At 36.5% G+C, this 72,089-nt stretch overlaps 1 long non-coding RNA gene across 2 annotated transcripts; it reads right to left on the minus strand.

Moving 5' to 3' along the window:
* Positions 1 to 12,076: 12,076 nt before the first annotated feature.
* Positions 12,077 to 35,337, minus strand: LOC140626485 (uncharacterized). Of its 2 annotated transcripts, XR_012025660.1 has the most exons (5): positions 34,801 to 35,337; positions 22,285 to 22,456; positions 18,394 to 18,459; positions 13,736 to 13,853; positions 12,077 to 12,273 (listed from the first exon to the last, which is right to left on the minus strand). It is a non-coding gene; the product is annotated as an uncharacterized lncRNA (long non-coding RNA). The 2 variants fall into 2 exon arrangements; XR_012025659.1 differs by lacking the exon at positions 13,736 to 13,853.
* Positions 35,338 to 72,089: the final 36,752 nt, after the last annotated feature.

Below are 72,089 nucleotides of genomic sequence, written 5' to 3' on the forward strand. Positions count from 1 at the left end.
TCATAGCTGTGATTTATAGGAAGGAGGGATTTTCAAAATTGAATTGGAGTTGATTTCTTTTAAATCAGTAATCATTCTATTAAGAACTATACAAAAAAAGAATAAAGACAGCTGACGCTATTTTTTGCTCTATTGGCCTTTTCAAAGAGGTAAAAATCATGTTCAATATTTGAATCAGTGGTTATTTTAAACTCCTGATATCACTATGCTTTATTATGTTATTATGTTTCATTCTCGGAAAGTTTGTTTTTAAATATAATAGAACCCAAAATGTATCCTTTCTTATTTTTTGTTTACATTTCTATGAATTGCAGAACAAAGAGCAATGATCTAAGTGAAAAACATCATTTTTGCTCTTTTATTTCATTCATTGAGTTTACTTAACATCAATCATAAATGTTATTACCTTATATATAAATTTAACTTTCATATCAATATGATATATTAAATAATGGTTGTGCAAGTTATTTCATATTCACTTGCTATCCTATCCAATATCCTAAAATGTATATTTTAATATAATTTATTTGCTAGCAGCCGATTGAAAGGCAAAGGTTTATAAGAAAGAAGCAGGGAGAGGTTTCCTAATATTCCTATATTTTCAAGTGGAAGATCTGTTTAATGTATATTTAGAAGATTTCAAGAAAACAGTAGCAAATTACACAAAACCTAAATTATCTGTAAGGATATTCTGAACTCTGAGTGTTAGGCAACAAACCGAGGGAAAAATTAAAGAGTTGTCAGCTTCTAATTTTTTTAAGAGACGAGTGACTAGTTATTGCTAAAGTATCCGGTTCTCTTTCCTAGTCTTCTCTTGGAATGAAGTTTGCGGATATCTTTAGGTCAATGGACCATGGGCAGCATCCTTGGTGCAGTGAAGCCCCTTTTAGTACATTTCACTCCAGGCGTCTCTATTCCTGTTTGTCAATGACACGTGGCTTATCGTCCACTTAATCATCCTGGTTTATGTCAATTTATGGACATGTTAGGGAACACTGCTGCAGATGGTTCCTTTTACTGTTTTTTTTTTTTTTTTTTCAAAAGAGCTGCTGGCATTTTCATATATTCTTTCACTTATTTAAATAAAAAAATGATTTGGAAAAGGAAAGGCCTATTTTTTTCCACTAAGTGCTGCAAAAATAATGCAAAATTGTGTTTTAAGGAAAAAAACATGACAAGCATATATGCAAATACGATATAATTCAGTCACTCAATCAAAAAGTAAAGGATAGTGAAGCTGAAATTCCTGAACTACCATTGAAATGTTAAGATCAATTTTTTTTCTGATTTTTAATCTTAGAGGTAGAGCTAGTAGACGTATGTATGATGTGTGTGCATTAAAATAATGACCAAGGATTATACATACAGTCCTGCTGTCTAGATGTTTCAGCTGCTTGTGGGGTAGTTATTAGCAGAGACAACAATCTAGCTGTGCCATTAGCAAACTGGGCCAAGCCTCTTCCATGCACCTCAGGTATGAGAAAGTTGAGTACACATCACCCCGTAGAGCAGGTGGGCTGTGTTGAAGCGCCACCTACTGAAACGTCGTGTTCTCCAATCCTGCATGCCCAGAGTTGGCATTTCCTATAGCATTGGCAAAACTGGTTCAGGGGAAAAAAATGACAGTACAAATGAAATCCTATTTTTGGCAAGCAGGGCTCTATAAGTGTGTCAGCTTCAAACTTTACTGATTACAGCAGTTTGTCTACGCTAATGCATTTGTGATCTACCTTTTCCAAAGAAGAATAAAAACCAGAAAGGAGCATATTAGCTTGCACGTTCATAAACTGGGTTGTTTATGGGTATATGAAAAAGAAGGGAAGGGAAAGAGGAGGGTGGGACCGTTTTCAGTGCATTTTACACATTTGCAAGATTTGGTTCCTAATGAAACAGATCTGTTTTTGAAAATCATACGATCTCACACACACAAACACACACACACACACACACACACGCACAGCTCTAACAGATTAGAAGATTCTAATGAAGCAGGTTAGATTAACAAGTAGATCTAAATGCACCCGAGCCTTTACCTCTTCCAACTCTCTATTCCCATATTTAAAGCATCTGAAAGAAAAAAGTCCTTAGAAAGAACTGGATATTTTATCTCACCTTAAAAGTGAGAATAAGAATGTCATCCAGCCACATTGCAAACAGGACGGCTAACTTGTGACCAACTGGACAAGCTTCAGTGACTGATTTTGAGATTGGTGGAGGTATTTTTAGAAGTTTTAAAACAGAATATCATGTTGCATCTTGTGGATATCCGTTGAACAAAATTATTTTCTTTCTAAAACAACACCTTAAAAATATAATGCAGCATTTCTTCTACAAACTAAGCTTGACCTTAATGGGGAAAGTCATTCAGCTTGAAAGCATATGAGTTTCTGTTCGTAGAATTTAGAGAAGGGCATCATTTTATTTTGTTTTTCTTTTGACCTGGATTTTTAAAGTGATGCAAGCAGCAAATCCATGTTTCGTAGAAGTATAAGCTATCTATTTAAATAATACGTAGCAGGCTAATTCTGACAGTGCTAATATGATTTTGTGAATACATCCTTAAAGTGTATTTTTAAATAGCCAAAGTAAAAGCTCCCAGGTATATATTCTTAAAGGTAAATATATATTTGCATGATATACTTAGGAGTAGGGCAGAAGTAAATATTAAGTAGGAAAGTCATTTATATACTTAACCACCATGGTATCACCTTTACACAGCCTCCCTTTTAGGCTGTTGTCTTTTACTATGTTAACTTTTAGATTCAAAAACTTCCAAAGGTTATATCCCTTGCAACACTTACTCTCTTCTATGAACAACCACTGCCTTTTCACTACATAGGAAGTTTATTTGCCAAAATCAAAATTAAAACATATTAAGGGAATCCTTCAAAGTCACAGAAGAGCAAAATAAATTTTAGAAAATGGCTTAATCCTCTGCCTCAAATATAATTGTTCAACTATGCATTGTGTCTTCAATGCAAAAAGAACTCGTAATTTAAGGATTTAAAATATTTTTTCACATGTAACATTTTAAGGATTGTTCTAATGTATTTTTAGGCCATTGTCCTTAATCAGAATTGAAAGTTGCACCCTTAGGAATTGTGACCCTCACAAGCACTGGGACTCGCTTTTTGTGGCCTCCACTAACTCATTTAGCTTAAAAAGAAAGAGAGGGAGAGAGAGAGAATCCTTTTCCCTATTCTCTATGAAATGAGAGTCATATTAACTACTATTTCTCCCTGTAAAAATACAAAAAAAAAAAAAAAGAACACACTTAAATCATCAAGGTTTTTAGTGGGTCTTTTCAAAACCAAAATTTCAGTACTTTGCTGAAAATGCAAATTTAATTTTGAGCTTAACTGATGCAGAGTTACATTTGGAGATAGGTACCAACACCTATGCTGGACATGGTCCTATCAGAAGAGCAGCTTCAAAAACCATCCTTTTACCAGTTTTATGTAAATGACTGAGAACTAGTGCCAGGTTCAGTATGCCGTGCTATCCAAAAGCAAAATTACAAATATGATTTGTCAAAAGCAAGTTTTCATTCTGCAATGGACTTTTAAGGTTTTTCAAATATCTACCAGAATAGAAAAGGAAAATCAGGGCAAGAAACACCTGTGACCCTGAATAGCAGGCCATCTCACTTAGCAGATAGGAAAGAACAGAATCCCACATAAGAAGGAGCTTTCTCTCATTTAATGGAAGCATATGGTGTTCAAATCTGCCCTTGCAGAAGAACACAGTGATCAAAATATGCACGTTTTGGGTCCTAATAACTAACACCTAAAATAACAAAGCACAGAAGCACAAACAGAATCGTGAACATATTGATACAATGGATTAGCCTGTACCTTCTACTGTGTCTCAAACACCATATCACTCGTTCAGTAGTTCAGCCCCTGGGCAGAACCCTGAGTAAATAAATGGACCCTGCCCCATGCTCTAGGGTCACCATGCTGTAGCTTGTCTTACTGAATGGAGAGCAAATTCCAACATGGAGAGCACCCTGCCTCATTGCTCTGAGTAGGACTGCGAGCCATCCAAGGCAGCTGGTTACTTCCTGGCCATACACTATGGGCATGTAATTCCGAAATTAAGTACTTAAACCCATCCATCTAGTTGATAAGCAAAGGTACACTTAGGTGATTCCTATGACTATTAGACAATTATTTGAAATAATTATGCTTTCTTTACAAACCTCAAAATTGGCTTAATTTGTGTACTTTGCTAAAAGATCAGTGCGTAATCAGTATCTTTAAGGAATGGTTCTAATTTACCATATTCTGGATTTCATTTAAAGAAATCTGGAAGGACTTTCAAAGCAATGTGGCTTTTTCAGAGCAAAGGAAAAGTATATCTTAAATGGTATTTGGCAGCTAACATCCCCCAAACAACACCATCACTAACTTGTTTGCAAACTATGATTCCCACTAACTGGACAGAAATGCCCAGTTTTCTCTGAGGAGAGTCCTGATCCGCTCAGCGAAACAACCCTAGGGCAGAAGTTGACGTAGTAAAGTGAGGCCCAAGGGTTAAGCATTTAAGCAAAGGACTCAGGGAAGGTATGTACATGGCACAGATCAAACTGAATTACTAATATATTTTCAATGTGCAACATCAATCAGGGCATTTGGGTATTATTATTTTAAGAAATTACTATTGGGGCTCTATTATTATTGGTGAACAGTGGATTCCTAATCAGAAGACACACTATTGAGCATCTCTATATGCCAGGATTTTGTAAGGCTTTTGCATACATTACTTTACTAATACTCACAATAATTATATAAACATTAAGCCATTTTACAGATGGAAAACATGCTCAGAGAAATTAAATGAACTTAAAAATAAATAACTAGGAAGTAGCAGACCCCTGATCTATATACAAATATTTCTGATTCAAAATGGATCTATTCCAAAAAAAACCAAAACCAAAAACAAAATGGATCTATTCCATTTGTAATTTACTCTTAGTTGACGATTTTTGATGCAAACTATTTGATTCTTATATATTTGCAGCTTAGAATAAAATTCTAGATACCTTTCCTTTCTTAAAAGCAAGTAACTTGTTCTCTCTATATATGCAATTTATATGATCTCTACAGACAGTTTTACTAAGGAATATTTCCACTTATTAACCTAAATACTTGTCAGAAATTGCTTTTCTTTATAAAAATAACAAAATATATAGCTAATTAAAAAAACAAAACTTTTCTATACTTACAAACCAAGCAAGAGAATTCTATAACCATTCAAAGACTATTACTCAAAGTAATGTATATATAAAAAGAAAAGCATACTAAAATGTTGGTAATTGATCCAAATAAAATCAATGTGACATTCGTTTGCAGTTATTTATATTACTTTTCTGAACTTCAAAGCAGCAGCATCTAAATGTTTGTCCAAAGTTCCCAGTTTTAGTTTTAACTGTGGTTATTTAGCTTGTAAAGCACAATGCTGGCCTAATTTTCAAGCTCTAGACCTTATTAGTGAACAAATTTCTATATTTAGAACTTCATATTAGTACTTGATTCCTCGCATACCTAATTTTTGGTGCCAAGACCCTGATTTAGGTTCTTAAATGCATATTTTAAGCAGCCAACTATTTCTTGTTGTAATTGGATTAAGTTGTCAATGATAGATAATAAAGCAGATAAGATATGCCAAAAATGTTTATACAAAAATTTTAAGATTCCAAGTTAGCAGAATTTCATTTCACTTATTACCATAATCCTACAAAAACCCTAAAGTCATCATTAATAATTAGTTAGGTTTATAAATTAAGTTACTAAATTAGCAGATCTAAAATGATATCACTGATTCCTTTCCTCAATTTGAGACACCTTATATTTATAATAATCCTACTGGATTTACAGCATGAGAAATTGGCAACCACCCAGGTTACCTGATATCTAGATATTTTACTTACATAATGGCAGAACTGAAGGCAAGCTTAGGAAACAGCAAGCACGTCCTCTCATTTCATAGAGGAGGTCAAGTGACTTACCAGGATCACACAGAGAACCCAGGATTCTTGGTTTCTGGTCCACTGGGTTTGCTGCTCCCTTTGCTGCATTTAATTTAAAGATGAATGCATAACAATATTTTGTGGTGGAGCTCTCTAATAGAACTATGTTCAAAAATCATCCATCTATACTAAAATGCAACTCTTCTCAAATCTGGATGTAAATTTGTCTGAGAAACACATAATTTGCTGTATGTGTTTACAGATTTGGAACTACATGCCAGGGCCAGTTGTTTTGAGGGGGGGTATAAATTATAGTTATGTGAAGATTATGCCTACCACCCACCCAGTCGCCACACATTGTAGGGGTTATCTGGTTTACCTGTGATGGAAATGGCATTGCTGATGGTGGTTTTATGATTGGACTTAAATTACACGCCCAACGGGGAGTAACTCTTTGGAAAATGAGGTCACTGAAGATTTCTCCTGACTAGGTGAAGTACAAGAAAAGCAGGGGAAGAGATGAAGTGATAGAACTGAGTCAAGATGGTAGGTACCTGAAACCAAGAGAGCCTCGGGTCTCCAAAATAAACCAAAGGCAAATTAAGAGGCATTCTTTTAGCTCTTTCCTTCCATCTTTCATCCCCCAAAACAGTAGAAATATTCTCCTTCCTTATGTGACGTCATCTGCTTCAGTTGGGTGCTTTGAGTCTATAACCTGAAAGAGCTTGTCCTTAGCTTTCTCATTGCTCTTCCTCTCTTAGACTTGGGAGCAGCCAGGAAAGAACTATCTCTATTTGTGACACTCAAAGGCACAAGGTTTCCTAAATAAATGAACATGGAAACTCCTTCACCAAGAAAATTCCAACATCAGAGAATTCATAGGAAAACAAAGGGAAAGGCTTCTACAGGGATTTATCCCTACTGCTCTATGGGAAAGAAAAGTGATGTGACTCTATCCAATGCAAGGACTTCTTCAGAGGTAATGTTTGCTTTAAGCTTGAAATATTTTCAAACTCTTCAATGTTATGGAATGTCTCCTATGTGAACCTTTCTTTAGTTTTCTCAAGGAATCTAATTATCCCTTATCTCTTTCCTTCTAAAATATGGGATATTCCATATATTGTCCTATAATTACTTACAAGCCTGCCCTCAACAGCCCACTCAACTAACAGCTCACAGAAAGTTTGCTATGTTTTTATCTTCCTCCATGGGTACAGGCTCTGTCTACCTGGAAAATCCATCCTCTCCCTGTCCAACACCCACAGGAAATGCACATTTGTCTTGAGAGACCCAGCTCCTCTGTAGAGTACGTGGGTGTTCTTTTGTTTCCTAACATACTCACCCCAAATAGAATTAACCACATTCCAACCTGCCAAGTGTGATATTCCAGCACTTTTATAAACTATTTAATATGGAGTCTGGCGTATATTAGATGTCATTATAATATAGAATTAAGAACACAATATCTTGAAATGGTTCCTAGATTTTTTTTTAAACTCCTGGCTTAATTGTCTTGAGGGATTTCATATAGAACATAATGGGTATTTAATAAAACAGAACAAAATACAAATGAAGCCAGGCTTTCTTTTATAAATGCTTTTATTCTCCCAAGAACTAGGGATAAAAAAAATGAACATTTCAATTCCAAAGAGAGAAATAAGGAAAATGCATGGAAAACAATTTTTTTAAATAGAAAATCCCCCCTTTTATTTTCTTTTTCATTGTTTCTTACTAAATGTTTTTATTTTATTTTTTTTTTAAATTTTATTTATTTATTCATGATAGAGAGAGAGAGAGACAGAGACACAGGCAGAGGGAGAAGCAGGCTCCATGCAGGGAGCCTGACACGGGACTCAATCCCTGATCCCCAGGATCGTGCCCCAGGGCCAAAGGCAGGTGCTAAACCACTGAGTCACCCAGGGATCCCCCTAAATGTTTTTAAAAATGTTAAAAAATTATGTCACCAGAAGGTCTTTGCTGTGACCATAGCCCATATTCAGGAGATTAAAAAATATGATTTAAAATCAGATACTCTTGGGGCCCCTGGGTCGCTCAGTCAGTTTAGTGTCTGACTCTGATTTTGACCCAGATCATGATCTCAGGATCATAGGATTGAGTCCCATGACAGGCTCTGCGCTCAGCACAGAGTCTGCTTGGAATTCTCTCTCTCCCTCTGTGTCTACCCCTCATCCATGTGCATGCACTCTCTCCGAAACAGATAAATAATATATTTTTAAAAAGAAAAATAAGTAAAATAAAAATAAACAAAAATAGATACTCTCTGACCACTTTATTGAAAATATTTGGTATTAATTTTAAATAGCATTTTTTAAACCTCTTGATATGCAGATAAACTGGACAATGAAGATGCAAGCCACCCTATTTTCAAACCCTATTTTCAAAAAGTACCATTCAGTCAGGTTGCCTAAAGCATGTTTATTTAGCAGACATTTATGTTGTGCTTACTATGAGCTAGGAATCATTCCAAACTTTTAACCTACCAATGTGTGTAATGACATCACTACCTTCTTGTCACAGTTGAGGAAACTGAGGCACACAGAAATTAAGCAAGGCCCAAAGTTACATAGTAAGTGGTAGAATTGGCCTGGTAACTCAGACATTCTGCTTGTGGCATTCACACAATGGTGCCATGTAACAACCAGCTGATGACTAAGGACTCCACATGTCCCTTGGCTTAAATGGGAAATAAAAGAAATATGTCCTAGTAAAAGAGATTTTAGAGTTTAAAACTTTGATTGAGGAGATGATTAAGATGCATTCTTCCTTTGTGGCAAATGATGTTGTTGAGGAGTACTGATCTATAGCAGGATTTTGCTTCCACACAAAATACTTCCTCTGTTTATGGTTAAAGTGCACAGTTACAAGTCATTTCCCCATCATTTCCCAACTGAGTGACCACCACTACCCAGGCACCCAGGCATGAACTTCAGAAACCTGCTTCTTCTTCTCACACCCTTCCCTCCCCAGCCCCACCCTTTCCTCCGTCACCCAAACCAGTGCATTTGGCTTCCTTACCCTCCTTTGACTCCATTCACCTCTCCATCTGCATTGCTGCAACCTTATTCCAGCCCCCAAGTCCTCATCTTGGTAACCACCAAGGATGGTCCCCTGGTTTGGGGCTCTGTTTGCCTACTTCACCCACTTCGTCCATCATATAGCTAGCTACAGCACTGGGTGAACTTTCTAAAAGGTAAATGTTGGCATTCCATCTCTCTGCTATCTCATTTTCTATCCATCCAGGATAAAGTATGAATCCCCTAGGCTGGACTAAAAGGCAATAAATGACCATCTAGCCTTCCATCGCCAAATATGGTAGCTAGTAGCTACATGTACATTTGGCTCTTGATATGTGGCTAGTCCAAAATGAAACGCGCTCTAAATATCACATATGCTAGATTTCAAAAGTTTGGTATGAACAAAAGAATGTAAAACATCTCTTTAATGTGCTTATATTAGCATATTGAAATGTGAGCATTTGTCACTTTGGACATATTGGGTTAAATGGAATATATTATTAAAATTGATTCTTTTTTCTTTTCACTTTTTTAAAAATGTGGCTATAAAAAAATTCAAATTACATATGTGTCTTGTATCAAAATTTGTGTCACGCTGTGCTGACTAGCTCTGTTGAACTCTGGGCAGCTAAAAAATACATCACTGTGCCTTGAATGCCCTTCTTCTACCTCTCCACCCCACAACCCGCCTTGGTAGAGGCCCATTCATCTTGAAACATACAGTTTCCCTACAAAGGTTTTATTACTATTCCTGCAGTCTGAAAAGACCTTCACTATGTGGGCACATACTGACTTCCATTCCCACAGACTATGCCTCAAGTACATCATCATCATCATCATCATTATCATCATCACAGCTAATATCTATGTGCGACGTACTGTTTTAAGGGCTTCCCATATATTCATTGAATCTTTGCAAGAACTCTAAGGAGGCCTCCAGAACTATTTAATGCTCAGAGCAGTCCTCTGTAATGGGTGCTATTCTTCTCCCCATTTCACAGATGAGGCAGAGATAGAATATCCCCGGTCCCTCTTCCAGGTCCTTGCACCCGAACCCTGCCAGCCCTCTAATTTCCAGCCCTCAACGACCCTACTCCAATTCTCCCTGCCTCATGCTTTTGCTCATGTTGAACTTTTGCTCTGCAGAATTGTCACACTTAATTATCCTATACCAGTTGTTTGCTAGCTAATAATAATGCCCATGAGAGTTGTGGTTAAAATCCTCTTGTTCACTGAAATATTAGTGCCTAACAGATACCCAGCACGTAATAACCAGTCAATACTTCCAAACAAAGAAAACATAATTACAGGCTCATTTTTCCTCCTTCTGGACTTTGTAGGAACTGTAAGACAACAAGCAAAACATAAAAGTAACAGTGATGTTAGTAATACTCAAAACCACCTTCTATTGAATACCTGTTGTGACAGGTGTCATATACATTTACCCCTGATCCTTACAACCCCGTGAGCTGGACATTACTGTCCTCATTTTCAGAGGGGAGTACTCAAATCATTACGTGTCTTGTTGAAGAAAACATAGCTTGTTAATGCCAGGGGAATGATTTAAACCTCAATTTGTCTGGCACTATTTCACAAGCTTGTGAAGCTACAGGAAAAACACTTCCTGAAATGAAGAGGCTCAAAAGAGTAGGTGGAAAGAACCTTGAGTCCTTCTTCACAAAAAGTCCCTCAGTGCTGTTTCTTATGAGTAAAAAGCTGACTCTAAGCGGACACTGGCCAGCCTTCCTCTTCCTCCCCTAGCATGCACAGAAATGAGAAGCAGAGGAGGCTAAACATAAAATGCTCTTTTTCTGGGTCTGTGCAGTGCTGACTGCCATTCACTCCAACACTCTGCGGAAGTTCTCTGGTGACTCTCCCCACCTCACCTGCCTGCTCAGGGGGTTTCCTTATGACCCTATTTGGTTACATAATATACATGAGCTTTTTTTTAAAAAAAGTAGACATTTTTCTATATTTAAGGATTATCTAAACTAATCGTGAAATGGAACTATTGTCCATTGTACAATTCTGTATGCATTTCACAAGTTCCTGAGTACCGATTAATTTAACAAATACTAGTTTAGGTGCTTAGCAATCCAGAAACTCTCAATATAAACTCTTAAAGATTTACAGTCTAATGAGGCACTGGGGATGCTCAGGGCTAAATATATTGCATACTTGCTATTTGCTAGGTGTGGATCAAGGCATGATTTTAAGTGTTCATTCATATATGCCCTTAAAACAGCCAATATCATTCCCAATTTACACATGAGAAGACTGAGGCACAATCAGAATGTTACACGGGTACTTTAATACAAACAATATGATTGGCATCACAATAGATTTTGGTATTGCATAGCAAGGGGGTCTAACAGAAAATCTGATGATTCTAACCAAAACAAATCATGCCGATTGACTGGTTTCTTTGTTCTTCCTAGATGACAATGATTGCTAAGTTATTAACAAGAAAATATTTCCTCCTCCTTATCCAATACTAGAATCTTCATAATATGCCAATCGCATGTCATATAGGTATGTCCATTTTGTTAAAAGCATCACATTTATTTTTTAAATGACATGTAGGGTGATAGATTTCTGCACCACTAAAATGTTAAATAATATTCAAAATCTCCTGAAGTTATTTAGATGCTATCTTTATTTAATATACTCATAAAATGCTTTTCAAGTATGCTTTTCAGAGTGTCTAAAATAATTATTTGACTCACGCCAGTCGTTCAGACATTCAGTGGTAAATAAAATCAAATGCAATTATGTGAATGGGCATAATTTTATTGACAGGGGTTTAGGCTAAGCCAGAGAGCTGAGGACAGCATTTTGGCTCCAGAGTTGGTCAGATGCTCTTTTTTTTTATGATATTCTGCAGGCTTTGGAGGAGGCTGTGGTAGAAAGACTCCAAGATATGAATTTAACCCCTGTATTCAAACCCATCAAAAAACCAGCAGAGAGATAAACCATCTAATAAGGGTAGAAACAGTGGGGGGAAAATGCAGCTTAATGTCTGCAGGGCGCTCTCTAGGCGATGATAAAGAAAATCACGGAAGTTTAGGGATTGTGGATCTAAAGTTGATTTATTAAACAGTCAGAAGATTTTTTTGCACGATATACTAGCTGTTAATGCATAAAAAAACCTGCAGGACTTCTCTGGAAATGTTTCTGTATTGATTTCATCGTTGCTTGAGTCAGATATGGATGTTTTCCTTTTATGCAAAATGCTGATGTGTACCGATTTGTGACTTCAGGAATTCTCTGTAGGGCATGAAAGTAACCATATTGTAACAGTTTGAAATTGGAAGAACCGCATTTTCCATTTATTTTCACTTACTCAGCAACAAAGCGCTAAAGGCCAATGACAATCCTTCTCCTTCCAACTCATCTCATCCCCAAAGACAGAAAACAAACACTTGTGTTCTTTGACACGTTGGATCCATTTCTTGGACTTTTACCCCTTATTAGCACTGCATTAATTCTTCCTGCTTCTGGATTCTTTCTAAAAATAGCTACTCCTTAGAGTCCACTGTTTATTTATCGAGAAACATTATCTCCCAGAGAAAACAATTACCAGGTGATGTTCTAACAGGTTATGGGTGATATTGATTTGAAATGTTCCATTTGCAGTGTTCAGTAGAGGGTTAAGTAAAGGGACAAATTAAGTTGTGCAGTCAGTTGAGATTTATAATGCATATATGGTCCATCCTTCTTTTCGAGAAAGGCTTTGCATTTTTCCTTTACTTGTGCACTTTTAATTTCTAGGACCTATGTCAGTGTTTGTGTACATCTTCATCGAGAATGTCTTTGTGGCAGTTGCGGACATTTAACAGGTAAGCCACAGTGATTCTAATCACATCTCTGTATCTGTAAAGCAAGATGGACCTTGTCCTAGTCTTTGAAAGTCAAAAGGTCAAACTGTTGAGAAAGGGGATTTCCTTGATGGGTTTGATGTCTAGGTGCTGCTTGTGACAGTTCAGCATGTCCACTGCTTAGTAAAAAAATGACTGAGCCTCCATTCATTGGTCCTTGAGTGAGTTGACTCGACCTGGATGCATGGACATTTTGTGTCCTTGATACTCCTGAGCCATTAGAGCCCAAAAATGCAAAGATAAAAAAAAAGAAGAAAGCACAATGAGCCAACTACCTAAGCAATAAAAATTTCTTTATATACATGTGTGTATATATCTATTTGTATATGTATGTATCTATCTATATATCCATATCTATCTTTCTATATATAGATCTCTCTATCATCTATCTATCATCTATCTACATAAACAATGGTAGCAAGGGAGTATGGCTGCAGGAAATGAACTAAATGTAACGCTCTGAGTTGGACTGATATCTTCAGGTTGACTCTCTTCAATTGCAAACATCATATTAGATTCAAGGGGCACACTCCTTATACCCAGTAAAGATTTGAATCCAGGGAAAGGCAAAGTTTAAGAGTATAAACTATCCTGGGCTCAAACCCCATTTCTGCTCTTGCTATCTCTATGATCTAGAGCATGTTACTTAATCTTACTGAAATGCCTTAGATAGACTTACTGAAAAGCGGGTAGCAATCACAATATCTACCTCATAGAGTTTTGGTGATGAGTAAGATAATCCATATGAAGTGCTCAGTTCGGAGTCTGATAACATTAGGTAAAAGCTTGGTGAGTATTGCGGAACAATATATTATTGCATTAAACAAAACCATTAATTGATTTCTGCTTACCACCATACTTTAGTGATGAAATTTTTTAAAAAGAAGTTTTTATTAAACACTGGAATTTATTTTTCTGAGGCCGCTGTAATTCAGAAACTATTTGTGTTCACTTATGTAAGATGCATACCTGCACACAACATATAAATCAAAAAGAGAACTTAAAACTGTGTGTGAATCTGTAGTTACTTAAAAAGAAGCTTAGCTAAAGATACAAGAGCATCATGTCTGAATTCTCGATGATAATAAACATGTTGTAAAGAAAAAATAAGGGGCACCTAGGTGACCCATTTGGTTAAGCATCTGCCTTTGACTCAGGTTATGATATCAGAGTCCTGGGATTGAGCCCTGCATTATTGGGCCCTACTCAGGGAGGCATCTGCTTCTCCCTCTGCCCCTCACTCTGCTCATACTCCCTCTCTCATGCATGTGCTCTCTCTCTCTCTCAAATAAATTAAAACCTTAAAAAATAAAGAGAAATATAAATGTATCAGAATAATACAATGATATATTACTCCCTTTAATAGTGATGGTGAATATGAAATCTATTTAACTTTAAGGGTCACTATGTTTTAGATATTTATTTAGAAAACAACTCACAGGGACACCTGGGTGGCTCAGCAGTTGAACACCTGATGCCTTTGGCTCAGGGAGTGATCCCAGATTCCCAGGATCGAGTCCCACATCGGGCTCCCCACATGGAGCCTGCTTCTCCTCCCTCTGCCTGTGTTTCTTTCTGTGTCTCTCATGAATAAATAAATAAAATCTTTATTTAAAAAACTCACAAATTAATAGCTAAATTGAAGAAAATTATGAAGTTTTACTCAGATTGTGGATTTCTACCATTTAAAAGGCAAATATAATTATTTATAATTTATAGTAAATATTGATACATTAAATTTCTATTATTTTATTTTTATTATACTATTCTATTTTTTAAAAAAATCACTGTTTCCACCTTTCCATTAAACTTTCCACATTTATTTTAGTCTTTTGTTCTCTCTCCTTTCTCCCTATTTGGAATCCCTTTTTTAAACTTGCATTATTGGCACACCTGGATGACTCAGCGGTTGAGCATCTGCCTTTGGCTCAGGGCGTGATCCCAGGTCCCGGGATTGAGTCCAGCATCAGGGTCCTTGCATGGAGCCTACTTCTCTTTCTGTTTATGTCTTTGCCTCTCTATCCCTCCCTTTCTCTCTCTGTGTATCTTTCATGAATAAATAAAGTCTTAAAAAATAATAAATTTGCCTTATTTTTGTAGTTCTCCCTAAAAACATAACATGCACTCACAAAAACTTTAGAGCTAATATTCATCAGCCTCCTTACCAACAATAGAGGAAACAAACCAAGAAAAAAAAAAAAAAAAGAAGAAGACTGAGGAAAAAATGTACCTCAGAAGGAAGAAGTAGAATATGGATTTGAAGATGATAGAGTCTGTATCAAGTGGTCCAAAGGCAGAAACCACACCAGCTCCAGAAGCAGAGAGCATATGATATGAAGAATTGATGGCTAGCCATAAAAAGATAAAAACCAAAGATATTGCAGAGGTCCAAATTCTGGAAGCAGCGACCATGCCTAGGGCGGCTAGGGGGAAAAGCAGGAGGCTGGAATTAGGAAAGCTTGTGAGCCACTAGGGAAGCAGCTGGCTCTTCGGCTGTTGTAGAAACTACAAAGTGGATGTAGCTGCCTCTGCAGGATGGCTTTGCCAGCGCTGGATGACTTGAGGTCCCAGAGACAACCAGGGACAGGAGAGCTGCGGGGAGCCCAGGAGAAAGAAACAGGAAAGAGCCAGTTCCCCCTCTCTGCCCCAGCCTTGCCACCTCCTCCTTGCATCTCCATCCCAGAGTCCAGCAAGGAACTAGCACTCCCAAAGCAGAAGCCGGGTGTGGGGTCCCCACCCTGCCTCACAGGGCAGCACAGATAAGAGTGGGTTTGGCCCTGACAAAAGCTAGTAACTTGATTAATGAAACCAACTGCACCATAGATCTCTGTACCTGCATGGCAAATCTGATCCTGAGACTTCCTGTCTGGGGCGGGGGGGTGGGGAGCGAGTACAGTGATGGGGGTGGGGGGTACAGTGATCATACTTAGAAATAAGTGCAATAATTATTTTCAGAAAGATATTTCCTGTTTGTTGTTGTTGTTGTTGTTGTTGTTGTTTGTTTTTTGTTTCCGCTTTCCGGTTCTCAAACTACTTCCAAAACAGTTCCTGGCTGCTGAGCTTGGGTGCTAAAGATGCTGATACTTTATAATCAAGTTCAATAATGCTTCCTCCAAGAGAATGTCATTAGAAGCAGTTTTAGTTATTCAATATTTGTGACAATTCTCATATTGTGTGCCTTCCTGAATGCCAGACGTTGCCCTCAACTGGAAATGTTGAAAATTCCAGATACATATATTTTTTCCTTCCTTCCTTCTTCCTTCCTTCCTCCCTCCCTCCCTTCTTTCTTTCCTTCCTTCCTTCCTTCCTTCCTTCCTTCCTTCCTTCCTTCCTTCCTTTTTCTTTGTTCTTTTTCTTTCTTTTTTCTTTCTTTCTTTCTTTCTTTCTTTCTTTCTTTCTTTCTTTCTTTCTTTCTGATTGAGGCATGCTGGCTGTGGCTCCTCGTGTCTAGTGCTTCAGGGCTGCAGGCTTGTTGCTCTCTTAGGACAAATTCTGTTGTCTGATTGATTGTTGCATGGCCCTTACTGGGGAAACTCTGGCTTCCCCGGTGTCTCAGTCTTCTCTTCATGGCCAGATGATCACTCAACTGGATTGCATTTGACATCCTCTCTGTCTGCCAACCTCTCCAGTCTGGTGCAGTCAAATCTAAGACTAGGCAATCCACAAGGTGAGTTCAAGTTGAACATTCTGAGGAGGATAGTGCAGACACTGGAGTTAGCCAACTTCAGAGGCCCCTGTCTGACCAGGTAAAAGGCAGGATCGCCTTGTCCTCAAAACTCTCCCATTTTCAGCAGTCCACTGGGGGTCCAGCCTCAGAGTCTCAGTTTGAGGAAGGGCTGGAGGGTTCTTATAGGACTCCAGCTCTCTCCCAAGCTTGTTATTATTCTCTTCATTAATTCTCAGACTGTCCTAGGGGAGCCCTTGTCCACCTGCCCCCATGTTCAACTGTGCCCTGGCAGCAAGACCTCTCACCTGAGGTGAGGTCTCCATGGTAGAAGCCAGGATAGGTCTACCCAGCTACATCCCTGTTCAGTTGGCAGTCTTGCTGTTTTCTACCTGCAGTCCTAGGACATGTATCTTTTCTCAGTCTTAAATCTCATGCAAGAGGTCAATACACATTTGAAATTTTAAAAATATAAATGTCTGCAATAAAAAAAGAAAAATGTGACCATGTGGCCAGCTCCTCCCCAACAGAAGGTAAGCGGTGTGCCTTTGAGGGTCCTGGGCACCCGGACTCTCCTGTGTACCCCCTTCTATCATTATGTGAGCACTTTGGATTAGGCAGGTCCTGAGCATAACTATCAGTTGTATAAACAAGGTCTGCAGCATTATTTTAATTATCCATTAGGGTGTTCACTCAGAATTATTTTGGAAATATTCTTTTTTTATTTTATTGAGGTAAAATTGGTATAGTTGCTGGTGGATCTCTCCCTTGTAACAATGACTGTTCTCTGGCCTCTGTAGTCTCTCCTGATTTTTCATGTCTTCCAGTAGCCTTCTCCAGCCTGCTGCCAGCCAGTGAGGAATGACGTCTCCTCTTATGGTCTTTTTTTTTTTTTAAGATTTTATTTATTTATTAATGATTTATTCATGAGAGACACACAGAGAGAGGCAGAGACATAGGCAGAGGGAGAAGCAGGCTCCTGCAGGGAGCCCGATATGGGACTCGACCCTGGAACCATGAGCTAGGCCAAAGGTAGATGCTCAACCACTGAGCCACCCAGGTGTCCCTTCCTTATTCAGGTCTTGATTCAGGAGATGCATCTTCTCATTTCTGTGCCACTATGAAGGCTACCCTCCATCTCTACCCAGGACATTTTCATTTTTCATTTCTTTAAAAATAAAATGATTCTGTTGACATTTCAGTTGAACAAATAGCTGATGTTTATGAACTCCCCACTGATACTTTAGATGTGACCTCAAACCTTTTCTTTTACCAGGGAATACTCTGGAGACTCTATTTTTTACTTTCATTTTTCATGAAGTTTGGAGTCCTTTGAAAATATTAAGGGGATATATTTTTTTAAATCTATCAACAATTTTTTTTTTTTTTTAAAGATCTTCTTTATTTACCTAAGAGAGAGAGCGAGCACACACCAGTGGAGGGAGGGGCCGAGGAAGAGGGAGAAGCAGACTCTACACTGAGCAGGGAGCCTGACTTAGGACATGATGCCAGGACCCTAGGATCATAATCCAAGCCATAAGCAGACGCCCAACCAACTGAGCCACCCGGGTGCTCCTATCAACAAATTGGCTTTCTGTACTTTAACTTAATAGCAAATTTTATTTTATATATTGTGATTATACACTGATCTTTAATTTTCAAAATTCTATCACATACTGTTTTCTATTTTTCAGTCTTCCTATCCCAGAGCCCAAGATAGCTTTTTAGCAGACCTAAACATGAACAAAAATGCCAAAGAACAATGTGACCTAATTACAAATGCACCACCTACAATGATATAAAAATTGGCTTAAAATATGTTCAAAGCTGCATCATTAATCTTACCCTAAAAAATGCAGAAAATCACAAGCCTCATATTGGTAGGATGGAACTCTGGGATCATTTCCAGACCTAAGGAGAAAAAAGAAGCCTTATTTCCCTCCTCACCAGTAAGTCATCAGGAGAGTTAGAGTCTCCCAGTCCAGCTGAGGACCTGCATTTCCCTAGGTCATCCTCCCATTAACTACCAACAATAGACATAGTTCTATAATTCAAACAATGATACACCGAAACTGATATTTGGTTTCCAGAAACCACACCCTTTACTGAAGAAAGCCTTAGGATATTATCATCATTTATGAGCATAAAAATTCAATTCCATTTTTTAAAAATTACCAAAACAAGGTCTGCAGCATTTTAATTATTCATTAGGGTATTCACTCAGAATTCTTTTGGAAGTATTCTTTTTCTTTATTGAGGTATAATTGACACATAACATTATATTAGTTTCAGGTGTACAACATAATGATTTGATATTTGTATACACTGCTAAATGATCACCACAATAAGCCTAATTACCATCTGTCGCCATACAAAGTTATACATTTTTTTTCTTGTGATGAGATGAGGATTTAGGCTCTTGGTAATTTTCAAGTATACACTACATACTATTGACTGCAGTCACTATGCTTTACATTACATCCCTGTGACTTATTTATTTTATATTTGGAAGTTTGTGCCTCTTGACTTCCTTAACCTGTTTCACCCATCCCCTCCCTAAAAATGGCATCCCCAGTCTTTACTCCCCGAGAGCACCTCTGCAGCCCCTCTGTGTGGTAAACCTGAAGCCTGCTCCTCAGGCTCAAGCTCCAGGATAAGCTAAGAGGCCTTTGTTACAACAAAGCTAGGAGTGTGTTTCAATTTGCTGTCTATGTAGGGCCTTGGGAGTGACAGCCTGCTAAGTACAGTCATTCTGGTTGGTATAGTCCCATAGGACACAGAAACACAATCCCTGCCCCCAGTCATGGCCACCAGAGCCAGGCCATCAAGGAGACACCCCAGCTAGTCCCTGTGCCCCCTACTTTAGTGCAACAGCAAGAAAGCACAGGGATGAGGCCTGCCCCTGCCTTTAGCCAGACAGCAGGAGACTACAAGGATGGCGGTTGCCTGCATGAGCTAGTCAAGCAGAGTCCTCAGGGGCCTCTGCCCCTCTGGCAGGCTCTGTAAGATTAACAAATGGGTCTCCTTCAGATATAGTCTAGGCACTTTTCCAACTACTGCTTTTATGCTGAGCCCTGGGGTGAGTGAGTTGCCTGCAAGCCCTAAAGAGTGGTATCTCAGTCCTCTATGACCATTGGGTCTCCTGGACATAAGCCTTGTGGTTTTTCAAAGTGAGACATTTTGGGAACTCATCTCTCCAGTGCAGGCTCTGAGGGTTGGAGTGCATGCTTTGGAACACAAACCTCTTGCTCCTGAGGGAATAACTCCTGTTGTGTGAGATCCCTCTCAATTACAGGTCACCGTACAAGAGTAGGTTTTGGGCAAGACCATCTCTGTCCCACCTACAGACCCACCTTGTCCCACCTTGTATTCTTTGTTGTGGAGGAATTGTTCAGGTAGTCTTCAGGTCTTTGTCAGAGGGAATTATTCCTCAAGTAGCTGTGCATATGGTGTGTCCGTGGGAGTAGGTGAGTTCAGGATCTTTCTATGCTGCCATCTTGGACTACCTCCCAGAAATATTCTTTCAATAATACTTATTATTGTATAGTTTAAAATTTTCAGAGGGCACAGGATTTTCCCCTCCTTTACTGGAAAATACTTCTTTCTAAGCTATAAATATTACAATCTTAACCCTGATAGATGACTTCTGATAATAGAAGAGACCCATAAGATAGTTTTTCAAAAGAGATATTTACCAATATTCCCTGGGAATGCTTAGCATTTAAATAATTATACTTTTATGTTGATTTAAATGAAGTGGCTGAGACTCAACTGTTTTGACCTATAAAGTGGCCATTTCCTCTGGTTCAGCCTAGCCCTGTGCCTGGTCCTACATGCTTATGACATCCTATAAGAGACAGTCCTGCAATGTGCATTATCTTCTTTGATCCCTAAACTAGTCCATTTTATGGTAGGGAAACCATTACTATTTCCTTTTTACAGATGAGAAATCTATGCTTTAGAAAGATAAAATGACCAGGCCTGGATCATATCACTTCAAAGAAGCAAAGCTGGTACTTCTGGCTCCAGGCTCTACACTCCCTGCAGAGCAGGGCCTCCACATCTTGGTGCATGGGTTGTGTTGGCACAAGGATGCTCAGCCAGGAAGGTGGAGAATGGAGGCTGAAATAGAAGCAGTGATCTCTCTGCCCTGCCCTACGATGGGGTGCTCTTTTCTAGTTTACACAAAAATCTGGTCATATGTAAACAGAAAGAAAATAATTTCCAGATGGTAGGACTAATCTTTCATAAAGTGCTCTCATTATTAAGGTTTAGAGTTGTTTTACCAATGGAGAAAAGGCTGTTGAGCTACTGTGTTACATAGAGTGGTCCTCTTGGTTTGTTACAACTTTATTTGTTAACTTCTTAGGGGCATTCGTGTTGTGTAAATTACCATCTCCCATGATGAGGAGCTGAGAAGTGTGGTCAGCAGAATTCATAAGTCTCCAAATTTCTGCCCCCAGGTATACATGCCCCATGTTCACCTCCCCTTGAGTAGGGACAGAGCCTATGAATATGTCAGGATAGTCCCTTCTTGATTGCATTATGTTATATAAGTGTCTTTCTTAGTCTCTTGGATGAAAAAGATTCTCCTGCTGGATTTTATGAAGTAATCTATCAAGTTATGAGAGCAGCATCAGGAGCTGGGAATGACCCTTAGCTGATATCCAGTATAAATAAATAAACAAACAAACAAACAGGGGTCTCAGTCCTACAACCACAAGGAACTGAATTCTGTGAACAACCAGAGTGGTTGGAAAAGGAACTGGAGCTCCAAAAGATATTGATTTCAGCCTGGTAAGACCCTGTGGAAAGAACCCATCTGGTCTGTACCTGGACTCCTAACCCACGAAACTATGAGATAATTATTGTGTCTTGTTTTAAGTCCTTAAGTTTGTGTTAATTTGTTATGCAGCAATAAAATACTAAGATAGGGAGAGAGTGCATCAAATTTATTAATGGTTCAACTACATGGGGATCAGATTAAATTATGTCAGTATTTGTTCTATTCTCTTAAATTTAAGCAATATATGTATCTATGTGATGGGAATGGCCCATAACCCACTATTTTAAACACAAAAGTGATATTACATCAGCATATACTTTTTACTTATTCAGTCTCTCTAAAACAACATAAAAATAGATCTTCTATGATTGGTACATACACATATTTGCTGTTTTAATTATTATTTGTAAACTATGTAATATAATGTTTTTGTTTTCATTTCATAATACAGAAAGTTTAAAGAAATGCAGTTTTGTTGATTTAAAAAAACATAAAATAAAAAATTGCTGGGTTATAATATTAGATTTTATTGACATCTCTATGGTCCTGTTTGTGTGTGTTAGTTCCACATTATAGATGCATACATTAAAACATAAATTACTTGAGATAGTGTGCTGAGAACTAGTAATTGGCAATATTGGATTATGAACTTTTCTGACTCCTAAATTCAAGATTACTTGATAATGGCGCACCTACAAAAGTAAAACAAAAGAATATATAAAATAACTATAATGCAGAAACCTAGAGTTTTCCCCACAATAGCAAAACTAGCTATAAGATATTATACTTTGATTAGGAACAACAATAATGGTGAGTGTGGTATATAAACTGGTCTCCTCCTTAACTATGTTAGAACTTCAGATGCTTGGGATTAATCTCTTAAGAGAATTTTCCTGGTTCTACTCCTTGTTAATTGTCCAGAATAGCATTTTTTTTTTTTTTTTTTTTACCTTATTGATGCTGATTTGAGGAAGTCTTGCTTCTTCAGAGTTCTGAGCTTTTTGCTCATTCTTTCAGGAGATGTTTTAACTTGTCTCAAAGGTTTTGGAGTCTTTCCTCATCTACTTTATGATCTGGATCCTCCCAGAGGGTGCCAAGGACATACTGGGTTTGATCACAGGCCTGTCCAGTCCAGGTTCCATTGTTCACAATGAGAGGTGAAAGTTTGAACATTAAACTAATAAGCTATGTCCAGTTTTTGTTTGCTACATATAAAGTATGCAAAATAAATGATTTTATCTATAGAAATCACTTGCTAAATATATAAATGCTTAATTACTGAATTTTTTTTCATATATTAGGTATAAATTATATCCCATTGGTTACTGGGAGGTAGTGTCTGTAATCAACCAGATAAGAGATATCCATACACAAGTGCTTAAGAATTATAAGTTACATATTATACAGAAAAATATAGGCCAGAAGAAAACAGCAATATTTTTGCATTTTTCTATAATAAAGTGGATACAATGGATGAGCAAGAAATAAACTCAAATATTTTATTTTATGATGACTTCAATTAGTTCTGGAATAATGGACTTCCATTTGAAGCATTTACATCAAAAATAAAATCAGGTCTTTAAAACTTGGAGGGCTTTAAAAATTTTGATTGCTAGTCACTTAAATTCATTTTATATATAATGGTCTAACCTACCATAATCTAAAATAAAATATAATTGATTATCTTGTAATCTGTGAAGAAAATGCACTACATAGTAATGTTCATAGAACGATAACAATTCATGTAAAAAATTCTGGTGGAAGAAAGACTAAATATCAATATTGTTTTACTTTTAGTAGTAAAAACATAGATTATTTTTCAACTTTTCTATATGTTCATTTTATTCCATAAGGAGTACTTATCATTTCAGTAACAGAAAACTCAGGAATAATATTTGGACCTCTAGAAGTTGTTGTTGATAAATAAAAAGGAAGAGACTTTGAGAAGTCACTGATCTGGGGTATGTTCTACATAAGCAGTTTCTGGATTCCAGGTCAGTGAGTCTTTGGTTTCCTTATTTATTGACTTAAAGAAAAAAAAAAAAACAAAACAAACTTCTCACAAAATGTTTTTACCTCTTCTCTGGTTAGTTTGAAATATGATCTTATTTATTAGTAAATCAACCTATAATTATCTCCATTATCTTTCTCATGGTTTAGCCCAACATCAACTATAATCTTGCCTAGTATAAAAATGGTCTCCCCACATGTACTCTTGCTCACCTCAATTTTTAATTCATACTACAGAGTTATTTTTACAAACACAGACTGTAAAGAAATAGATTTCTATTGACCTTAATTGAATCCTTACTATAGTCTAAAAGACTATCTAGCCCCCTTCATACCTCTTCAGTCTCATTATAAACGACCCTCTTCTGTTTCCATAATCCAATCACGCTGGACCTTTTGCTTCAGGGCTTTGCATCATAAATCTTATTTTCCTCTCATCTTGTTCCTTGTTTAAAGTCTATTCTTTCAGTTCTCAGTTTTTATGTCACTTCTTCTAGGATTTCTACATAGATCCATACTTGACCCTTAGACAAGGTCAGCTTGCTTTCTTTTAAATTTCAATAGCACAAGTTAGACCCTCATTATCTGTCATCCCCACTTGACTATCTACTTAAGGAGGGCAAGGTCCTTAATTCCTTTGTGTTGCAGTCTTTCCCCCAAACCTACAACAATGCAGGCACTACAACAGGGCATTCACATAGCCCACACTTGAAAATACTTGTTGAATAAATGATGGATGGGACTGCTTTGCTCAGATGGGACTGAATCGGTTCCTATATACCAGCTGTCCCCAGTGTGCCTGCTCCTTTGCAAGCTGGAGGCCTTCTCCCAGTTATGAAAGAACACAGAGTAAAGACAGAGAAATAACTTCCCACTCCTCTTTGTCCTAACATGCCCTGAACCATTGCTTTTTTTATAAACTGTTGGGTCCTGGTCATTTTGTGTCAGGAATAGAGTAGTTTTTCTTATAACCCCAAAGAGATTCCGCTTTCTCTGTATTCATGAGGAGAATAGGGCTAAGTGTGTGTAATTGCTGGCTCTGGTCCTAATCAGAAGCTTGGAGAACTAAAAAACCCATGACATATTTCTTGTCTTCTGTCTGAGAATTTTCGTATTGACATCAATCAGTGGTCAGCTGAAAAACTGCAGACTGTGTGGAAAGGGGCTGGGGATGGAAGAAGGAATGTTAGTACTTCATCCAAAACAAATTTCTCAATTGTTTGACAGTTGTTGAGCAATAAGAAAGATGCAGTCAATTTGTATGTTTTTTTTCACTTGTGACCTGAAGTCTTTTGGCAAGGCACCATGCTCGTCAAGAATAGTGGAAGAAACATTGCCATGGTTTCTTTAAGGCTTTAGGGTCTAAAGAACACATACAAAAGATACAAAGGGAAGGTAACAGTATTAATAATATCATTAACATTTAGATATAGCTCTGCTTTTGTATGCTAATGTAAACCAACAAGATCAAATACCAAGATGATTTTTAAGCAAAGTTCCATAAGACTAATAATGTTGAACATACCACACAATACAAAAGATTTATCTGTAGCTTGAGTTTTCCAGGGATTCTTATTTCTATATCTCACTAACTGTGGCCTCAAATAGGGTTTGAGGGATATAGTCCAGCCCCAGAAGGCATCAAGATCCAAAATAGAAGGTTTGAAGATATAGTCCAGCCCCAGAAGGCATCAAGATCCTCTGGGTTCTGCCATAGGCCTGTTCTGTCAAATTGTTCACACAACTTTCTTCTGAGAGGCAGAAAATTGGAATGATTTACATGGTAAACTCTTAGGAAAGAAACTTGTGAACTGTAAAAGCAAAGGACTATGAAGAACTTGGAGACGATGAGCTCTTGGAGATTTTTGACCCTACTTGCAAACTAAAAAGTTAGCCTGCCATGGTTTCATGGCTCCCGGGAGAAGACACAAGACTCCTGGGTCAGAGACAAAGGACTTTAGCACTGTAACCAGCACAAGTGTCATGGTTGTGTTGATGTCCCTTGTCCCCCAATCCTATAGAGGTGACACTGAAGGACCCCGTTAGATTCCACACACATTGTGGGTTTGTGTCACAGCCAAAGAACCCAAACTCAAGAAATTGGAATATCATATAAGAGGTTGCAAGCATGCCTGCCCTTTGTACCAGAGCTGGACATTGCCACTCATTTCCAAAACTGGGAAAGATAGTCCCTATGCTCATAAGGAAGGCAGAAAAGTAAGAAAGCCATGGATGATTGTGAAGTAAATTAAGGAGGAAAGAATAGTACATTTTTCTTTTTGTTCTTTTATCTGTCTTGGCTTATACACAGAAAACAGAAATCACTATGATTTTCTATTTGTGTTACACTGATAAAATTAAACAATCCTGCACAGCACCACTTTGCTCATGTGTAAAAGAAAAACAATTCTACTGGAAGTTGTCATGTTTGTTGTGTGTATCAGGGTGAAACCTGTGAAAAACACTTCCTTTACCTATGGGAAGCTGATACCTCATAAACATGTGGCCCTTTCCTGCAGAGTGTAAAGATTGGTAAATAAAGAGCTCTCTGATAGAAAAGTGCTAATCCCTGTGAGGTCAATGAGTCCTTTGAAGACACCATGGTTCTATTCAGTGCCCTGGAAGAGTTCATTAACCCAACACAAATAGACCATTTACTTCTACCTAGAGGATCATGCTAATTAAATTGCTCTGTTTACCCACCTACGTCCCAATTTTCTATGAATACATGAATGTCTTGAGTCTCATTCCCAACGTCTTTGTTGAAGGCAAAGATGATTACAGATTCACACTCTCTAACTTATACTTCTGCTGTAGATCCAGGCTTCCCTGGACGTCCTCAAAACCAATTTTTAGAATATTTGTCACAAAAGTGTTATACTTAGTAAGGGTAGCCCAGATGGAGAAATGTTAATGTTTTATATGTTTATAAATGTTTGCAATAGTTATGTATGGGCAAGTTTTATTATTCATTTTCTTCTTGCTAAAATTCAAAGAGATCATTCTTCTTATGTTAGGCTAATTTCTACATCTGTGCTGTCTATTCCATCCTCGGGAATCTTAAATTGTAAGCAAGTCATCTCTCTTTTATATATTCAAACTCCCACCTGTGTCTCTGTCTGTCTCCTATCTCTCTCTCATTTTCTGTCTCTCTCTCAACTGAAGCTTTCCCACTGACTTTTCAGTATGGTCATGTCCCCTTCATAAAACACCAACAAAAATAATCTCAGGGCATCTTATCTCCTTCTGGTAAGTTTCTTCTCTATTTTCTCCACTTCAAAGCCAATGTTCTCAAAAGAATTATTTTTTTGTCATTGCCTGTATCTACTCATTTATTCCAATATGGATTTGTTTATGAATCACCGAAATCATTTTCATCAATGTTAACGCTCGTGTCCTGTTCACAGGATCTGAGATTTCCAATTATTTTTTTATGAGACTTCTCAACTTCAAAGTTTTGACTTTTTCTTTTTAAATTTTTCTTCCATTGGCATTTAGAGCCTACCATCTCCAGGTTTTAGTTCTTACCTTTCTGATCCTCATTTCTGGCTCTTTTTCAGGGTCAACTTCATCTACCTTGGATAAGAAATGCTGATCCTAAGAATTCTCTTTTTTATTGTATATTTTTATGGACTTAAAACATATCTGTTTATAGATGATTTATAGATGTTTTACCTATGTACAACTTTAGCCCAGATAGCCTCTGATTTCTGAACCCTTATCCATACACCTTTTTCTTTTTGAGACTAGAAGTTACCTACAACTAATAAAATTTTCTAGTTAAAACTCACTAATATTTTCTTGACCTCCCACTCCATGCTACCCCAAACACATCTCCACCTTATAATTCAAACCAAAAACCTTGAGTTGTCTTTGCTACCTTCCTTCCCTAAACTCATCAGCAAATATAATTTTCTTTCTTCTTCTATAGCTCTGACATCTGCAGTACTCCATTCTAGATCACATTTTCAATATCTTCCTCAAAGATGACCATAGTGGGCTTCTAAGTTGTCTATCTGCATTCACTCTGGTACCCCTCCAATCCATCATGAAAATAAAAATTTTCAACATGTACGAATGTCTGCCCCTCCCCCCAAAAAATCCATGTCAGACTTTTAGCCTCCCATTGTCCTTAGAGTATGCAAATTCTTGAGTATCATCAACCATCTTTTCTCCAGACACTCTGTCCATGTTCTTACTCTGTTGGGCTTTGGCTCTTTTAATCCTTCGTGTCATTCACACTCTTTTCTCCCCCATGGTACTTGTAACCAAATCATTGCCTTCCCTTGGAGGTCCTTCTCTTGCATTTTCACATACTCCCCTATAAATCATCTTTCAATTATCTGGGCAAGTGTCCCTTGCTCAGGAAAACTTGTTTCAATTCTTTGACCAGGTCAGTTTTCCCTGTTATGTGTTCTCAGAACATAATTGTACTTCTTTCTTGTAGCTCTTGTCAGAGGGGTAATTTTATATGTTTGCATGATGATTTAATGACTATTTGCCTCCTCCATCAATATAATCTGTATGGAGTTAGAGAGCTAGATCTCTTCTAATAGAGAAGTTAATCTATTTTTTTCTCACCAGGAATTATCACAATATGAGGCAATGAAAGGCACTTGGTAAGTGATTAATGGCCCAAGAAATGAAAAAAAACAAAAAACAAAAAAACAAATGAAATCCCCCAGCAGGTTTGGAATAAGAGGCTTATAAAATAGAAGAGAATAAAAGATGATCAATGAGAGAAAGAAAAGTGGAAGAAGGAGAAAAAGAAAGAAAAGAACATTGAGAAAAGGAGAAAAGAAACTTGTTTGGTGAAAAAACAATTTATTAAACATTTGGTATGTGCTAAGTATTGTGTTAAGTAAGATACATTGCCTTTGAAACCAATCCAAAAGATGAACTATTTTAATTTCTGTTTTACAGATGAGACAACTGAGGCACAAGGGAGTTCAGGATAATAGGATGTGGAAATGTTATAATTTAAACCTTACTCTTTTTGAATGGAGTGAAATAGATTAAATTAGAATTTTCAAACCCAAAATTATAATTTTGAATTAAACATTTAGTATAACATAGGATGCCTAAAAACTTTTGAGAAGGTCTTTTGTGTGGTCCCAAGGTATGTATAAAAATAATCCATCATTTTAAGTAGATCAAGTGAAAAAAATCAGAAAAATAAATACTTAACTACCATATGATTCATTTTTTATTGTCAGAATAGTGTTTTTAAATTGTAAAATGACCATTTATGTGAGGTAGCAACAACTTTCTTCCAGTTTGATTGAGATATATTTGATATATACCTTTGTATATATCTAATGTGTATAAGATAATTTGATCTATGTATATATTATAAAGTTATTATCACAATAAGTTTAGTTAACATTCATCATCTCACATAGTTACAACATTTTTCTTATAAGAACTTTTAAGATCTATTCTCTTAGCAGCTTTCAAACATACAAAATAGTATTCTTAACTACTACTACCACGCTATCCATTATATCCCAAACCTATTTATCTTATAATAGGAAGTGTATACATTTTGACCACCTTCACCCATGTTCCCCACCTCCTACCCTCTGCCTCTGGCAACCCTCAATCCTTTCTCTGTTTCTGTGAGTTTGTTTGTGTGAGATTCAATATATATATCAGATCATAAAGTATTTGTCTTTGTCTGACATTTTATTTAGCATAATGTCCTCAGAATCCATTCATGTTGCTGCAGATGGAAGCATTTTCTTTTTTATGGCTGAATAATATTATCTTGTGTGTGTGTGTATGCGTGTGTATTCCTTGAACTCTCTTAGTTTAAACATAGCCTTTAATACTTTTGTTTAATAATCTATACTTTCTATATGTTTTGTATGCAACATATCAATTTAGTATCACAATCACTCAATAAAGGAGATAATATCACTGCAAATTTGTAGATTTGGAAACTCAAGTGGAAACAGACTAACCTATCTGCCAGACATCACTCAGTAGGAGTAGAGCATGGCACAGGAACATTAACATAACTTTCTACCTCAATCCTTGCAGTTTATTGGAAGCTAGTTGGAGAAAATTGTTTAGAAGAAAAAGAAATTGAGCTTTCCTAAATGTTCAGAGGAAAAAAAAAACATAAATTGCTAGTTTAATAAGGAAAGGAAGGTATTAAAATTTCAATAAGATTTTATTATTAACAGCTACATATTTTGTGATTTTAGAATTAAAAGAATAGAAATCAAAATAAACTTTGTTTTAATCCTAATTATTAGCATCCTATTCTAATTTTACTATTCTTGAGGCATTTTCTCAGTATTGTTAATTACTTTTAACAAGAAGCAGGTACTAATGGTCTGAAAAGGATACACACAAAAGAAAAGCTAAGTAAAACTTTCCTCACAATACATTTATTGTTATTAAAAAACAGCTGGAAGTCTAATAGCTATGATAAGAATACATTATTTCTAGAAAATACATAGTGTCTTCATTAATAAACCATGTCAAAATTTAAAACTTTGTCAGTTTGAATAACTGCATGTTTTTCACATTTATGACAAGCCTATGTCTCTAGTGTATATGCACTTTTTCCCCCTTATATTAATCAATTCTTAAAAGTCTAAGCAGGTCAGGTAATGTCATTGATTGCCTTGTTAGTTTGGGAAAACATCTTATTTCCCAATTTTGCAAATAATTTAGAAATCTCAGTTTTCCAGGAGTTAAGAATATGCCAATTCCATCTTTAGTCAGTGGAAAATATTTTCAATAAATAGAACAAAATCTGCCAGTAATGTCCCAGCTCAGAAACTAACTGGAACACCAAGTTAAGAAAGGAGAATAGAGGGAAAAGATGAATACAGACACATGCAATTTCAGAACCTCTACTTTGATGTCATTAAAATAAATGAGGATATGGTGAATTTCCTTTGCTGGTGTGTTCATAATGATCATATACTAGAAATGATTTTTTAAAATAGATTGAGATGTGCCCTAGTGGCTCAGGCAGTTAAGCATCTGCCTTCAGCTCAGGTCACGATCGCGGGGTCCTGGAATGGAGCCCCCTGTTGGGCTCCTTGCTCGGGGGGGCAGTCTGATCCCTCTGCTGCTCCCCCTGCTGGTGTGTTCTCTCTGTGTGTCAAATAAATAAATTCAAAATAATAAAATAAAATAAAATAAAATATAAAACAATTTAAAAAATAGATTGAAGGAGATTAAGGGAAAAAAGAAGTACTAACATGGAAATAGTGAGAAATGATACTCTTCTTGCTCCTTAATGCTTTATCATGACCTCCATATCAGCTATCTGAATTAGTGCACTTTATATCATCCATGTTTCTCACAAGTAGATATAATTTATGAGTTTTTCATGAACATGAAATATCTCTCCTTTATTTAGACCCTATTCAATTTCTCTGTCGAAGTTGCATAGTCTTGTACTTCTTTTGTTAAATTTACCCTCAGGTATTTTAATCCCTTTATTGCTATTGTGAATGAAATTGTTTTCTTAATTTCATTTGTATATGTTCATTACTAGTAACTAGAAATCTATCATCTATCTTATCTATCATCTATATATCATCTATATATCTATCTATCTATCTATCTATCTATCTATCTATCTATCTATGTATCATCTCCTGTGACCTTGCTGAGTTCATTTGTTAGTTCCAATGTTTTTTTTTGTTTCTGTTTTGTTTTTTTTTTTAATCGGGGAGGGCGGAGATTGCTGAGGAAGTTCTTTGGGATTTCTTTTTTAAGATTTTATTTATTTTATTTATGAGAAACACAGAAAGAGAGACAGAGACATAGGGACAGGGAGAAGTAGGCTCCCCACAGGGAGCCCAATGTGGGATGGTCCTGGGGCCCCAGAATCACTCCCTGAGCAGAAGGCAGATGCTCAACTACTGTGCCACCCAGGCATCCCTCTTTGGGATTTCTTTATATACAAGATCTTGTCATCTACAAATAAAAACAATTTTGCTTCTTTCTTCCAATTTGGAATTTATTTTTCTGCCTGCCTCTTCTGGCCACTAACATTTGCACAAGATTAAACAGAGGTAGTGAAAATCGACATCCTTGCTTTGTTCCTAATCTTAGGGAAATATATTTAAAATTTCACAGTTATATGTGCTATTAGTTGTGAGGTTTTGTTTGCTTAGTTTTGTTTTGTTTTGTTTCTTTTTTAGATATCCTTTATCAGGTTAAGGAAATTTTCTTCCATTTCTTATCTGTTGAGTTATATATATAGAAATGGGTATTCAATTTGCTTTTTCTGTGTCTAGTGAGATTTTCATGTAATTTCTTTCATTTATTATAATAGAGTATATTATGTTGGTTGGGGTTCTTGTATTAGACCTTGCATTTCTGGTATGAATCCCACGTTGTCAAGTGGGATTAATCCTCTTTTATGTATTGCTGGGTTCAATTTACTAATATTTCATTGTGGAATTATGTGTATATAGTCATGAATGATATTGATCCATAAATTGTAATGCATTTACTTGGCTACAGTATCAGAGAAGTATTAACCTATAGGCTGAGTTGAGATGTCTTTCCTCTTTCTCTATTTTTCTAAAAAAAAAAAAAAAAGATGAATTATAATTTCTTCTTTAAATGTTTGATAGAATTTACCAGCAAAACTGAGTTTTCTTTATAAGTAGACATTTTTATTACTAAGTCAGCTTTTTTAATTTAGAATATGTCTATTCAGATTTCTTGTTTTATCTTGAGTCAGTTTTAGTAGTTTATATTTTTCTAGGAATTTGTCACTCTAACTTGCTTAATTTATTAGTAGAATATTGCTCTGAGTGATTGCTTATAATTCTTTTAATTTAAAGTCTGTAAGAATGTCCCTTCTTTCATTCCTAATTTTGGTAATTTGTATGTTTCCTTTTATCCTTGATATTTCTAGCTAACATTCTGTCACTTTTATTGATCTTGTCAAAGAATCAACTTTTAGTTTCATTAATTTCTATATTGTTTCTGTGGTTTTTGTTCTAGTCCTTATCATTTTATTTTTCTTCTTGTTTTTGGTTTAGTTTGGTATTCTTTTTCTCCTTTTTTAAGTGGAAGTTTAGTGTTCTAATATAGGATTTTGAAGCCATAAATTTCCCTTAAGCACTATGTTAGCTTCATCCTACTTAAGCACTAGGTTAGCTTCCATCCCATCACGGAAGTGGAGAAGCCTCAGAATAAAATTCCAATCTACTCATTTGTGGAGAATCTCTGACAGAGGCATTGTTTGTTTATTACTTAAATGAGAGATACAATCTCTATAATAAAAGACTTTTGGTTAACCTAAAAATAATTTTATATAAAACTGCAATGCAGTATAAATATCATTACAAAGAAAAGGTCTGGATAAAATAGTCATGTTGTTAGAATATATCCATCAAAAAGGACTTTGATGTGCTTAAAAAAATTCTCCTAGCTGAAGAGTCAACTACTTTCTTTTATTTCTACTCAGGGAGAAAATATGCATATATTTGCTATTAGGAGAAAAAGTTGAAATGAATTATTCTATTTAAATAAGACTCATTGAATTTCCGCCTACATCAGGCTCAATGCCAGATATTGGATCCCAGTATCAAGGAACTCAAGAAACATTAAAGAATGACTATTTGAATAATAACAGAATGTTAAATATCACAAGGACATAGTTTTACTTAAAAAAAATCTAATCATTTTGCAAAAAATTTTCCTATAGCAGGAAGACAAGATATTTCAAAATAAAGACAAAAACAAAACCCCCCAGAAAGTAGGATGGGTTGTTTTACTATTTTATTTTACTATTTTATTTAGTGAAGCAAAGAAATGAGTGAACAATCAAAGAACATTGAATTACCATCACCAAAATGTGAGCAGATAAAAAGAATCCTTCTATGTTAAGAATAGTCTAAACCCAGGGGTTTTCAGCTCTCAATAAAAAGACAATGATCACACCTCTACCTCCCTTTGTTTTTTCTTTTTAAAGATTCATTTATTTATTTGAGAGAGAGAAGAGAGAGATAGAGCTTGACCAGGGGGAGGGGCAGAGGGAGAGCTAGAGAAAGAGAGAGAAAGAATCTCAAGCAGATTCCCCACTGAGTGCAGAGCCTGACTCTGGACTAGTCTCACAATCCAGAGATCATAACCTGAGCCAAAATCAAGAGTCAGAAGCTTAACTTGAGCCACCCAGGCACCCTTCCACTGCTCTCTTCCGTCTCGCCCTCTCTCCTTCTATCCTCCTTCCCTCCCTTCCTTCCTTCTTTCCTTCCTTCCCTCTTCCTCTCCCTTCTCTTGTTTTCTTCCTCCTCCTCCTTCTCCTAATTCTTTGTCTCTTTCCCTTTCTCTCATTTCCCATTCTCTCATGAAAATAGAATGCTAATGTCTTGAGATGAATTATCTCAGACTTTAAATCAAGATGGTGGCACAAAACCAATATCTGAGTTAAAAGATTCAGGACAAGAAAGTCATAGAGTTTGACACCTATTCAGCCTAGTTCAAAGACTGGAAAATATTTTAGTTTTAAAGTTTCAAATGGTAAGCTTTGGTTCTATATTAAATAAAATACAGAAGAAGATTTTATTAACATGAAACAATTAAAGTAAAAAATACTTTGATGATGCTTAGATGTAAATATTATATACAATATTTAAAAGTTAGGTTTACATTTGTAAAATTCTTCATTATTTTATTGAGTGGTTAAAATTCTCCAAAGTTTCATCAAAGAGATCCATTTTTTAGAAAATATATCTTGAATTTATAGGTGTACTATGAACCTGGTATCATAGTGTGTGTGGGAACAGGCACAACATGTATAGGATTTGTGCCCTGCTGTAGAGGAGCTAGCAATGATATAGTGAAATGGCACTGCATGTGACAAAACTACAAATACTAGACAATGAATGGTAAGTAGCAAAAAAATGTTAAAAGTACTAATAAACTATGGATGGATGAGAGCTTTTCCATTTGGGATGGCAAAAAGTATTTTCAGCTTAAAATAATAAAATTAATTTAATTTTATTTGTATTCATTGGAAATTATGCTATTTTAAGCTCTTTTACTATCCTCTGCTGTAAGGTGGGGACAGGGACACTTTAGTGTATTGGTGTCTCTGATTAAATATGTAAAATTTAGTAAAATTAATGTACATCATTAAGCTTCCTTCTTTAGCTTAGAATTTGTTGAATATCTTGAATAATTAGTTCAACTTGGTTTCATATTTTCCCAAATAATTGTTTCCCAAACTTAATTTTCATTTAGTTTTGAAATCATAGTACAATTTTAAGAAAACTTTAACCCATATGTTTTTATTCACCAACTCTTAAATTGTTAAAAGTACATTATTGTTTTTAATAGATATTTTATGTTCTAAAGAAGTCTGTTGAGTTATTTCAATGACATTTTTATTCTCATTATAAAACATAACGATTAATTTTAACCAAGGATTACAAAACATTCTCGAGGAAAAGAATCTTCTCAGGTCTTACCTCTTTTCACATCTTCTTTCTTGAATGCACCATCACCACGGGCATAAGACCCCAAGTGCAGCCTTATAGGGTAAGAAAGAAGAGCTAGAAACAAACCAGTCAGGACACTTGTGGAGTAGCTTCACTTCCAGTTATAAGCAAAGAATACATTCAGATTTATGGCTAGATCAAGCAGGATTGGGCATGTTCACTAGGTTTGTTGTATATCTCCTCTGTAGTGATTCAAGTGAAATGACTGAGATACAATTAGTGATGGAACCATGTCAAAATACAAGATATTTATAAAGAAAGAACTCTAGTCAATTTGTAAGAGTGGTTGAATAAGATGAGAAGATCGATGGGTAATACTCTTGCATTCTTTGGAGAAGACACCCTAATAATCCAGTGGCAATAGGAGAGCTTCTATACTGAACTTATGAATTGGCATCACACATCTATCAATCCAATCACTGTTCAGTCCAAGGTAGCCACAGCTCTAGAGAAGGAACCTGAGTAAGAGATAACCAGAGGAACTACATTACATCCAGTTGAAGTAGGGAGTTGCTAACAACATCAGAACACGGTTCATCTAGAGATTCTAACGCAGCTTATCACTGAAATCTAGAAATCCATGATTAGGAAATAATTTCTTTGGCTAATTTATTTCCTCTAAAACCATTCAAACCATTCCATTAAAGGAAATCCAATAATTCTCAACCGCTGAACAGTAGTGATCACACTTATCAAAATCTTTTGAGGACTTATGAGTTTTTATGGGGGAAGATGGATTATTTTTTATTTCAGAGTTTTGATAAGACTAGATATATTTGTAAAAAGTCTTTAAGAATGAAATAAATTTGCACAAGGTCCCATCTACATAGTTTAAAATAGACATAGTAGAAAGAAACTTTCTGCCATGCTTATCACCTAACCCAAAAGCAATCTGTCAGAGGAATTTTGTAGTTGGTTGAGTTAGTTATAATCTAATAAAAATCAAACTTAATATATTCTGGCAGAGTTCTGTTGGTGTGAGTTTTCATGAATAAATTTCATGAATTTTTTTCCCCTCTGCTGAAAGGTAAAATGGCAAGGTAGCAGTTAGATGTTGACCCATCTCTACTGGGATGGGTTTATAGTACACAAAAAAATGGTGAGTTTTCTGCCAAGGTTTTAGAGTTATCAGCAGAATACTAGAGGTGAAACCTCAACCTAGAGAAAGCATGTATGGCAAATCCCTAATCTATCAGGCTCATAATCGAAGCCTTGTATTATGAATGCCTGGATTTCTTTTCTTTTTTTTCTTTCTTTGAAATTCAGGATGATTTTAAATGTTCTACTGATGTATTGATGTATTTCCTCACTTTAGTATTACATCTTCATAAAGGAAGACATAATTAACATCCATTTTTACAGATGTAATAACTGATACTTACAGAACTACCTGAAAGTGTAACCTTTGAAGGAAGGGGAAGTGTCTGGCTCTATTCAATGATATTATAGTTCCTTCTTCCCTCCAGCAAATCTTTCTTTGTTTCCCTGTGTGAGAACCACGGAGATTCTTCAAGAGACCTTCTATGAAAGTATTTTTATGCTTTTCAGAATAAAGTTTCTGAAGTCCATTCTAGGGCCAGGTAAGAGCTCAGACTCAGGATGTGTAAAACTATCCATGGGATCTAATGTCTGAGTAGGCGGATAGATTCCTTTTTGCCCTTCTTCCTTATTGCAGTGGAATTGAACCGAAGTTGTAATTCTTGGAGAGTTCCAGAATGGTAAATGCAGTTCAAACCCAGATGCTAGCTGCTCTCTGCATGTTAAAAGGTAATTGAATAGGAGCAAGTACAAGTGCAATTGGATATGTAGGCTAGAGGCACTAAGTTGCAGCCTTCAAGAGGTCACACTGAAATGAATTTTTTAAAAGGACTATAAAATTGCATCTAAGATAGATGGGGAGCAAAAGCAATATTTAAATGAAATTGTTATGGATATAAGTCACTTTCCAGGCATTATAACTATTTCTAACATAAAATATGTTTTCACTTCATATATAAAACATTGTTATTATTCACATTTTATGACATGTTAACATATTAAAACTTAAATGTTTAATGCATATATTAAAATTTTGTGTCATCATTAACCCGGCTGATGAATTCTCTTTGAAAAAATAATGGAAAAGATATATCAAGAGAGATAATTTTTACAATTAGAATAAAAATATGTAGCTTAAAGTGTGGTAAGATAAAAATGTCTAACTCAAAGTTCCAAACGCCTCTTTTTCTTTTTTTTTTTTACTCATGAGAATCCTACTGCCATTTGTTTTCCTATTAAATGACATTTCAAATACTTTACTATAAACATAAATAATATCTCCTTTCAAGAAGGCAAATGACAAACTAAATTTGAGATCTAGCTACATTTCTAAACCCTACCCCGAACTAAATAGATGAACAGTTGCTTTATAGATTGTATCTGAAGAATAAACAAAGAGAGACAGTAGGTTACAGAAAACATGTCACTTGAAACTGGCATCTGCCCTTTAATTCAGGAACATCATCCTAAACCCTGTCACTTCTGTTGACATCTGTTACACATCCAGATACATGAGGTTCTGGAAAAGCTCAATCTGATTTGTAGTTGGTTAGAAAAAAAAAAAAAAAAATATATATATATATATATATATATATATATATATTTTAAACTGCTTTGATTTATCTATAGTTATGACTTCTTTTTTATTAGCCTTCAAAATGGGGAAAACACTGTTCACGTACTGACCCACCTAGATTTAAGTAGCTGCTTTGGAGACTCTGAAGGCCCCAAATGCTCTAACTATACATCCTCTGTGATATAGGAAGTTTTCATCATTTTTTTTTAAAGATTTATTTATTTATTTATGATGGACATAGAGAGAGGCAGAGACACAGGAGGAGGGAGAAGCAGGCTCCATGCTGGGAGCCCGATGCGGGACTCGACTCCGGGACTCCAGGATGGCGCCCTGGGCCAAAGGCAGGTGCCAAACCTCTGAGCTACCCAGGGATCCCGGAAGTTTTCATCATTAAACGACTTTTTTGAATTAAAGCATCTCAAGACCTTTGTTAGATGTATACATATTTCCTGAAGTGTGTAAACCATGAATACAGTTACACTCATGATCATCAGTTGTCACATTAATAGAGAAAAGATCTTTTGCAATAAAAAGAGGAAGAACTACCCCATGGGACAATGAGTAGAAGACATCTAGAGCTTTTGCTACTCAAAGTGTGGTCCTCTAACTGATTGTACCAGTAGCACCTGAGAGGTTGTAAGGAAAGCAAATTCTCTAGGGGCACCTGTTGGCTCAGTCAGTTAAGTGTCTTCTTGATTTGGGCTCTTGTGATCTCAGGGTCATGAGATTGAAGCCCTACACGCCCCCTACAGCAATCTCCATGCTCAGCATGAGAGGTTCTGCTTGAGATTCTCTCTCTTCCTCTCCTTCTGCTCCTCCCACTCATGCTTCCTTTCTTTCTCTAATAAATAAGTAAATCTTAAAACAAACAAACAAAAAGCGAAATGCAAATTCTCAGACCCCCTCCCCCACCTACTGGATCAGAACGTCTTGTGGGTGGAACCTAGGAGTCTGCCTTATAAAAAGGTACTGATGAGTTCTCCCATTTGTCAATCACTAGTCTAAACTTGAGAATAATAAACCCCTCTCAGTATGAGAAGAGGAGATGAGCAGAGCTGGAATGGTATTTCACACACCACTTATATTTATTTCACACATTTATTTACATTAATTCATAATCTCAATTACATTTACTGGGAAAAAATCATGGCAAATATTAAGTGGCCAGTGTGAGTGTTTTACCTAAACAGTCCTATATTTGCATATACTATACTGGCATTAATAAATTCAAAATACTCTCCCCAGAACACTTACTTATATAGACTTTAAATAAATATATAATTTCTAAGGCTTTGGAGTATTCCCTATGGAAAAATTTAAAAGAATCATTATTTATTTCAATATTTTTAAATGTGAAGGTACTGCTAAATCTTTTAGAATGAGTGGTACACAAAACAAAACAAAAACAAACAACCAAAAAACTTCTATACGTGGAGTGGTTATTTCACATGTATGTGGATGACAAAACCCCCACTGAAACATGTGATCAAAGGAATCAGGAACCTGTGAAGTTATCAAGAATCTTTTAGTTTGTAGATTGTAGTTTTGCTCACTAAAGGCAATAAAGCCTTTGAACATGTGCTATTGCTAAATACCTACTCGTTCAGTTGACCTCTCTAACTCAAATGGAGAATATTGTACGTGCCTCTGCTGGACCTCATCTTGTTAGATTTAGTTCATTGCTCAAGCCTGCTGAGAATTTGTCAGAGCCCAATTTTATCATCAAATGAACTCACCATTCTACCTTGTTTTGTGACACCTAGAAATTTTGTGCATATGCCTTATTCATGTGAACATTTTTTTTATGGAATATCCTAGAGGCAAGACAATTTTAGAATCTATAATTTTTTCAAATTTTAAAAAGAGGATATAGTGCATATAAGATATATAAGTGAATCTGCTATGATTCCACAGGAACACCTTGTGTTGTGCAATATGGTGCACTAGAATTCATAGGGCTTGTGGGAAAAATAGGTTATGGTAGATCAGCCTGATCGTGTGAAATTTTGCCATCAGAACAAGGAAAAAAAACAACAAAATAACTGTCCTAATAAATTTATAGGAATGTTGTCTATTGGCATTTGCACCTACTATCTCCCAATAGTTAATCCTTCATAAAATGAAGCCATGGAGCTCTTTAACTCTGGTGATATAAACCCTGAAGGGTGTTTAATTTTAATAGCAACCATTGTCATCCCAAAAACAAAACTGAAAAACACAACCCAACTTTAACTCAAGGGCTTTAGTCATCTGATTTTGGCTGGCCTCTTCACTATTCATTCCCACTGTTCCCTTCAGAAAAACGTTCTTGAGAGCACACCAGCAGGTTATAACAGCTCTGGGACTTGGTTTCCTATTCCCATGTTTGCATTTTTCTCTTCACTTTCTTTACCTTGAATTATGTCCCATACTCTTCTCAGTATCCAGTTTTTACTCTCAATTAATTATGTATTTCAAGTCTCATCTCCTTTTGTGACAAGCCCATTTTGGCAATGTCTCCTATATTGCTCTAGAACTAATTACTAATTATGTATGGCAATCCTATCGTACTCAACATATAAAGGCCTGGACTGCAATATCATATAGATATTGTGTAAAATATATATGTGTATATCATAGACATGCAATAATAGATATAGATCTTGCATATCAAATATATATCATATGTATATCTATTCCCATCCTCATTTTTTAACTCTCCATCCTGAGCTACTTCATGTCATTAAAATGGCAGAAGAATAATTTACTTAATAATGTATCCATTGTTCAGTTTTATTAGTCAGGATTCTCCAGAGAATACATATCCTCCGGAGAGAATATATATCTAGAATACATATTCTTTATATGCATTTGTTGTTTTGATGGCTATTAAATCATTATCCATAGAAGTTCTATAATGCAGTATACTGACTGCACTATTGGAGAGTTTATTTCTTTAGACCCTTCCCAACACATGTTACCAAACTTTCTAAACTTTGACAAAATGAGCGTTTACAAATAATATCATATTGCTTATTTTTAATTATAAATGAGTTAGGATATTCATTAAAATGTTTAACCACTGGGGCTTCTGTGTGGTATAGTCAGTTGAGCATCTAATTCTTGATTTTGGTTCAGGTGGTGATCTTGAGGTCAGAAGACTGAGTCACTCTTTGGGCTCCACACTCAGGCCAGAGTTTGCTTAAGATTCTCACTGACTTCCTCTGCTCCCTCTCTCTAAAATAAACAAATAGATCTTTAAAAAATATGTTTAACAACTACTTGTGCTTTCTTTTCTGAAGAAGTTATTCGTGTCTTTTGTCTATTTTCCAAAAACTTAGATATTTTCATGATAAATTAGAATTCATTCTATAACAAGAGAATGAAATAGAGTATATCATTTTATGTTGGCTTGCAAACTTTTTGCCAAATTAGCTGTTTAATGAGTCTGTTTTCATCAAAAGGATGTTTAAAGACTTTTTATGGATGTCAAAAATTTAAATTTTAACTGAAGTCTTATATAAATATAGGTAAGTTCAAACATTACATGTATACAGAGCAATGAATTTTTATTAATGAAATAAGTTCATTTTTGTAAATACCACCCAGAGCAAAAAACTACTCCATAAATAGCCTCCCGATATGATACTCCCAGTCACCATCACTCTCTCCCCAAAGGCAAAGTCAAGAGCCTACATTAATTATGCCTATTTTTAATTTTTAAGTAAATGTATTTATTTCTAATGCTTATTATATAGTATAAAACTATACATTTTTTTAAAGTTAGATAAGGTATGTATTCTTTGGATATGTGGCTTCATTTGTTCAGCATTGTGTTTCTGAGATTTACTCATGTCATTCTGTGTCCCATTAGTTTATTCTTCCTGCATTGCTGTGAAGGTGTGCTAATATATTAGAATTGGCTTCATCTGCTCAGGCTGCTTTAGCAACATACTAGGGGCTGAGTGACTTCTAAAAAAAACAGAAATTTATTTCCTACAGTTTTGGTGAGTGGAAGGTCAAGATTGGGATACAAACATGGTCAGGCAAGAGCCATATTCCAGCTGACAGACTTCTTGGATCCTCATATGATGGGAGGGGTCGGAGAGCTCTGTAGGATTTCTTTCCTAAGAGCAATAATCTCTTTCATGAGGATGAACTTTTATGATCTCTTCACCTTCCAAAGGCCACGCCTTTTAAAACTATCACACTGGGCATTAGGATTCCAACATGTGAATTTGGGGGGCACACAGCATTCAGACCATGGCAATAATTTATTCCTCAAATGTTGTTTGAATTTCTGACTACTTTAAGAGTGCTGTTAGATGATGCCTGCATAGGTCTTTTAGAGTACAATGTATAGATTGCTGTGGACTATATACTTAGGACTGGAATTACTGGATTGTACCAAATGCTTATCCTCAACTTTAGTAAATGTTATCAACAAATGTCCAATATGATTGTAAAAATTTTCACTCTCATCAACAGTGTATCATTTGTCATTTTGATATTAGTCATTCTGTGTGGTGATGCTTTACCGTGTTTGCATATGTGTTGTATTCTGATGACTAAAGAAGTTGATGATCATTTTTTTTTTTTACTTTCTCTGTTGACCATTAATTTTAAATTTTATATTGTATTATCTTACTTTTGCTATCTTTGGGTTTAATATGTGTCCTTTTTCTTTCTACTTGAGAAGATAGATTGGATCATTTATTTTTAACCATTCTTCTTTCCTACAATATGAATTTAAGCCTATAAATTTCCTTCTAAGCATTGTTAGCCACATTCCCTAAGGTTTGATATTTTATTTTCCATGTCATTTAGCTAAAATGTTTTCTAATTTCTATTCATTTTTTTTTAAAAGCCATGCATCACTTAGAAGTGCATTGTTTAATTTCCAAGCAGTTGGGGGGAATTTCTAGTTTTCTCTTTCTTATTGATTTCTAACTTAATTTCATTGTGGTCAAATAATGTACTTTGAATGTCTCAAAACTTTTGAAATCTGTTGAGGTTTTCTTTATGATCCAATATGTGGTCAGTTTTGGCAAACATTCCTTGTGCATTCTGTTGTCATTGGGTGAAGTGTTCTGATGTCAATTAGATCAGTTGGTTAATTACATTTGTGAAGGACATACTCTAAGATGGCCTGGAATTATTTTTGCCTCTGGGTAATCAAACCCTTATGTAATTCCTTCCCATGGTGGTTGGTGGATCCTATGACTTGCTTCTAACCAATAGAATATGATTATGTTATATAAGATTGGACTATTGGTATTGTAGGAGACTTTGTCTTGCTAATTTTGATAAGCATGAAGGGACCCCATGTAACAAGTAACTGAGCCTCAAAACAAGCTATAAAATGAGGGTAACACCTAGTCAACAGGTGGCAAGACACTGGGACTCTTGGTCCAACTGGCAGCAAGAAACAATTATGCCAGGAAATGTGTGATCTTGAAAGCAGACCTCAGTCAAGCCTTGAGGAGAAATTGTAGCTCTTGGCAATACCTTGATTATAGCTTTCAAATAAGACAAGGAGGCCCCAGTGAAACCATGCCAGGACTCTTGAAACACAGAAACCTTGAGGTAATTAATTAAGTAGTGTAAGACTAAATCTGTGCTGATTTTGTTATGTAGGAACAAGTAACTATTATTGCATCATTTATAGCTTTGATATCTATCTGAAATTTTTATATCCTTATTGCACTAGCCATAGAGAATGGTGTGTAAGACTACCCCACTTTTTGTGGTTTTGTCGATTTCTCCTCTTAGTTCTAAAACTTTCCTTTTGCTCTACAAATGTTGAAGTTATATTTTTGATTGTACATAAATTTAGAATCTCTGTCTTCCTGGTGAATTTACTCCTTTGTCATTATACAATATTCTTTTCCTCTCTAATAGTATTTTTTGCTTCAAATGACTGTTAAAACTTTTTTCTTTCTCTGATTTTCACCAATCATCCAGTGATACACTTAGTTGAGATTCTCTTTTTATTTATCTATTTGCTTCACAAAATGTATTGAATTTGTGGGTTGATATCTTTCATCACTTTGGGGCTATTCTTGGCCATTTTCTCTGTTCAGGTCCTTCTTCTGAACCACTTATTTCTACTTGGGATGCCCTACTCACATGCATGTTATCTGTCATTTCTCACATACCTCTAATTTTCTTTCATTAATTTTCATAATTGTTTTCGTTCCATTTCAGTTTCAATATTTTCTTTTGACCTGTCTTCCAGTTAAATACCAGTAGTGTCTTTCAATGTATGCAATTGCTTATTAAGACTCAAATAAAAATAAGTCTCATATAATGAAGTCTTAAGTTCATCTATTCAACACATATTTACTGAGAAGCTACTTTGTGTCAGCATTGTTTTATGCCCTAAACATATATCAGTTAAAAATGAATTAAAAAATGACAAATATATTTATCTTCACACAGTTTACATTTTAGTATGAGTAAACAGAAAAAAGTCAATAAATTAGTATATAATCAATTAGAATGAGAATATACTATGAGAAAATTAGTGCAGAGGCTGATGGAAGTAAAGAATATTGCAATTTTTAATGACATGGAAAGTAAAAGTTTCCCTGAAAAGGAACATTTGGTAAAGATTTAACAGATTAAAAGACTTAGCCAAGGTGCCTGCTCAGCATAGTCAGTTGAGCATTAGATCTTGGTTTTGGCTCTGGTCTTGATCTCGTGGTGGTGAGATTGAGCCCTACGTTGGGCTTTACCCTCTTTGCAGAGTGTGCTTAACATTCTCTCTCCCTCTCTGTCTGCCTCTCCTTCTTGTGCCCTATCTCTCTTTCACTCTCTTAAATAAATAAATAAATAAATAAATAAATAAATAAATAAATAAATAAATCTAGCTTTTAAAAAAACTTAACTATATGAATTTTTGAAAGTATTATATTCTAGGTAGTCCTGGAGCTGGAATATTCTTGGCAAATTCAAGGAACATCAAAAATACCATGTTTGTGGAGCCAGGTGGGGTAATCTGAGAGATCAAAGGGAAAACTGGTGATCAGTGCAGAGAAAGTAGTGGAATCTTAAGTACAGGCTGTGAAATCTTTTAAATCATTATAAAGATTTTGATTTTGACTTGAATAAGTTGGAAAAGCATTGAAGAATTTTAGGCAAATGAATGACTTGATCTGACTTACAATTTAACAGGATTATTCTGGTTTGTGTTGTAAATAGTTCTAGCCCAACAAAAATGGAAACAGAAGCACTAATTAGGGGACTGATTTTAATAATCCCCATGTGTGCCATAGTGTTATGGACAATGGTGCTACAGAGGTTGTAAGTTATGGTGAGAACTTATTGGATTTTGAATATACTTTGAGGGCAGAGTCAATAGTATTTAGTTTAATGCTGCCTTATTTAATAATGAAATCATTTATATCTGTGTATTTTCTACTGTGTCTGGCTTTGTCTATAACATATATGTTTCATATTAGGGATCACATATCATTTTAATCAGTTTTATCATTGACAAATAATCTAAGATTTAAACATTTCTAAAGGACTGGGGTTATTTTTACAGGGAACAGGTAATTTACCCTGCCTTATGTTTAAATTGTATTACATTATGGTGAACAGATTAATATTATCTTTAATAGCTCCTTTATTAGTAATTTTAAGATTATCTTTGTGGTGCAGTATAGTCATTTTTTTTTTGCAAAAATCCTTAAGCTCTTTGAAAAGATAGTATCTTTTCCATAAGCAAAAAGTTCAATATTGTACCTATTGAATCCAATTTTAAAATTAATTATTGAAATTCTGTTTATGCATATGTATTTTAACCTAATTGACTTTAAATATAAAAATCTCTGATGTTATATTTCCAAATTTATTTCACAATTTTAAGCTATATTGCAATTATGCAGGTTATCCAAACTTATTTCAGATTTTTAATATAAGGAATATATAGATGATCTAAATAGCCATATCTTTTTTTAATATGACTGAAGTTTACATTTTGTTTTGCTTTTTAAGGATTCCTTTATTTATTTGAGAGAGAGAGAGAGAGAGCACAGGGGAAGGGACAGAAGGAGAGGGAGAGAGAATCTTAAGCAAACCGGGCACTGAGTATGAAGCCTGATGTGGGGCTTGTTGTGGGGCCAGTCAATTAACTGACTAAGCCAGCTGGGTGCCCTGCTATCATTTTTTCTAACCAATAGTCCTTGATTGGCAAAATAAAGATATATCTATATAGTACCTGATACTTGCCAACAGGAAGAAAATCTGGTATGTTGTTTGTCCCCACCTTTTCTAGCCCATTAAAAGCCTCTTCCTCTAGATCTACATTTGACTATCAGATTGATATACATAGTTCCTAAGAAAACTGGTAATGTTTTGATAGAAAAATCAATGGTTCTTTTTTATTTTATTATTTTGATGAGAAATAGATACACTCCAGAAATAGGGGGTTATTTTAGAGATAGGTATGGCAATGAAGGAGACAGACATCTCTTGGGATTTTAGGAAAAACTCTTCAGTGATATTGCAAAGATGTTGGAATATAGTTCAAGAACTGAAAAGATCCAGTGTGGCCATAAGAATCAGGCTCTCTTGTTTAACTCCTACAAGCATATTTCTTGGATATTCTCAATGGTTCACCACTTCTATGACTAAGCCACCTTCATCAACCATCAATTCTCTTCATCTTCTCACATCTATCAGCTGAAAGTAGATAGATACCCACTGAAGTTCATGGTGTTGTTAAAATGTCTATATTACCCAAAGGAATGTACAAAATTAATGCATTCCCTACCAAAATACCAACAGGATTTTTCATGGCACTAGTACAAATTATACTAAAATTTATATGGAACCCAAAAAAGGATCCTGAATAGCCAAAGCAATCTTGAGAAAAAAACAAAGATGGAGGTATTGCAATCCCAGTTTTCAAGATACTACAAAGCTGTGGTAACAGACATGTGGCAAACTTGGACTTTTTTTTTCTTGATAGCATCACCTACATATGTTTGATTCACAAATTTAGTCTAAGTCATCATCTAAGCATCTTTCTCATCTCTTCCCATTTCTTTGATTTCAGAGCTATTCCTTTGATTCAGGTATACCTGGTTTCTTTCTTACATTAGTAGAGGGCCCCCTTCTTAAAACTTGAATTGGTTGCTTTGTGGTCTATTCCCATTCTTGTGGGTACAATATTCTTCAGTGTAACTGGATTGCTCAAAATATTATGCTCCAGTTTTTCAACATGATCTTAAGGGTTTATTTTTGTCTCTCTATTTCTTTGCTTAATCCTCAAGAATAAATTGCTCAGTTTCCTGAAAGGCATGATGCTCTATCATCTGTTCTTTCTGGCTAACATTCTGGAAAATTCATACTCATCATTCAAAACTCAGATTAAATAATATTTTCTGTCACTACTTTAGATAATTGTAATCATTTTTCCCCTCTGTGGTCCTATAGCATTTCATACATATCATAACAATTCTTAATGGTTTTTTTCTGTGTGTTTTGTTTTTCTTTTAACATTTCTCTTTCTTAATCAGTATTTTGACATTCTTGAGGTCAAGATTTTTGTCTTATTCTTTGTGCCATGAGTAACCACCTGAAATACTGTGAACAAAAGAAGTAAATACTTCTCATGTATAAAAATACAAACGAAAAAAAAAAAATACAAACGATCTGATGCTTCTGGGTTAGTATAAATCCATCATTACCTTAGAATAAATGCCCAGGGTATATCCTTCAGATAATGGGAAACAAATTTATTTTTCCATATAAAGTAAAAATAAAACTGCATAGAGAATATTAAATATCTTGTTCCACTGAGGTATTCATGAAGTTTATAAATTAAATTGAAATTCCTCCCTGAATATAAATCCTAGATACAAGTCAAGTGTTCTTAGGGGACTGATACTAGAAAAAGAAACAAAAAGAAAACCAAACATTAGGTTTTAGTCTAAGAATTTGAGTGCTTTTTTAAACCCACCAAATATAATCAGATTTATATTTATTTTTACAGAAATGTTTGCTCAGCTAATGCATTCCTAATCGAATAATGGGTGTTCCATGATGGAAATTTCAAATAAAGTTCTTAAGGCTGTCAAAAAGTAAATAAGCTAACTAGAATTATATTTCTTTGCTTCCCAGTAGAGCTCATAAATACTTGGAGAGGGATATGGTGTACTTAGAAACAGACCAGATATTTACTCAAATGTAAGCATAGTCAACATTCACTCTTTCATCCCTCACCCCCAACTAATGATTTCACACATACCTTCCGATGAGATATCTTCATTTTTGTAAGTGACAATTATCTCCACACCCTGGTAAATTTACTTCTTTTTTGTTTGTTTGTTTGTTTGTTTTTCTACAAACTCCAAACCACCTCAGAAAGAAATCTACAAGTTCATTAACTAGCCTATTTTGTAAAAAAAATTATCGTTCCTCATTAGTTTTATTTCCATGGCTATCAACATGAATTTTACCTTCATGAGTGAATAATGGTTGATGAATTTTTACACCTCTGCAATGCAGAGTGCACAGATGAACAATTTTGGTGAAGAATTTTGAGTTCTTTTGGTGGAAACTTTCAAATGTCTTTGATACAATGCTTTCAGCCCATAGGGACTTTCCAACTGAACATAAAGCTCTTCCACTTTAAGTTTCATAACTTACTAATGCAGTGCCCTTGAATGTCCAAACTTAGACACTGTAGAAAGCAGTCTATAACCAATGACACATTCATGAAAAACATGAATTTATTTTCAGTTTTGTGGTTCATCAGGGATTTATAATTAAGCCAAGCTTTCTGAGATGTAATTATGAAAGATCTGATTAAAATAGATTTGGAAGCATTGAAAGAGAATGGCAAGAGTTCAGATTGTCTGTGTTTACTCTTGTTTGAAATATCTCTCAATGAGAGAGATGAGAGCAACTTTTGTAGGGTTGAGAATCTACTTTGTTTGAAAAGAATTTGGTTCACACGTTGTGAGACAATTTGAGAATAATTAGATTGCTGCCCGCTGAGCTCATGAAGCATTAGGACAATTGGCCTTAGAAGGGAATAGTCAAGAGGACATAACCCATCATTACTACCCTAGAATGCTGAAACATTATTGAGGGTTCATTTTTTCCATACTATCCCAGACAGGAAATTCAACATGACTCTTAAGAAACCTTTGAGTTTTAAAATCATATCTATGCATATAACGTAGTAAAGAAAAAAGATATCTAAAGGCCCTCTGTATAATCATCTTCATTTGCATTTATAAAAGCTCCAGAGACAATGCATTTCTTGGAAAAGTCACAGCTGACCTGATGCTTGGTAAACTTACTTTTAAAGAATATTAACAAGGGAAGTCTAGCACCTACTTTCAGGCTGTACCTCTCATGTTCTAGGTTCTGAGATAAACACTTGTTTATTTTATTTCATTCCGACCAGAGATCGGAATGACCTTACTCTAGGAAATCTGCAATTTGTCCAAGGCCACATCTCTGGAAACTGAAATGTGAGCTTGGTTCCAAAGCCTTTGATATACTGCATATAAGAAAGAAGGGGAGGGGGGAGCTACCTCTTATATTCAAGAAAAATACAGAAGTTCACAAACTTGAAATGGACAAAAACTAGCAGCACTCTGGAGGCTGAACAGTATGAGCAGGTTATAGCACTTTTTACTTGAGTATGGACTATCCCCATGGCTAGATGACACTGACCCTGGACACTACCACTGCTGCAATAAATCCATGGCTCTTGCTGCTTCATGGGTCTCTGTCATAGGTCCTCAGCTCTTGCTCCACTTTTGGTCACAGGTTTAGACTCAGTTGGCCAAAACATAGCCACATGTTCATATCATGGCTCCCAAAAGATAGGGGAGGGAAGATCTGCTACATATTAGGCTATAGCCCACTAGCTTCCACTAATAATCTACACAAATGAAAATTCCCCCAAATAAGAAGCTTCATATCCAGTCTGTGCAACCACGTGACCTTGGTCACCATCACCACTTCTCCATATATTCAAGTATCATTTTCTAAATTGGTTCCCATTCTCATGTTTTCATCCCATCTATCCATTCACAACAGAGTGGTCAGAGCACTCCTTTTAAACATGTCAGATCACATTACCTCTGTTCAACACACCCATGAGTTCTCATCTTGCTCAGAGTAAAACCTTGCATCTAATTTTCAGCTACGGGAGCAGAATTTAGGGAACAAACAAGGAGAGATAGTGAGACACTCAGGCCTAGCAAAATTAGGAAACTGTCATCCCTAGACCTAAATGTGCACAGTAGTTCTTCCCATGGGAAGGTTGGTCCACAGGGATGTCTCATACATAGTGGGTCTGTGTCATTGCTAGAGAACTCAAAGCTTGGGGGACTCCAACTTTAAAAGCAAGCTGCTCAATCTTTGTCCCTTAATAAAGACATTTTTTTCTTATGTTCGATTTCAAACCCACAAGCTACTTTAGAGGAAGATACCATGACATCTCCCAGAGCTATTCATTTAGTCTGGGACAAAAGCTAGGACAAGACAAGCTAGAAGCAACAGAGTTATAGAGAATTATTCCCCAACTGGTGCTAGATACATGTCTATATTTTTAAAAACTCCTTATATGTTTCAGGATATCCAAAATATTGCATGACAATATAACAAAATAACGTGAATCTTTACACAGTTAGCCTTGGTTGCTATCTATGTTCATTAGATGAAGCTTGCTAGTTGTACTGTTTCCTATTAGATATCTTTGACACTGAGAGAAATGCATTAAGGTACCTTACGGTTATTTTGGATTTTTAACTTATTTTTGTATTTCTTTAAATTTTGGCTTCAATAGCAATGCTTTTTGACACATAAAATGTGTTTTTCATTTCTATTATGTTCTAATGAGCTGTTGAATTTGTTATTTGTGATTCTCTCTATCCTTAATATTCCTTTTTCGTCTGAAAGATTATCTTGTAATCATTGTAATCTGTACCATATTTCTTTGTGAAAATGTCTGTTAGCTTCCTGGCTATAAATGAATAGTCCACTACAACTGAATAACCGAGAAGATTTTAATAATAAAAAGACTATTTACAGAGTTGTGGACAAGATTTGAAGAAACAAACAGTAGATTAATACAGGAACCTAGGAGTGCTGGTATTTAAGTTCCACTTGTTTTGAAATCTTCCTTTTCCCATTCCCCACAATTACTTGTGTTTTAGTGGTATTGATGCAGTACAGCCAATTCATTCACAGGATCATGCTTCTCATGAAGCTGTCTTTCCAGTCCATTCCATCAGGTATCCCTTCCTCATCTCTGGTTGTCTCAGACACAGCTGGTAGTATGTGCAGCAATTTTTAGGCACTCTAACAAACATTTTTAGCCTTAAAATCTCCAGTTGGAATATAATGTGAACTTTAAGCTCTCATCCAAATGAAAACTTCTAATATTACTCAGATCTGACCTGTGAATTCTGCTAACTCAGAGAAAGGAAAAGGGAGCGTTCTGTTCTTTTACATCTTCCCTGTTTTTCCCTCTTGTCTCCTCCACTCACTGAGGTGCTATGAACTCTTAAAAGATCAGGGAAGTCAGGAGGAAGGCAAAACTTATCTCGCTAGTCCATAGTTACAATATGGCATTTGTGCCTTAAATGTGTAAATGTTTTAGTGCTGTTTGTTTGTTTGTTTGTTTTATGGCTGCTCTCAGCTTCTAGAAGAATCTCTTTAGTCTTTGCATGCGACTCTCTCCTTATAATCGGTAATGCATGTTGAAATGTTCACGTGCTTCAAATCTCTCTGCCCAGCCAGAGAAAACTTTTTAATTTTAAAGGACTTGTGTGGTTCAGTCAGGTCTCCTGGGATAACCTCCTAAACTGAAGGTCAAATGACATGGAACTTCAATTTTACTTGCCAGCTCTCTTTATGGCAGTACCAAGATTTGTGTTTAATTAAGTAACCAGGGGATTGGAATTTGGGGAATTACTTTTATAATTCTGCCTTTCAAAGTATGTCTCTGACCAGATCCTCCCTAAATGCACAATTCATTGACTCCATTCCAAAGTCCAAACAATGACCATTTTTATGTGTCAATTTGGTTAGGCTAGAGGCAACCAAACACTGAGCTAGGTGTCAGTGTAGAATTTTTATTGGTACAATTAGTATGTATAAGTAATTGACTTTATGTAAAGGAGATTATCCTTGTTAGTCTTTGTGGGATAATTCAATCAGTTGAAAGATTTTAAGAGCAGAATTGAGAAGAAATTCTGCCTGTGGATGGCAACATCCGTGTTTCCAGCCCATTCCTCCTGATGGTCTGCTCTATCAATTTTTACTTGCCCATCATGCAGTATATCTATTTGTTTTATACATGTATATGTGTATATATATATATATATATATATATATATATATATATATTATCCTATTGGCTCTGTTCTTTTTTTAAAAGATTTTATTTATTTATTCATGAGAGACACAGAAAGGCAGAGGGAGAAGCAGGCCCCATGCAGGGAGCCTGAGGTGGGACTCGATCCGGGGACACCAGGATCACACCCTGGGCTGAAGGCGGCGCTAAACCACTGAGCCACCCGGGCTGCCCCTGGCTCTGTTCTTTAGCAGACTCCTGACTGATATAGTCCATAAGGGTTCTGTCCCATAACAGTATTACTTTACTATCAGTTTATCAATGTGCAAAATCTCATATAAATATGATTAACTTGAAAGTCCCAAATCTCATCATCTACATCAGGTGCCGAGAAGGCTTCCAGTAGAATTCCTTCTGGGTTAGAAGGCTGCTGCATCTGTTGACCCAAGAAACTAAAGATGGAGTTATGTGTCCCTGGCACTACCAGTATACAACGGTGGCTCAGGCCTAGTCTAATAGTCAAAGACATTCCAGTTCAAAGAGGAGGAAATTGAAAGGTTAAAAGGAGTCACCAGCCTCAAGTAGTTTTGAAATCCAGTCATCAAACTGCTTTAGGTTTCAACCCCTGGTGTTAATTCTTTGTGGCTCTCATTTTCCCTTTTTATTCATGCCCTCCCCCACCCCCCCAACCGCTGCCACTGAATTTTTCTTCCATGATCTCAGTCATCCTTTCTGTTACACGGATTTGCTACTAGACAATTTCATTGACCTACTTCCTATCAGAAGAATATTGAGGGTCTGAAACCCTCTTTCTTTATACTAATTTTCAATTAAAAATAGAAATTCTATTTTTCCTTAAATGGTTCTGTAATATTTTATGGTGGACAGATTCCTGCAGTAATCTCCAAATTTAAAAACAATTCTTTGCACCTAGTACAAGGAGTTGTTTTACAATTTGTCTCTGACAATTGCGATAGGGGAAGTCATTGTGATTGTCCCTGTTGTGTCTTGTTTATTATGGTTTCCCTTGGGTTGTGTTGTTTCTGTGTCTGATCATTGCCATTGAACAATTATATTTTTATTAATAATTTGAGGCCCATGGTGATAGTATCTTCATTCTTAGAAGACTCAAATGGACTTTTATTGGTATAATCTGGAATGAGCTTAATCAAAATTCAAGCTTCAAGGTTCCATCAACCACTCTTACAAAGTGTTCTTGTGATTACTTTAATTTGGGGTAATCTTTTTGGGATATTGATGTTTAAGTCCCCAACTTGTTAGTTGGGGTGAGCAAAGTTAAGACTCCCTAACTTGGGCAGACTGCCTTACAACTTAGCTTTTTATGCATCCATCTGGATATATAATTTCCCTCAAAACAAAAACAGCTTTAAAGTGTTGGATTTTTCTCTCTGGATCCTTACCTTCTCTTTGAATATTAGCAAGTAGTTTCTTACTATCAGTAAGCTTTTGGGAGCTTTCAAAATATTTTTTTAAAAATATTGCATACAGTTTTTTCAGTTGTCTCCAATAAAAGGGTTATTCAGCATATCCTTACTGCAAGTTAAGTTTCTGAAAAAAGAGGATTTCAAGTGACTATTTCACATGAACAAAACTTCTGAAGCTCTGGGCATTCTAATAAGTCTAGGAAGGCCTAAGATAACATCCCTACCCCCACCTGGATTCAAAATACTTAACATCCCAGGTGCCTGGGCAGCTTAGTCAGTTAAGCCTCTGACTCTTGATTTTGACTCAGGTCATGGTCTCAGGGTTGGGATCGAGGCCCATGTTGGACTCGAGCTGGGCATGGGGCCTGCTTGGGATTCAATCTCTCCCTTTGCTCTCCTCAGTTGATCTCTCTCGCTCTCTCTCTCTGTCTCTCTCCAATTAATTAACTAATTAATACTCATTATCTAAGGTCCAGTATGAATTCCACTCTCTTCTATTTTCTACTTTGAGTTCACTCTTTGTTCCTGGCACATGGCAATTTCCCCTCCCCAGGTTTTTTAGATAAATTAGGCATTATTTATTTTCTAGCTCATTCTTTTTTTTCTCTAAGACTTATTTATTCATGAGAGACACAAAGAGAGAGAGAGAGAGAGAGAGAGAGAGAGAGAGAGGCAGAGACATAGGCAGAGGGAGAAGCAGGCTCCTCTTAGGGAGCCCAATGTGGGACTCGATCCCAGATCCTGGGATCAGGCCCTGACCTGAAAGGCAGGCGCTCAACCACTGAGCCACCCAGGCATCCCTTTCTTTTCTTTATTTTTTTGTAAGCTCCATGTGGGGCTTAAACTCATGACCCCTGGGATCAAGAATCACTCACTCTACTAACTGAGCCAGCTAGGTGGCCCTAGTTTGTTCATTTTTAAACATTGCAGATACAACGTTTATACAAATAAGGAAGTTTAGCCATGTATTTCTTGTTGTGTTTTTTTCCAAGGTTTTTCTGCTATCTTAGGATAAAAGCTTTTTATATCAACTTACTCTGTGCAATGTTGGAAGTGCTCCTAACACACATACACATACTCTTCACTGTTTAGGTTTCTCTTCCTCAAACAAAAGTATACAAGTGCTACATGTACTTTATAAGCTATTTGTGTAGATCTCATTTACTTTTATCTCCAACTAATTTACAAAATTCTGTTTACCCTTTACTACATTTAATGGGGTTTAATGTTACTACACAAGAAAAAATGTTATCTACTTTTGATAGAAAAATTGATATTGTTACCACATAACTTCAAAGAGCATTTTTTGGCAACTTTCTAATATGAGAATATCAATGATGTTGCCAAGATTTAAACTTAATTACTATTCTGATTTTTTGTGTGTGGAAAAACTTACATGACTCTCCAATAGTCATATGATCACAAAAGCAGAAAATTCTGCTAATCTGTAAAATTCTATACAATAGATTATCTCTAGGTGTCTATCTAGGTGTAAGTAAGCTTAACTATCCAAAGAATGAGCAGATAAAATCTTACATTTAATTGCAAGACTAGTCCTAGCTTGGGGAAGAAAAATCCAACAGAAGCCCATCTGGGGATAATTTTTCAGAAAAGCTAATACATCAATTTTTTTCTGTGTTTTTTTTTTTCCTTTTCCAAACCAAGTACTCCTCTATCTTGAGATTATACTGACAAACTTAGTGTTGAGTATAAGAAGGTCAAAGAATTTTAGAGCTATTGAGTGTGTAAAGATTCAAGGAAATGGCACCATAATGCCAGAGTAGATTTACAGAAAAAGTGATAATACTTTCCAACACTAATGCTGTAACAGCAACTGGGTGTTCTACAATTCATTTCAATTCTGGTACTACCTGGAGTTAGTGCAGACCTCACAATTTAAAGGCTTAGTCTCACAAGACTCTCTCCACTTCAGTCTCAAGTGTTGGGTTTCCCCAAGCCATCTAAACTTTTGTTTGATTTAGATAAAAATTTGGTAGTTCCCACAACCTCTTCTTTAGGCTAGATAATTTGCTGGGGTGACTCACAAACTCACTGAGAACACTATACTTTTGACTATAGTTTTATTATGACAGATACAACTCAGGAACAGCCAAATGGAAAAGACCTATGAGGCAGGTCTGAAAAGGTCCCAAACAGAAGAGGTTCTGTCCCCATGGAGTTGGGGTGCATCACCCTCTCAGTCATTGATATATTCATAAACCTCACTACTCAGAGTTTATATCTGGAATTTCATTACATAGACATGATTAATTAACTCTTCGGCCAAATGATTGAACTCAATCTCTGCTCCTTCCTCTCCAGGGAAGTCACAGAATGAAAGTGAAAGTTCCAAGCCTTTAATGAATGCTTGGTCTTTCTGGCATGGCTGACTCTTTCTCTGAAACTATTAGAGACCCACCATGAGTCAGCTCATTAGCATTAACTCAGGTATGACTGAAAATGGCTTATTATAAAAAAACAAAAGAATTTCTTATCATTCAGAAATTCCAGATGTTTTTGAAGCTGTCAGGAACCAAGGACAAAAACAAGATATATTCTTTATTTTGGTACAGATACTTAACAAATTTTGTCATAAGCTATAAGAACAGGGTCTATATTTGGGGAAGAACATTTAGAATCAGAGATAGGAAAAACATAAATATTCAATCTTAAGGCAACATGTGAAATGGGTGTATATGAGTGTACCAAAGGATAAACACAAGTAGGAGAATAATATACGAGTAATTATCAAAGAGAAGAAATGATATACATACTTCTAATAAGTCTTGCTCATGAACAAATAAATCCAAGTGACTATCATCCCAATATATTAACAACATATCTGGCTTGGTAGTAAAAATCTCCTTGGAATTATTCATCTCATCAGGAAAGCTTAGTTTATATAGCCTTGAAGAAAAGATTTAATTTAAGATGAAATGAGTTTAGTTTCTCTGAATTTTTTTTTCTGGTAAGAACAGCTGTTCACATATATTTGCCTATTCCCCAAATTCCCCTTGCCAGGACCCCAGAGAAATCTCCTCTGTAATTCAGTAAGAATTATATTATTGAGAAACTCACCTATTCTCATTTTATTATTTGTAACAGCCAAGTAGTGTCAGTATGTTGTAATCTGTGATCATACAGTTCTACCCTATGTATATAAGATGATGAGGAACAGGGAGGAAAAGATCACATGAGGAAGCAAAAGTCAATGTCATATTCCTGGAATTGACGCTGTTTTAACGTGTGATTCTATGGCAAGCATATAACCTGCATGAACTCTAATGTATTCATTAATCAAATAAATACACTTGTTAGATTTAATTTTTAATATTTTGGTTCTATTTCTATTGACTTCAAGCTGTAGAATAATCATCTGACCTGTATACACGTATACATACACCAGTACACAAACTGCTTTATGCAAATTGGCAGTACTTCAGACTATAATGAAGAACTGAAAATACAGATCCTTGTAAGAACACTTTAAAAAGGGGATTCTAATTTTCATCGATTAGTTTAACTATCCTTTAATAAATGCATATGTAAGCATGAAACATAACTTTGATAATGGATCAGATATAGGCTCTTGTCCCCTTGACTTACTTTTTATTCCAGTCGCTAATACAGTAATCAGCATTTTATCACCCCACCAGAATTGTACTTCTTGCTGTATCAAGGCTCCCCTGATGTCATGGCAGGGAGTCACATAGAAAATCACTAAAATCATGCATGCACAAACTGGTTGTGATGGAGAGTTTACAGCCTATGGAGCGATCTTGAGCAATAGGAAACGAATCAGGAAGGTAACTGTCCTTTCCTTCTATCCCTCAGGAATACAAAGCTGAGAATTATTCTGTGCATTTTTTGGAGGGACTCAGTTGGCTGAGTGTCAGTGGTCCTCCACAGTGATCAACTCAATAACCCCTACTGTATTGGATCTCCCTTCTTCCTCATTTTAACCTCCTTGTTTCCATATCTAGTGCTCTGTGACCACTTTCCAAACAAACCACCTGCATACAAGCTAATAGCTTAGCTCTGTTTTTGGTGAGGACATACTAAGACTAAGAAAATTCATACTAGAAATATCCTAGAAAGCAGATCTTCAAGAGAAGATTCTGGTGTTGGGCCACTCACTGGCTCCATGGCAATAAGAGCCAGGTGTAAGGTTGCAAGGCGGGTGGCATTTAGTAGCGTTACAACTACTAGAGCTCTCACTGGTTTTGGTTTAGGATGAATACAAGTTAATCCCTGACTGATCTTGAACAATTAGAATTGATGGTAAGTCTAGGCCAGTAGTGTCTTGTTCACTGCTTTAGGAGACTTGCAAAAATAAAATAACAGGTTTTTAGCTGATAATCATCAACTTCAAACATGTTGTGAAAGCCAGAGGGCTCCATGTTTAAAGAGTTACTTATCTTCTCTGGCTGCAGGACAGATTGTGCTATAAACCAGACATTGGAGTATAGGGGCAGAAAAACTAATAATAAGGAGAATAAATGTCTCAATGGGGTCCTATGTGAAAGTGCCAGGATAAGAGATGATACATGACACCTGGAACATTTGGGATGATAAGCCTGAGGTTCTTGGATGCTTACATTGTGCTGAAAACTCCTTGCTGGAGAAGAACATCATATTTGTGCCTGGAGTCCCTATAAAGGTCTCCCCTAAGGTAAATACATCTCAAGTCCAAATTTAGCTCAATTCTTTACCTCTAGTTTAATCACTAGAATCAGGTTTCATTATGGGCCATATAAAAATATTCTATTCTGGTAGGAAATATCAAAACACTAAAACAATTGCAAAATATGGCTGCTATGTTCCAGCATGTACTAGGGAGTGGATCTTGAGGTGAAATGGAGGAATGTGGAATGAAAAATGAATAAAGAATTTATTGGCATGCAAGCCTGCTCTGAGTTTGCTCTGGCAGGACTTTAACTTCCCAGAAAGTACACTGGAATTTGAGTACCCTATAATCCTAGGAGGTCTCCTTGAGACTTGAACACAGCAGCTCTAGTAAATGGATAGAGATACTGGAAAAGTGTTGAATTTTGAGAAAAATTCAAGCTCAGGAGGTAGGAATGATATAATGGATTTTTTTTTTTTGCAAGGCAAGAGAACTCACCATCTGACTATGTTCCCTTGGAGGACCTAAAATAAAGTACATGCCATCACTAAGAAAAGAATATTGAAAACTTTGGTAGTGGTTGTTCCTTGTAGCTTGGAGTTCCCAATAGGATATCCTGTTGTATAACTGAGCTCCCTAAGATTATGAATGGTTCAGAAACAACAAAGGCCAATGGTGACACCTAATTCATAGAGTCAAAGTACCCACAATTAATGAAACAGATAGAGACCCAAAGTGGTAAACTTCATTAATGAAACAGAGAGACCCAAAGTGGCAACCTTCATTTTCAAGGATGTGTCATGATAACTTTTAGTCCATGTTAGTCCTAGGTGCAAGATAGTAGACAGCCAAATGCAGTATGGTTAGATCTTTCTAATCCTCTACCCCTCCCCCTTGCAAAAAACAAAAACAAAACAAACAAGAAGAACAAAAACAACAACAAAAACACCAAGAGCTGACAACCAAATGACTAAAATCAGCTGGTGTGATGAAAAATTGAATACCCAACCAATATTCAAGTCCAAACTATTTTTAATGCCCAAATCTCATTGGAAAAAAACAACTTTGGACCATCTTGAAGTAGAAATCTCCAATCCACCCCAAAGAGACAGGTAGCCATGCAGCTGTGTGCTTGGGAAATGTGAAAGCACGGATTATCCTATGTCTGTTGGAAGCAGAATGTGAGCTGACACTAATGAAGTGAGCCTGAGTTAGGACAACGGTCCTCCAGTTAGAAAGAGGCTCGTGGAGGCCAGGTGATACGTAGAGTGCCATCTCAAGTCTGTCTTGCTTTTTTTTTTTTTAATTTTTATTTATTTATGATAGTCACAGAGAGAGAGAGAGAGGCGCAGAGACACAGGCAGAGGGAGAAGCAGGCTCCATGCACCGGGAGCCTGACGTGGGATTCGATCCCGGGTCTCCAGGATGGCGCCCTGGGCCAAAGGCAGGCGCCAAACCGCTGCGCCACCCAGGGATCCCGTGTGTCTTGCTTTGAGTCCATTTGAATATATAGCAGTCCTTTCCAAACCTTGCTACTCATTGAAGTCATTTGAGGAACTTTCAAAAATCCTAATACCTTCTACCAGCTTGATCCTCCAACTAGCATGAAAGCCAAAGATTAACATTTGTAAATTTCCCCATGATAATTTCTTTGGTTTCTGAGAATATAGTGGGATACATATACTGAGAAGCTAGCAGAACCCTCATAATAGTTCTCTGAATTATAGACGTAGGAGCCATGATGATAAAAAGAGCCAAGAAGTCTTTGACATTAATCTTCCCATGTGATGGTGAGTAAAATTGGTATATACTTTGAATGACCTAATAAGAGTTACATGTGCCACATGGAGGGAAAAACCAGATGAAGTTTCAGAGTCTGTAATATCACTGTTTCTTAGGTATTATTATTATTATTATTATTATTATTATTTTAAAGATTTTATTTCTTTATTCATGAAAGATACAGAGAGAGAAAAGCAGAGATATAGGCAGAGGGAGAAGCAGGCTCCACCAAGGAGCCCGATGCGGAACTCGATCCTGAGACTGCGGGATCATGCCCTGAGCCAGGGGCAGTAACTCAACCACTGAGCCACCCAGGCATCCCTGTTTCTTAGATATTAAATGGTGTCATGGACTGGATGTCCCTCCCTGAAATTCATTTGTTGAAGCTCTAATGCCCAGTGTGGCCGTAAATAGTCTGGAAGGCATGCAAAGAAATCTCCTTCAAAGTAAAGGACCAAATGTTACTCCTTATATCTTTCACTGAGAAAGAGCCACAGCACTTAGTGAAAGAATATTTGAATCTTTTTCAAGCCTTCTATTGAAGTTTACTATACCTATAGAAAAGACATATCATTAGTGGAAAATGGTTTCTGGTATGAAACTACTAGGTTCTAGTGGACACTAAGTATGTCCTCATGAATCATCAGTCAACTATGAGATCAGAGTTTCCCATCAGGACTTGGGTCACCAAGTCAGGAACCACAGCAATCCGTTGTACATTGGAAATAGCACGTTCAGAATCAGGCTGGAGCAACTTCAGAAAGTGAACTGGTAGTACAGACTCCCACAGCATCTATCTTTTTTTAAATGATGCCTCTTGGAGTGCCTGGGTTGCTCAGTCAGTTAAGCATCTGCCTTTGACTAAGCTAAGGTCATGAACTCAGGGTCCTGGGATTGAGCCCCATGTTGGCTCCCTGCTCAGCATGGAGTCTGCTTCTCCCCTTCCCTTTCCCTCTGTGCTCTCTGCCTCTTTCTCTCTCAAATAAATGCATAAAATGTTTTAAAAAATAAATTGATGCCTCTTGTTAAATCAGAATTATTCACTCACTTGAAAATATTGACCAGGAAGGAAAAAATCACAGGCCAATTTCAAGGATAGGTCAGCCAGATACATGCATTCTTGTCCAAAACGGGCTGCTGCTGAATGATGTTCCACTTGAGATGGAACATCTTTTTTTTTTTTTTTTTTTGAGGGATTCCAGCTTTTTTTATTTTTCCCATTTTACACAAAACAAAGTAGAAGAATACAAGATTAAAACTGCAAAAGTAGTTAATTGGTAAAACATATATACACAAAAAAATCCAGATAGCAAGATAGGCTTATCTACAATAAGGAAACACATGTAAAAATTAAGGTAGTTTGTAGTTTTCATATTAAACATTAAAAAAAAAGATGGACCTAGAGGATGAAGGTGAAAGGAAATGCTCCCAGTGGACAGAGCTGCAAGAAATATGGCTCAGTTTTTCAGTTGGAATGGAGAGGTACAGATATATATGAACTCTGGGCAGGACAAATGTCTTGGCTGGTTGATCATGGAATTGGAAAGAGTAAGATTGGAAGATTACAAATAAAGAATTTGAGGGAGGTCATGTGGATGGACCTTTAAGACTAGTCCAAAGCCAACTCTGTCTCTTTATATCCTCTGAAAAGAATTTAAAAAGAAGATACAGTCAACATACCATATGATGTCAAGCTAGTGCCATGCTATAACAAAGGGCTCATGAACCAAGCAACCATGGAGGCAGGCAGGGACATTATATATGCACAAAGCATCATGGATACTCTCTCATCAGTTGTAATTTAACTAGATCCACAGCTGAATGACAAACCTGCTGACAGAGAATGATGGTAAACCTTCTAAATGACAGCAGCCCTTGGAGAGAAGATGCACTTAGTGGAGGCTGATTAGAGCCCTACCACCCTGGGAGGGCAGTGAATTATACTTACCAGAATTGAGAGCATCTCTGGATGTGGGATTGCCTTACTAGCTGCAAACTACCAAAATGCCTGATTTCCAGCATGATACCTGTTGCAACATCATGTTAAAAGAGGATCCATTCTTAAAGAGCCACATTACCAGCATCTGCTGGCCCTACTGTACAACACATCTCTTGGAAGCAGCCTGGCTAATATTAGAGTAGAATGGCCAGTTAAAGGCTTAGCTGAGATGTCTGCTTTGGAACTAAACTCTGGGATTTGGGTGTTATTCTCCAGGATAGGGTATGATGTTGAGCTCACAGTTAATACTTAGTACTGATTACCAGTTGATGCCCACTAGAACTATATGGGCCCTGGAACCGAAAAGTGAAACAGGGTAGCTAGCCTCTCCCATCACTATCTTCAATAAGCTCCATAGTAGAACATGATTTCCTGTCTCTGAACACGTAGATTTTGCTAGACTAAATGTTCTAGTCTCCAGAATTACTTGCACCCGGGCACACAGTCTGGCTTTCAATGGATGAACACCCAGGCCCCCTGGGCTCCTAATGCCCCCTGGATCAACAGGCAAAGAGAGTTACCAGAATATCAAGAATCACCTACTCTAACTACCATGAAGAGCTAAGGTAGCCACTACAAAATCAAAATGCGGGGAGCAAAGAGTGTATGCGGAACTGGAGAGAGAGTCATAGAGGCAGCTTTGGACTCTTTCTGCTCAGTGATCACTGAATGTAGGCAATCACTGCAATCAGAATAACAGAAAAGGAAAAGTAAGTTAGTGCTAAATCCTTCAGGGATTAAAGCCTGGGTCACTCCACTAGGCAAGCATCCTAAACCAGGTGACTGCTGAGTGGAGGTAAGGGAAGTCAGATGGCTTAGAAAGCGCATGATGCAAATAAATGAGTATCTCAGGAATGTGACAGCTTGAGGGACTGCAGCTTGCCCCACAAACCGAAGCTGATTGCAGAGATAGCAATCTGCTACCACATAAGCAAGGAAGGTTTTGGCTTAACAAAGGACACAAAAAAATTCGAATTGTGTAAGGGATGGGTCTTCTCTTTTACTGGAGCCACCAATCTACTGGAGCTGTACAAACAGCTTTGTACAGGTACAATCTGGCTGCATCTTGCCTCAGCTCCCCTATGCCCTTCTAGCTTTCCACCTATGGGCTGCTCTGAAGCCAAGGTTGGAGAATGCTATGAAAATCCACTCAGCGAGGCACCTGGGTGGCTCAGTGGTTGAGCATCTGCCTTTGGCTCAGGTCATGATCCTGGGGTCCTGGGATCGAGTCCTGCTTCTCCCTCTACCTATGTCTCTGCCTCTCTCTGTGTCTCTCATGAAAAAATTTTAAAAAGAAAGGAAAAATAAAGAAAAAGATAAAAGAAAACCCACTCAGCATTCACAAGAGAATCTTGGAGATATGGGCTGGAAAGATTTCATGGTAACTCTTAACAATAGGGAAGTAGGAGGCAGTGAATAAATAAATGCTCCCCGTTCATTCCCCAGGACGCATATTCTACATAGCTTCTCAGAAGGTCCTGATGAGTTTGAGCTACAATCCACACAACATGACTATTTAGATGACATACCCTCTGTTTTAAATGTTGGTTTTCTTTTTAATCAGGTATGGTGAGGCCAATAGATCAGGAGATGACTATTACTGAAAAGATATTTTGTTACAGTTCCCATGTCATGCAGGCCACACAGGAGGTCAGTGCCAGGGTGAGTCAGGAGGCCAGAGCCGGAGAGCAGGGGAAATGTGAGCGAGGGCCTTTATTGTGGTGTTTGCAGGAAGGAATGGGAGAGGTAGGGAAGCAGGCTCAGCAGGTTGGCCAGTTTGAATACTTTCAGTAGGTTCCAGGATGTAGGAGCTTCAGGTAGTTGTCTGATACTTGGTCCCGGGCCAGGGGAATAGTTGCTTGGGGAGCAAGAGCCTGACCAAGGAGGCTGTTTGGAGGGTATGAGTGGTTTGCATGTGAAAAGCATGCTCCTAGGAGACTCATTTCTCAGCCCTAGGGGTCAACTCTCCCTGGGAGTAGAAGTCCCTCTAGGGTCAGCCCAGGTATCAAAGCATCAGAAATACAGAAAATAAAAGGACATGGTTAATTAATACCCTTGTGTTTGATTTCCTCCCTCTTTCCCTGATATACTCTCTCCAGTTTTCACTCTATGCTCTAAAATCTCTTTACAAATAAATTACCTTTACACAGACTATACTCTTACTCATAGTTTTCATAAAAGGGGTGAGTGCAGAGAGTAAGCAATGAGTGTCAGGGGGTGCAGACAAAAAAGATTCATTCCAAACCACTCATTCCCCTCTAGATTTCACTGAAATGTCTTAGATTTTGACCATACACCTATTCAACAGTTTCATTCTCTGTGACTATATGACTATATGCATGTTGCATTTCTAAAGAAATGATTTGTGAACATAAAGATACCATGTTAAGAAAAAAAGTAGGACTCACCTGGAAGATGGTTTTAGAGATTAAAGAATTGTGGGGTTTTTGCTTATTTTTAATCATTTTTTAAATGACAAACACTGGCAGCTGGAGCCTCTCCTTGATGATTAGTAAAGCTTAATTTAAAAGTTTGTATTGTACTGCATGAGGAAAATGGAAGCCTAATCACACATGGAATTTTATTCAAGAATAAGAAGTGGCATAAAAGGCCATAATCAAGAATGTAGTCAAATAAATCTGACATTCTCTCAGACATCCCCCTAAGTGGTGTGCTATTGTGTGCATCAAGACCCACAGGACTTTCTTGGGTCTTTGAACACTAGTGACCTCAGTGATCTATGTGCGTTACTTCATTCTTGCCCCTTCCTCAAGACCCGGTGATGCCAATCCCACTAGAACAAGGAAAAAGCAGTCCCCATTCTACATTGGCCAATATTGGGGATTGTAAAAACCAGGGCTCCGTCTTCACCCAGCAGCACAGCTTGGTTCTCTGTCTTCTGAGCAACACATCCTTCCATAGGGTTTTCGTAAACTGACCTCAATAATGGAAAACAACCAAGAAGTGCCTTTAAGAAGGTCATTACAGTCGTCAAATCACTGTGTCGAACGCCTGAAACGAATGTGTGATAAACTTTGTGTGTCAACTATACTTCAATTTTTTTAAAAGGCTCATTTGATAGCATTCATTTTTTTAATTACTGAAAACGAAGAATTACATATCAAGAAATGCTAAATTATCTTGCTGGCTTACAGAAACGGGGATGAAGAAAAGATCTACACTAGATTCACCACCCTGTATTTCAAAATGGGAAATTCCTTGGCACGAGCCATCAATTTTCCCTTTTCTGAGATTTCCCTGTATACTTTCTGAAGGTGTCTGGATTTGGAAATCCAAATACTTCAGGGACTAAATTATTTAGAAATTACCCTGAATACCAAATTAGTGAGATTACCTAAAAATAACTGAGGTAATGTAATGCAGAAGGTAACTAATGACCTGTAACTGCAAGTTCTTCTACAACTGTCCCTTTAGGGAGTACTTAATGTTTCTCAAATGGCTTCTGTGAGAACTGGGTGGTTCAGAAGAGTCGGTAATAAGAGATGATACAGTGATTTTGCCATTATGTCTTGACTTGAGCAACATATAAACAAACCATCCTTCCAAACAAATATATTCATAAATGCTTGAGGAATGCATCAAATGCTGATAACAGCCTAGAAATCTGCACTTCTAATCGGACTTCACAGGCTTCCTTGTCAGAATCCATTTTGCACCGCAGACAGCATCAGTCCTCTGCTTTTCTACAGCAGTGGGCTACGTTATCACTCTAGTGTAAAACTTCCATTGAGAACAAGTTAATCAGAAGTTCTCTCTTCATTTGTACCTATTTCAATTGGCCTTTATATAGGTAATCAAGTAATTTAGGGACTAAAACAGAGAATGGAAGACTGGAGGATGAAGAAGCGTTCACTATAAGGTGCAAGGAGATAATCACCAAAAGGGAGAAAAAATAGAGCTGAAAAGGAATTTATAATTAAGTATAGCCAAGTTCTTGATTTCATAGATGGGTGCAAAATGAAGCAAGATGGGTTTAATTGACTTGTTCTAGGTGAAGCTCTTAAGAAATACCACAGGCTCAGGTCTTGCCCCTCACCTTTTGGAGGCTCTTTCCTCGGCGACACACTGCCTTCCCTCCAAAGGCATTAGGATTCAGCCCATAGGATCTTGCTGCAAATTACTGACACCTGGGACATAATAAAGGCAGACAGACTAACCATTGCAAACCAGGTGGTAACCCAAGGTTCCTTAAAAAATGGGTCAAGGTGTCCCCATTGTTTGTACCCATCACTAGATGACACTAATTAAAAAGTGAAAAATTGGGGTGCCTGGTGGCTCAGTCAGTTAAGGATCTGCCTTCAGCTCAGGTCATGATCCCGGGGTCCTGGGATTGAGCCCTGAGTCAGGTGTCTCACTCAGTGGGGAGCCTGCTTCTCCCTCTCCCTCTGCCTACTGCTCTTGCCCTGCTTGTGCTCTGTGTGTGTGTGTGTCTAATAAATTTTAAAAATCTTTTTAAAAAGCAATTATAAAAAGAAGTGAAAAATTATAGGCAAGTAACATCCCCCTTCTTACTACTTTTTATTTTACCCCACATCATACAGAAAAGAAGATGAGGAAAATAGGAAAATGGGAAATCTGGCTAATCATTTGATCTTACTTGCTAATTAAACTAGCTTCTCTGACATTTTAGAATGGCAAAAATTTTCAGAGACATCTTGAAACTATCATCAGATAAGTGAATCGTATCTGTGAGGACAAACCAAAGGGTAATGTCAATGTGTGTGAGTAGGAGAGGAAGCTATAACTCTTCCAAAGAAATGGTCCTGAAATTACTTAGAGTCCTATGTAGAGAAAGGATGCAGTCTTTGGAATCAGATGGGCCTGAAGCTGCTATACTTCCAGCTATGCACCTCATCTCTTTTGAGGTTAGCAAACTCAGGTACAACACAAAACTGATAATACCACAGTCTACTCTGTTGGGATTAAATGGGAAAATGTATTTAAAGTCAGTGACAGGGATCCCTAGGTGGCACAGCGGTTTGGCGCCTGCCTTTGGCCCAGGGCGCAATCCTGGAGACCTGGGATAGAATCCCATGTTGGCTCCCGGTGCATGGAGCCTGCTTCTCCCTCTACCTGTGCGTCTCTGCCTCTCTCTCTCTCTCTCTCTGTGTGACTATCATAAATAAATAAAATAAATAAATAAAGTCAGTGACATAAAATAAATACTCAATAAGTGTCAATGATCATCATTTTCACATGCTATCAAGAAAAAAATCAAATATGTATTTAAAATTACATAATATATCCCTATGCACCTACTACCCACCCTCAATAGTAAAAAACTATGGACAACCTTGTTTGATCTAAACCTGCATCCGCCTGCACCCCTGTATTATTTGGAAGCAAATCCCAGGCGTCACTTTTCATCTCTAAACAGTTGAACGTGTATATACAAAAAATAAGAATTCTTTTATCATATAAGTAATACCAACCTATTGCTACTGGAATTTAAATTAGAAGGTATAAAAGTGTCACATATGACCCCTGGATTAGGCCAAATTTCTTCTTTCTCTTCCACTCATTTCAAAGAAATAATTAATTTATTGTGTCCTGGCAAAAGTTCTCATCATTGACCTGTGCCAGACTCACCCTGGTCTTTCTCTTAGTTTGCAGTGTGAACAGGCAATGTAGGGTCACCAAGGGGAGAGGAGAGCTGAGTGAGGAAGTCTAAACACAGGAACAGTGTGAGTGAGGGGTTTGGTGGCACTGACCTTTGAAGGAGCCTGTTGACTTGTTTGCGTGCTCATATTTGGGGGTCGGCATATGGTAGCACCACGTATTCTCCTCCTATAATTGTGTTCACCAAAAACTGAGTTCCCACTAAAGTGTTTCTCAAAGTTTAGTTTTCCCTAGAGATATAATTATTCATAAAGAGCAGCTAAACAAGGAAATGGCTCATTTCCTCCTCTTGGGTTTGGAAAGTAGATACTACAATGGACTAGAGAGGCCACAAAACAAGTCAGAGGGAGAGAGAACAGTGAGGATAATATGCAAAGTCATGGTCACGCCATCAATAAAGCTGGTAGAGCCAACCTCTTTCTTTTTTTTTTTTAAGATTATTTATTTATTCATGAGAGACAGAGAGAGGGAGAGGCAGAGGGAGAAGCAGGCTCCATGCAGGGTGCCCAACTCGGGACTCGATCCAGGACTCCAGGATCACACCCTAGGCTGAAGGCAGGTGCTAAATGGCTGAGCCACCCAGGGATCCCCAAGCCAACCTCTTTCTTGCTTTTCTCTTTCCCCATCACTCTTCAAATAAAGGGGACCTACTTATGACTAAGAATGCATTGATACCTATCCTTGCCTTCAACTGGAGATGTGAGGTGACAGATAAGGAGATAAGAGAGAGGACATACCTCCAGCTGTAGCTTCTTTAAGTCCACTGGGTCTAGGGTCATGTGGGTGAAAGGACCAAGAAATTCATCAGAGATTGAACCAAAGAAACGAGTGGACAGGAAAATGAAATACAAGACATGCCTTTGTTACTTCTGCATGATTCTTTTAAGTCATTAATCTGAACTTGTCTACAAATAGGATTCTTAAATATTTGCAATATATCATGGATTGAAACTTCTGTCCCTATTGAATAATAACAAGTAGTAGATGTGTTTAAATAAATTAAACCACCATGCAATTATGTTCTAGTTTCACTGAAGTTGATCCAGACCCAGTTGAATTAGGCTATAAATAAGGCATTATTTAGGTCACACAACTGTTCATACAAAGCCTGAAAAGGGTGGTTGCTCTCTTAAATTTTGTGGTAACTGCCATAAATTATACACTTTTGAAAGGGAGGTGGATCTACTTTAGATACAAATTTACTACCATACAATAATTGAATCATGGGTTTACATACTTTTTTTCTTAGAAAAATAAAAGGAGTATCAAATCTGAGAAAAGTCATATTAGAACAAAGATTTTCTCTTTTTTTAGCATATAGAGCAGTTTCTGGGGGGTATGATGCTCAATAAACATTTGGGCACAAATGTATAAATTAAGAAAGCCATGATCTGTCCTGACAAAGATGGATTTCCACCCAGTGATCTCCTGGTGAATGGCACAAAGAGCCATCTGATTTGGCAAGCCAGAACTGACAAGTCATCCCTAAAGGCTCCTCTCCGTCTCTCTCTGTATCCCAGTCACCACCAGCTTCTGTGGCGTAGGCATCCTGCATGTTTCTCAGTTATGCTCTTCCCCTTCCATTGCTAGTCATGTCCAAGCTGCCAGTCTCACCACACTGTTCTGCTAGTTTAGCCACATAGATCCTCTATACCTGTGCAGAGTGAGCTCTCAAAAATGCATCTCTAAATGTGTTAGAGACCACTCAGCCACCCACTCACTTAACAACTCTTCCTTCCTCTTAAACCCCATAAGGGCTTCCAACTAGTCTTAAGATAAAGACCTAAATACTTAAAATGGCCCACAAGACCTTAGCCAAGCCTTTGCCATGCCACCTCTTCCCTGCCCAGAGCACTGCACTGATTTTCCTGCTGATCCTCCTATTAAACACAATTTGTCCATCACAAGGCCTTTGGATACACCACTACTTTAGCTAAGACTAACTTCCCTCCTGCTTTTGTCAAGCTAGCGTTTATTCAGTTCATCCTCCAAATCTCAGCTAAAACCTCACTTTTTTCTCTAATCTCCCAGAATAGATAAATCCCTACTGTTTATAAACTCTGGCTATACCGAGTAACTTATCATCATAGCATTTGTGACCATTATATTGATCTGCATAGTGATTTCATTAATGACTGACCCCCATCAAGAGATTCTCACTGCAGGGAAGGTAGAAAGCATATCTTTTTTTTTTTTTTCTTTCAACTTTGTATCACAATGCCAAAAAAAGTAGCTGACACATAATTAAGTACTTAAGTTCCTTCCTATAGGAACATGAATTAACAAATAACTAGTACCTTTACGATGTTGACAGGACTACTATAGATACGGCAAAGTCTCTACTATTTATTAAGGTGGTTCCATGATTTATCAGAAGCAAACATATATAAAACAATTCAATCAGCTATGCCTTATATAGAACCTCTATCTGTGCTTAGTACTATGACAAACTTTTTTTTTCATTTTTTATTTGATTTATGATTTAGATAGAGCAAAATCCACTCTTTGGTGTGTGCAGTTCAAAAAGTTTTGACAAACACATATAACCATGTAATCACCAGCATCTTGGAGATACAGGTGAGTTTCATCACCACCAGGACACAATCCCTACCCATTCCCGGTCATTGATACACCCTCAGACCAACAACTCATGCTCGCCACTGATTTGTTTTCTCTCCCTTTAACTTTGCTTTTTCCAAAAAGTCAGATAAGACACACAGTATATAGTCTTCTAAATCTGTTTTCTTTCACTTAAAATAATGTACTTTTGCTTCATCCACCTTGATGCATCTGTCAAGAGTTCATCCCTTTTTGTTGTTCAGTTTCATTTAATTACATGATATAGCACAGTTTGTTTATCCTTTCCTAAATTCAGTGACATGTGACTATTTTTAATTTGGGGGAATTATGAATTAAGTCAGTTTAAACATTCACCGACACATATTTATGTGAACATCAGTCTTCATTTCACTTGGACAAATACCTAAAAGTGTGATTTCCAGGTCTTTTGGGAAGTATATGTTAAGGTTATTAGAAACCTTCACAGCAATTTCTGAAGTGTCTGCAATACTTTTTTTTTTTTAATTCTAACCAGAAATGTGTAGAGTTTCAGTCGCTCCACATCCTTGACAGCGCTTGGTGCTGTTTTTTCATTTTAACTGTTCTAGTGGATGCTAGTGGTATCTTATCATGGGTTTAATTTGAATTTGTATAATAACAAATGACATTAAGTATCTTTTTATGTGCTTATTTACTGTTCCCATATTTCTGGTGAAGTGATTGATCAAGTCTTTTGTCTGTTTTCTGTTGGATTGTGTGTGTGTGTTTTTTTTTTTTTTGAGTTGCCAGTGTTTTAGATAGTCTAAATAAAAGTTCTTGATCAAAAATAAAAATAAAAAAATAAAAGTTTTTGATCAAAAGTAAAAATAAAAATAAAAAAATAAAAGTTCTTGATCAGATATGTGATTTGCAAACACTTTCTCTCAGTATATGCTTGGCTTCTCATTATCTTTACATTGTTTTTCAAGAGCAGAAACTTTTAATTTTGAAGCGATTTATCAAACTTTTAACAGATCATGCTTGTGGTGTCATATCTAAGAAATACTAGGATAACTCTAGGGTCAGAAAAATATTCTCTAATGTTTTCTTCTACAAAATTATAGTTTTAAGTTTTGTAATTAGGTCTTATTTCTAATCTTTCTTTTTTTCATATGTGTTGCAAGTCTTTTTTTTTTTGCATATGTATATAAAAAATTTCCAGCATTATTTGCTGCAAAGAATATTCTTTCTCCATTAAATTACTTTTGCAACATTCTTGAAAATCAATTGACTATATATATCTGGGTATTTTTCCCAAGCCCATTCTGTCCCATACATTTGTCTATTTTTCTTTCCTAATATCATTCTTTGATTAGAGTGGCTTTATAACAAGGCTTAAGACTCAGTAGTCTGAGTTTTCCCACTTTTTTTTTTTTCTCAAGTTTAGGACTTTTGCCTTTCCATCCTATCAGTTTTTACAAAAATTCTGCTATAATTTTTATTGGGGTTATATTGACTCGATAGATCAATTTGGAAAAAACTGACTTCTTAATTATACCGAGTCTTCCAAACTATGAACATAGTATATCTTTCCATTTTAAGAGGCACATATAGCATCAGTTTAATTATATTTATTTCATAAGTTTAGTGCTTTTAGAAATACTAATGATTTTGCATTTCTAGTTCCAAGTTTTCACTGCCTACATACAGAAAAAATGTTTTGTTTTGTTTTTTTATAAATTAGTCTTGTGTGTTGTGACCTTGCTAAACTCTTTTATGTTGGAATAGTTTTATTTGTAATTCTTTGAGGTTATCTATAAATAACATCTTGTCCCCAATTACAATTTTATTTCATTTTAATCTATATATGTTTTCTTTCTTTCTTTCTTTCTTTCTTTCTTTCTTTCTTTCTTTCTTTCTTTCTCAGTGCATTAGCTAACATCAGAATGATGTCAAAGAGTCATGGTGTGAGTGAACGGCCATGAATTTTTCTAAGGTTAGAGTATTCAATTTTTGCCATTATGTAGAAAGCTAGTCATAGGTTTTTCATTGATTCCTTTTTATCATATAAGAAGACTCCTTCTATTCCTATTTTACTGGAACATTTCATCATGTATGAACATTAAGTATTGTCTATTTAAGAGTTTTTCTTATCTTTATATTTGTTGGTGATGCTGACTACAGTTTTAGCATTTTTATCTACCTTTTTAATTAATAAATTATTTTTATTCCATTTTATCTTCAATGTTACTTATGTTTTTAAACCTTTGAAACATGTTTTTAGTAGTTTAAGCAGGGGTTGTAAT

Source organism: Canis lupus, chromosome 37 (assembly GCF_048164855.1).
Source record: "Canis lupus baileyi chromosome 37, mCanLup2.hap1, whole genome shotgun sequence".
Classification (NCBI taxonomy): Eukaryota; Metazoa; Chordata; class Mammalia; order Carnivora; family Canidae; genus Canis; species Canis lupus.